The sequence below is a fragment of the Arachis hypogaea genome, chromosome 14, assembly GCF_003086295.3.
Source record: "Arachis hypogaea cultivar Tifrunner chromosome 14, arahy.Tifrunner.gnm2.J5K5, whole genome shotgun sequence".
Classification (NCBI taxonomy): Eukaryota; Viridiplantae; Streptophyta; class Magnoliopsida; order Fabales; family Fabaceae; genus Arachis; species Arachis hypogaea.
The window spans coordinates 82,914,644-82,986,732 of record NC_092049.1 but is presented as its reverse complement, the minus strand read 5'-3'; the positions used below and the strand labels follow the sequence as shown (position 1 = coordinate 82,986,732).

Sequence of the window (72,089 nt, the reverse complement as noted above, 5' to 3'; positions counted from 1 at the left end):
GTCTTAACTTCCTCCCCTTGTGACAATTCTTGCTTCAACTCCTCTTTTTAACCTTGAAGCTCTAAACTCACTCCCTCACTATACTCCTTAATTGCTTCTCCACATTCGTCAATGGGAGTGCCTTGGTTGCTTAGGCTTATTCAGGAGGAGACCATGCTGCTAACGGCTTCTACCATGATAGCCATTTTTGCTCTTAACTCCGCAAACTTCTTTTCATCCTCCTCATGTCGCCTTAGGATATGAGATTCAAGATCTCTCAATTCCTGCGTGGGGGCTTCATCGGGAGGTGATGGTGGAAGAGAAGGTTCATTATTTGGGAGGAAAGTTTCATAATTGGAAGTTGGTTCATCTTGGTAAGGGTATGGGGGTGGTGTATATTGAGGTGGTTCTTGAGAGTAATTGTATTGGAATGGTGGTGGTTCCATGTGTGGTTCATATGGTTCATAGGGTGGTTAGTATGGTGGATAAGAATTAGGGTCATAATGAGGTGTTTGGTGGTATGGGGCTTGTAAGTATGGTGGTTTAAAGTCATGTTGAGGGGGTGGTTCATAGGTATGTGGTGGTGGTTGTTGACAACCACAATAAGGGTCACCACATCCATTAGATTAGTATGCATTAGGATTGGAATTATACCCATAAAACACCGGAGGAGGTTGTTGCCAAGAAGGGTGATCAATCCTTTGAGGCTCCCTCCACTTTTGATTGTTCTATCCTTGATGCATGTTGTCATTATAGTTCCCATTCCCTACAACGTAATTTGATCCAAACTCATAGCCAAAGTGAGGATGAGAATTCATAATAGCAAAAGAAAATAAAACAAATACTAATAAGAACTAAATAAAAACTAACTCCTAAAGCAAGCAAAACTAACAAAGAATCCTATTAACATATATACAATAGCCAATAACAAAACACCATTGCAACTTCCCGGCAACGGCGCCATTAATTTGATAGGAAAAATTATTGTCGGTCTAGATTTTCCTCCTAAAGAAAGGAATTACTTCGTTGTAAGCATAGCTCCAAACCAAAAAACAACTCTCCCATCAAATTAAAATATGGTTTTGTCACGTGTACAAACCCCAATAAAAATTAACCGGAGTATTTAGACTCCGAGTCGTCTCACAACGAATTGCAATAAAGTGGTCAATTATTGGCTATGAGGAACAAAGGGGGTTTGATTGATAAGGGGCAAGAAAGTAAAGGGGCAAGAATTAAATGACAAGAAAAGTAAAGAGAGCAATTAAAGAAAGCAATTAATAAAGAGAGACATTCATGGCAAGGATTGAGATCATAGTAGGCTTTCCATCCTAGTCATTAATCATAACAATACTTAACAAGAATTTATTTTATTTCGTCATCTCCAACATTGGAAGAAGGTATAAGTTATCTTCCATGAGAGAAAGTCAAACAAGACTAGTTAACCTCAATCCAAATGTCCTAATCAACTCACTAATGGAATTAGCAAGAGATTAGAGCCAATGGAAATCATATTAACTAACAACTCTAGATCACCAATCTAAATTGGGTATTAATGACTCAAGATTGCTCAATTACTCTTCCCAAGCTAAGAATTCTCAAAATCTACTCTAAAGACCAACCAAGCATTTTGTCAAATACTTGGAAGGAATAAAAAGAAGCATGGTAAAAGTGTAAAAAATAGTAAATCTACCAACTACCAATTGCAAGAAAAGTAAATCAACAATTCAAATCATCAACAAAAGGATATCAAACATTCAATTTCATTAAAAGTAAACAAAATCCAATATGAGTATTCATAAACATAAAAGAGACATAAAAGTAAAATTGACAAGAGAACTAAGAAGAATAGAGTAGTAAAACAAGAAATTGTAAAGGAAATAAGATGAGAACATGGAATTAAGCCTAGATCTAAGATGGAAATGTCCTAAGAACCCTAATTCTAGAGAGAAGAGGGAGCTTCTCGCTCTAGAAAATAAGCTACATGATGCCAAAAATTCAAAACAATTGGTCCCCCTTACCCAAGCTTGAATTTAGCATGCAATAGCATAAAAAATGAGTTAGATTGGGCCGAAAATGAGTTGCAAATCGCTGGCCACGATTTCACTTTAGTGAACCACGTGATCCATCGGCACGCACGTATACATGGCTCGTGCGCGCCCCTATACGTCAGGAAACTATGGCAAATTTTATATCATTTTGAAGCCCCAGATGTTAGCTTTCCAACGCAACTAGAACCGCCTCATTTGGACCTCTGTAGCTCAAGTTATGGTCGATTGAGTGCGAAGAGGTCAGGCTTGACAGCTTTGCGTTTCCTTCATTTCTTCATGAGTTCTCCCACTTTGCATGCTTTTCTCCTCACTTCTTCCATCCAACACTTACCTTATGAACCTGAGATCACTCAACAAACATATCAAGCCATCGAATGGAATTAAAGTGGATTAAATTTAGCTATTTTAAGGCCTAAAAAGCATGTTTTTATATTTAAGCACAAATCAAGGGAGAATTGTAAAACCATGCTATTTCATTGAATAAATGTGGGAAAAGGTGATAAAATCCCCCAAATTAAGCACAATATAAACCACAAAATTGGGGTTTATCACATTCAAGCCAAAAACATATGGATGCATATGATCATGGAACACAATGCATTAAGATAAATGCACAACATCCATCAAAAAATTTCCTAGTCAAGTAAAAGGGTTCAAATCACATGGTGGCCAAATCATACAATTCAAAAAGTTTAGAACGCTTGAAAGGCAATTCTCATTCTCTTGGTATTCACAAACATTAAGCATTAGGATCTCAAAACCAAGTAGCAAATTGTAACCTCAACAAATAATCCAACAATGAATGACAAAAACAATTATGCTAAAATAGCATCCAGTTAGTAATAAGCAGCAATAAACAACAAACAAGATTAATAATCCAACACTTATTATGAAAACAAAAAACTAGATGAAAATTAAACTAACTAAACAACTGACTATCTAAAAGGAATTGTTATAAATAGTGTTTGGTTGTGTTGGATGATGGGTGAAGAAGGAAATGAAAAGAGAAGAAGAGAGAAGAAGGAAAGAAATGGAAAGAAAAGAAGAAAATAAGTGTGTGAAAGAAGGGCATCCACGCGTACACATGCATGGCAAATCAGAGAGCGATGCGTATGTGTGGATTGACGTGTACGCGTGGGTTGACTTGTGCCTCAGGCGTAATTCTCGGGTTTTTGGCTGGGAGGTGGAAATTTGGTGTCCACGCGTACGCGTGGATGACGTGTGCGCGTGAATGGTCGAAAAAACTTGGGTCACGCGTACGAGTGGGACACGCGTAAGCGTGGGTTGGTGCTCTATTTTTCAAAATTTTTCAAGTTCTTGTACCAAACCAAGCAGTGTAAACCTCCAAACAGCTACCAAAACACCATAAAAACTTATTTAACATAGTAGACTACCAACTAAACTCAACAAACCAATCAAAACATGAAATTAAACTAATTTTACCAATATGTACAAAAGAGAAAATGAAAAGATTTTACCATGGTGTGGTGTCTCCCACCTAGCTCTTTTATTTATTGTCCTTAAGTTGGACATATGGGGAGTTCCTCATCAAGGTGGCTTGTGCTTGAAGCCATCCTTGAACATCCACCAATGCTTGAGTCTCCAATGAGCTCCATTCTTAAAAAATAATAGCTCTAAGTCTTGATGGAGTTCATCACAAACCATGGGCTCCCAAATTTGATCCTCATGTATTCCCGGATCCCATATCTTGTTTCTACACCCGACTTCAAGTTGATCATCATTAGTCCATCCGGGTGGTAAGCAAGATGAATTCCCAATGAAGTGCCAAATCTTCCTTCTAGACCCACCTAATTGAGCGCTAGCCAAACCTTTGTACCTCATCTTTGATGTGTCAACCAAAATGAACCTTGATTTGCAACGCCAACCACGAAACATCCTTCTCTTAATAAAACTAATAGAGATGACTTTTACCCACTCAAGTGTAAAAGTAGATGACAAACTAGGTAAAGAAGCTTCTAAGGATCTTGACAATGCTCATTCAACTCCCGTCCTCCTTTTTCTAAGGACCTCCACCTCCTCACAAGATTTCTCAATTTTAATCCTTTGCTAATCAATTTTATCTAACTCCTTTCCCCTATGATGAGCGGATAATTTATACGCTTTTTGGCATTGTTTTTAGTATGTTTTTAGTAGGATCTAGTTACTTTTAGGGATGTTTTCATTAGTTTTTATGTTAAATTCAAATTTCTGGACTTTACTATGAGTTTGTGAGTTTTTCTGTGATTTCAGGTATTTTCTGGCTGAAATTGAGGGACTTGAGCAAAAATCAGATTTAGAGGTAGAAGAAGGACTGCTGATGCTGTTGGATTCTGACCTCCCTGCACTCAAAGTAGATTTTCTGGAGCTACAGAACTCAAAATGGTGCGCTTCCAATTGCGTTGGAAAGTAGAAATCCACGGCTTTCAAGCAATATATAATATTCTATACTTTGGCCAAGTTTAAATGACGTAAAAGGGCATTGAACGCCAGTTCTATGCTGTTGTCTGGAGTAAAACGCCAGAAACACGTCACAAACCAGAGTTGAACGCCAGAAACACCTTACAACCTGGCGTTCAACTCCAGAAAGAGCCTCTGCACATATAACATTCAAGCTCAGCCCAAGCACACACCAAGTGGGCCCCGGAAGTGGATTTATGCATCAATTACTTACTTCTGTAAACCCTAGTAACTAGAATAAATAGGACTTTTTACTATTGTATTTTCATCTTATGATCTTTTGATCATCTTTGGACGCCTAGTTCTTAGATCATGGGGGCTGGCCATTCGGCCATGCCTGAACCTTTCACTTATGTATTTTCAAACGGTAGAGTTTCTGCACTCCATAGATTAAGGTGTGGAGCTCTGCTGTTCCTCATGAATTAATACAAAGTACTACTATTTTTCTATTCAATTCAACTTATTCCGCTTCTAAGATATTCATTCGCACTTCAACATGAATGTGATGAATGTGACAATCATCATCATTCCCCCACGAACGCGTGCCTGACAACCACTTCCGTTCCACCTTAGATTGGATGATTATCTCTTGGATCTCTTAATTAGAATCTTCGTAGTGTAAGCTAGATTGATGGCGGCATTCATGAGAATCCGGAAAGTCTAAACCTTGTCTGTGGTATTCCAAGTAGGATTCTGGGATTGAATGACTGTGACGAACTTCAAACTCGCGAGTGCTGGGCGTAGTGACAGACGCAAAAGGAGGGTGAATCCTATTCCAGTATAATCGAGAACCTCAGATGATTAGCCGTGCTGTGACAGAGCATTTGGACCATTTTCACAAGAGGATAGGATGCAGCCATTGACCACGGTGATGCCTCCAGATGATTAGCCATGCAGTGACAGCGCATCGGACCATTTTCCAGAGAGGATGAAAAGTAGCCATTGACAATGGTGATGTCCTTACATAAAGCCAGCCATGGAAAGGAGTAAGACTGATTGGATGAAGACAGCAGGAAAGCAGAAGTTCAGAGGAACGAAAGCATCTCTATACCTTTATCTGAAATTCTCACCAATGATATACATAAGTGTTTCTATCTTTATTTTCTATTTATTTATTATTTATTTTCGAAAACTCCATAACTATTTGATATCCGCCTGACTGAGATTTACAAGGTGACCATAGCTTGCTTCATACCAACAATCTCCGTGGGATCGACCCTTACTCACGTAAGGTTTATTACTTGGACGACCCAGTGCACTTGCTGGTTAGTTGTATCGAAGTTGTGAATGAAAAACGATTTGTTAAGACGTGCGTACAGAGTTTTTGGCGCCGTTGCCTGAGATCACAATTTCGTGCACCATGTTTTTGGCGCCGTTGCCGGGGATTGTTTGAGTTTGGACAACTGACGGTTCATCGTGTTGCTCAGATTAGGTAATTTTCTTCTTATTTTGTTTTCAAAAAAAAAATATATTTTCAAAAATTTTTGAAAAATTTTTCCTTTGTTTTCGAAAAAAAAAATTTAAAATAAATGTTTTCAAAAATATATTTTTCTTCAGAATTTTTTAGAATGAATTCCAGTGTTTCATGATGATTTGTTGAATCCTGGCTGGCTGTAAGCCATGTCTAATCTTTTGGACTGGGGTTTCAACTTATCATCACAAGAGCTTGTTGATCCTCACACACTTAGTTGCTCTTTACATGGAAAGTATAAATATCTTCTAAAGCTTGGCTGGCTAGTAAGCCATGTCTAACCCTCAGATTGGAGCTTTAGACTAAGAGTACAAGATTCCTGGAATTCATATTAAAAATTTTGGAATCCTTATTTTCCTTTTTCAAATTAATTTTCGAAAAATCCAAAAAAAAAATCATAAAATCATAAAAATCAAAAAAAATATTTCATGTTTCTTGTTTGAGTCTTGAGTCAATTTTTAAGTTTGGTGTCAATTGCATGTTTTAAAGTTTGCATAAAATTTTCAAAAAATTCATGCATTCATAGTGTTCTTCATGATCTTCAAGTTGTTCTTGGTAAGTCTTCTTGTTTGATCTTGATGTTTTCTTGTTTTGTGTTGTATGGTGTTTTTCATATGCATTCTTGAATTCTTAGTGCCTAAGCATTAAAGATTTCTAAGTTTGGTGTCATGCATGTTTCCTTTGCATATAAAAATTTTCAAAAATATGTTCTTGGTGTTCATCTTGACATTCAAAGTGTTCTTGGTGTTCATCTTGACATTCATAGCATTCTTGCATGCATTCATTGTTTTGATCTAAAAATTTTCATGCATTGCATCATTTTCATGTTTTTCTCTCTCATCATTAAAAATTCAAAAATAAAAAAATATCTTCTCCTTTGTCTTCTCATAAATTCGAAAATTTGAGTTGACTTTTTCAAAACTTTTTAAAATTTAGTTATTTCTTATGAGTCAAATCAAATTTTCAATTTAAAAATCTTATCTTTTTCAAAATCTTTTTCAAAAATCAAATCTTTTTCATTTTTCTTAGTTATTTTCAAAAATTTTAAAAATATTTTTCAAAAATATTTTTCTTATCTTTATCACATAATTTTCGAAAATAACATCATCAATTAATATTTTGATTCAAAAATTTCAAGCTTGTTACTTGCTTGTTAAGAAAGATTCAAACTTTAAGTTCTAGAATCATATCTTATGATTTCTTGTGAATCAAGTCATTAATTGTGATTTTAAAAAAATCAAATCTTTTTCAAAACTAATTTCAATTAGATCTTTTCAAAAATATCTTTTTATCTTATCTTTTTTAAAATCATATCTTTTTCAAAAATTTGATTTTAAAATATCTTTTCTAACTTCCTATCTTCTTATCTTTTCAAAAATTGATTTTCAAAATTTGTTTCAACTAACTAACTAACTTTTTGTTTGTTTCTTATCTTTTTCAAAACTACCTAACTAACTCTCTCTCTCTAATTTTCGAAAATATCTCCCTCTTTTTCAAAAATTCTTTTTAATTAACTAATTGTTTCAAAATTTAATTTTAATTTATTTCTTCTTTTAATTTTCGAAAATCACTAACTCTTTTTCAAAAATTATTTTCGAAAATTTTCCCCTCTCATCCTCTTCTATTTATTTATTTATTTACTAACATCTCTTCCTCACTCACCAAAAATCCGAACCCCCTCTCTCCCTCTGAGTTCAGATTTTCTCTTCTTCTTTTCTTCTACTCTTCCTTTCTTTTTCTACTTACATAAGGGAACCTCTATACCTGGGTAAAAAGGATCCCTATTATTATTATTTTTTTGTTCCCTCTTTTTCATATGAGCAGGAGCAAGGACAAGAATATTCTTGTTGAAGCAGATCCAGAACCTGAAAGGACTCTGAAGAGGAAACTAAGAGAAGCTAAATTACAACAATTCAGTAAGCACCTTTCAGAAATTTTCGAACAGGAAGAGGAGATGGCAGCCGAAAATAATAATAATGCAAGGAGAATGCTTGGTGACTTTACTGCACCTAATTCCAATTTACATGGAAGAAGCATCTCCATCCCTACCATTGGAGCAAACAACTTTGAGCTGAAACCTCAATTAGTTTCTCTGATGCAGTAGAACTGCAAGTTTCATGGACTTCCATCTGAAGATCCTTTTCAGTTCTTAACTGAATTTTTGCAGATCTGTGATACTGTTAAGACTAATGGAGTAGATCCTGAAGTCTACAGGCTCATGCTTTTCCCTTTTGCTGTAAGAGATAGAGCTAGAGTGTGGTTGGACTCTCAACCCAAAGATAGCCTGAACTCTTGGGATAAGCTGGTCACGACTTTCTTAGCCAAGTTCTTTCCTCCTCAAAAGCTGAGCAAGCTTAGAGTGGATGTTCAAACCTTCAGACAGAAAGAAGGTGAATCCCTCTATGAAGCTTGGGAGAGATACAAGCAACTGACCAAAAAGTGTCCTTCTGACATGCTTTCAGAATGGACCATCCTGGATATATTCTATGATGGTCTGTCTGAATTAGCTAAGATGTCATTGGATACTTCTGCAGGTGGATCCATTCACCTAAAGAAAATTCCTGCAGAAGCTCAAGAACTCATTGACATGGTTGCTAATAACCAGTTCATGTACACTTCTGAAAGGAATCCTGTGAGTAATGGGATGCCTCAGAAGAAGGGAGTTCTTGAAATTGATACTCTGAATGCCATATTGGCTCAGAATAAAATATTGACTCAGCAAGTCAATATGATTTCTCAGAGTCTGAATGGAATGCAAGCTGCATCCAACAGTACTCAAGAGGCGCCTTCTGAAGAAGAGGCCTATGATCCTGAGAACCCTGCAATAGCAGAGGTAAATTACTTAGGTGAACCTTATGGAAACAACTATAACTCATCATGGAGAAATCACCCAAATCTCTCATGGAAGGATCAACAAAAGCCTCAACAAGGCTTTAATAATGGTGGAAGAAATAGGTTTAACAATAGTAAACCTTTTCCATCATCCACTCAGCAACAGACAGAAAACTCTGAACAAAATACCTCTAATTTAGCAAACTTAGTCTCTGATCTATCTAAGGCCACTGTAAGTTTCATGAATGAAACAAGGTCCTCCATTAGAAATTTGGAGGCACAAGTGGGCCAGCTGAGTAAAAGAGTCACTGAAATCCCTCCTAGTACTCTCCCAAGCAATACAGAAGAAAATCCAAAAGGAGAGTGCAAGGCCATTGAAATGACCATCATGGCCGAAACCACAAAAGAGGAGGAGGACGTGAATCCCAAGGAGGAAGACCTCCTGGGACGTCCAGTGATCAATAAGGAGTTTCCCTCTGAAGAACCAAAGGAATCTGAGACTCAACTAGAGACCATAGAGATTCCATTAAACCTCCTTATGCCATTCATGAGCTCTGATGAATATTCCTCTTCTGAAGAGAATGAGGATGTTACTAAGGAGCAAGTTACCAAGTACCTTGGTGCAATCCTGAAGCTGAATGCCAAATTATTTGGTAATGAGACTTGGGAAGATGAACCTTCCTTATTCACCAATGAACTAAGTGATCTGGATCAACTGACATTGCCTCAGAAGAAATAGGATCCTGGAAAGTTCTTAATACCTTGTACCATAGGCACCATGATCTTTGAAAAGGCTCTGTGTGACCTTGGTTCAGGGATAAACCTCATGCCCCTCTCTGTAATAGAGAAACTGGGAATCTTTGGGGTACAAGCTGCTAAAATCTCATTAGAGATGGCGGACAATTCAAGAAAACAGGCTTACAGACAAGTAGAGGACGTGTTAGTAAAGGTTGAAGGCCTTTACATCCCTGCTGATTTCATAGTCCTAGATACTGGGAAGGACGAGGATGAATCCATCATCCTTGGAAGACCCTTCCTAGCCATAGCAAGAGCTGTGATTGATGTTGACAGAGGTGAATTAGTCTTTCAATTGAATGAGGACTCCCTTGAGTTCAAAACTCAAGGACATCCTTCTGTAAACATGGAAAAGAGGCACAGTAAGCTTCTCTCAAAACAGAGTCAACCAGAGCCCCCACAATCAAACTCTAAGTTTGGTGTTGGGAGGCCACAACCAAACTCTAAGTTTGGTGTTGAACTCCCATATTCAAACTCTAAGTTTGGTGTTGGGGAGTCTCAACAATACTCTGAACATCTTTGAGGCTCCATGAGAGCCCACTGTCAAGCTATTGACATTAAAGAAGCGCTTGTTGGGAGGCAACCCAATTTTTATTTAATTTTAATTTATTTTCATTGTTTTTTATGTTTTATTAGGTTCATGATTATGTGGAGTCACAAAATAAATATAAAAATTAAAAACGGAATCAAAAACAGCAGAAGAAAAATCACACCTTGGAGGAGGATCTCACTGGCGTTTAAACGCCAGTAAGGAGCATCTGTTTGGCGTTCAACGCCAGAACAGAGCATGTTTCTGGCGTTGAACGCCAGAAACAAGCAGCATCCTGGCGTTCAGACGCTAAAAATGCACAGTGAAGAAGAGCTGGCGCTGAACGCCAAAAATATGCTGCATCTGGGCGTTGAACGCCCAGAACAAGCATCAGTTCGGCGTTTAAACGCCAGAATTGCATGCAAAGGCATTTTACATGCCTAATGGGTGCAGGAATGCAAATTCTTGACACCTCAGGATCTGTGGACCCCACAGGATCCCCACCTACCACCATTCACTCTCTTCCCTCTTCTCAATGTTCATCCTCTCTTCCCAATAAACACTCTTCCCCAAAACTCTTCACCAATCACCTCAATCTCTCTTCCCTATCACTACTTCACCACTCACATCCATCCACTCTTCCCCATAAACCTACCTCATAAACTCCACCTACCTTCAAAATTCAAAATCAATTTCCCACCCAAACCCACCCTTATGGCCGAACCTTACCCCCTCCCTTCCCTATATATAGCCCTCCATTCTTCCTCATTTTCACACCACATAACCCTCTCTTCTCTTCTTGGCCGAATACACTTTTCCCTCCTCTCCTCCATATTTTCTTCTCTTGCTCGAGGGCGAGCAATATTCTAAGTTTGGTGTGGTAAAAGCATAAACTTTTTATTTTTTCATTACCATTGATGGCACCCAAGACCGGAGAAAGCTCTAGAAAAGGGAAAAAGAAGACAAAAGCTTCCACCTCCAAGTCATGGGAGATGGAAAGGTTCATCTCCAAAGCCCATCAAGACCACTTCTATGATGTTGTGGCCAAGAAGAAGGTGGTCCCCGAGGTCCCTTTCAAACTCAAGAGAAATGAGTATCCGGAGATCCGACATGAGATCCATAAGAGAGGTTGGGAAGTTCTAACAAACCCCATCCAACAAATCGGAACTCTAATGGTTCAAGAATTCTATGCTAATGCATGGATCACAAGGAACCATGATCAAAGTAAGAACCCGAACCCAAAGAATTATCTCACCATGGTTCGGGGGAATTACTTAGATTTTAGTCCGGAAAATGTAAGGTTGGCGTTCAACTTGCCAATGATGGAAGAGAACGCACGCCCCTACACAAGGAGAGTCAACTTTGATCAAAGGTTGGACCAAGTCCTCATGGACATATGTGTGGAAGGAGCTCAATGGAAGATTGACTCAAAAGGCAAATCGGTTCAACTGAGAAGACTGGACCTTAAGCCTGTAGCTAGAGGATGGTTGGAGTTCATTCAACGCTCAATCATTCCCACTAGCAACCGGTCTGAAGTTACTATAGACCGGGCTATTATGATCCATAGCATCGTGATTGGAGAAGAGGTGGAGGTTCATGAGATTATACCTCAAGAACTCTACAAGGTGGCTGACAAGTCCTCCACTATGGCAAGGTTAGCTTTTCCTCACCTCATTTGCCATCTATGCAATTCGGCTGGGATTGACATAGAAGGAGACATTCCCATTGAGGAAGAGAAGCCCATCACTAAGAAAAGGATGGAGCAAACAAGAGAGCCCATTCATGGAGCTCAAGAGACGCAGGAAGCTCATCACCATGAGATCCTGGAGATGCCTCAAATGCATTTTCCTCCACAAAACTATTGGGAGCAAATCAACACCTCCCTAGGAGAATTAAGTTCCAACATGGGACAATTAAGGGTGGAACATCAAGAGCACTCCATCATCCTTCATGAAATTAGAGAAGATCAAAAAGCAATGAGGGAGGAGCAACAAAGACAAGGAAGAGACATAGAAGAGCTCAAGGACATCATTGGTTCCTCAAGGAAAAAATGCCACCATCACTAAGGTGGACTCATTCCTTGTTCTTACATTCTCTGTTTTCGTTTTCTTTATGTTAAGTGCTTGTCCATGTTTGTGTCTTATTACATGATCATTAGTAGTTAGTAACTTTATCTTAAAGTTATGAATGTCCTATGAATCCATCACCTCTCTTAAATGAAAAATGTTTTAATTCAAAAGAACAAGAAGTACATTAGTTTCGAATTTATCCTTGAACTTAGTTTAATTATATTGATGTGGTGACAATACTTTTTGTTTTCTGAATGAATGCTTGAACAATGCATATGTCTTTTGAAGTTGTTGTTTTAGAATGTTAAATATGTTGGCTCTTGAAAGAATGATGACAAGGAGACATGTTATTTGATAATCTGAAAAATCATAAAAATGATTCTTGAAGCAAGAAAAAGCAGCAAAGAACAAAGCTTGCAGAAAAAAAAATTAGCGAAAAAAAGAAAAAAAAAGAAAAAAAGAAAAAGCAAGCAGAAAAAGCCAAAAGCTCTTAAAACCAAAAGGCAAGAGCAAAAAGCCAATAACCCTTAAAACCAAAAGGCAAGGGTAAATAAAAGGATCCCAAGGCTTTGAGCATCAGTGGATAGGAGGGCCTAAAGGAATAAAATCCTGGCCTAAGCGGCTAAACCAAGCTGTCCCTAATCATGTGCTTGTGGCGTGAAGGTGTCAAGTGAAAACTTGAGACTGAGCGGTTAAAGTCAAGGTCCAAAGCAAAAGAAGAGTGTGCTTAAGAACCCTGGACACCTCTAATTGGGGACTTTAGCAAAGTTGAGTCACAATCTGAAAAGGTTCACCCAATTATGTGTCTGTGGCATTTATGTATCCAGTGGTAATACTGGAAAATAAAGTGCTTAGGGCCACGGCCAAGACTCATAAAGTAGCTGTGTTCAAGAATCAACATAATGAACTAGGAGAATCAATAACACTATCTGAACTCTGAGTTCCTATAGATGCCAATCATTCTGAACCTCAATGGATAAAGTGAGATGCCAAAACTATTCAAGAGGCAAAAAGCTACAAGTCTCGCTCATCTGATTGGAGCAATGTTTCATTGATAGTTTGGAATTTATAGTATATTCTCTTCTTTTTATCCCATTTGATTTTCAGTTGCTTGGGGAAAAGCAACAATTTAAGTTTGGTGTTGTGATGAGCGGATAATTTATACGCTTTTTGGCATTGTTTTTAGTATGTTTTTAGTAGGATCTAGTTACTTTTAGGGATGTTTTCATTATTTTATGTTAAATTCAAATTTCTGGACTTTACTATGAGTTTGTGAGTTTTTCTGTGATTTCAGGTATTTTCTGGCTGAAATTGAGGGACTTGAGCAAAAATCAGATTCAGAGGTAGAAGAAGGACTGCTGATGCTGTTGGATTCTGACCTCCCTGCACTCAAAGTGGATTTTCTGGAGCTACAGAACTCAAAATGGCGTGCTTTCAATTGCGTTGGAAAGTAGACATCTAGGGCTTTCCAGCAATATATAATAGTCCATACTTTGGCCGAGTTTAAATGACGTAAAAGGGCGTTGAACGCCAGTTCTACGCTGCTGTCTGGAGTTAAACGCCATAAACACGTCACAAACCAGAGTTGAACGCCAGAAACACATTACAACCTGGCGTTCAACTCCAGAAAGAGCCTCTGCATGTGTAACATTCAAGCTCAGCCCAAGCACACACCAAGTGGGTCCCAGAAGTGGATTTATGCATCAATTACTTACTTCTGTAAACTCTAGTAACTAGTTTTGTATAAATAGGACTTTTTACTATTGTATTTTCATCTTATGATCTTTTGATCATCTTTGGACGCCTAGTTCTTAGATCATGGGGGCTGGCCATTCGGCCATGCCTGAACCTTTCACTTATGTATTTTCAAACGGTAGAGTTTCTGCACTCCATAGATTAAGGTGTGGAGCTCTGCTGTTCCTCATGAATTAATACAAAGTACTACTGTTTTTCTATTCAATTCAACTTATGCCGCTTCTAAGATATTCATTTGCACTTCAACATGAATGTGATGAACGTGACAATCATCATCATTCCCCCACGAACGTGTGCCTGACAACCACTTCTGTTCCACCTTAGATTGGATGATTATCTCTTGGATCTCTTAATCAGAATCTTCGTGGTGTAAGCTAGATTGATGGCGGCATTCATGAGAATCCAAAAAGTCTAAACCTTGTCTGTGGTATTCCGAGTAGGATTCTGGGATTGAATGACTGTGACGAACTTCAAACTCGCGAGTGCTGGGCGTAGTGACAGACGCAAAAGGAGGGTGAATCCTATTCCAGTATGATCGAGAACCTCAGATGATTAGCCGTGCTGTGACAGAGCATTTGGACCATTTTCACAAGAGGATAGGATGCAGCCATTGACCACGGTGATGCCTCCAGATGATTAGCCATGCAGTGACAGCGCATCGGACCATTTTCTAGAGAGGATGAAAAGTAGCCATTGACAATGGTGATGTCCTTACATAAAGCCAGCCATGGAAAGGAGTAAGACTGATTGGATGAAGACAGCAGGAAAGCAGAAGTTCAGAGGAACGAAAGCATCTCTATACCTTTATCTGAAATTCTCACCAATGATATACAGAAGTGTTTATATCTTTATTTTTTATTTATTTATTATTTATTTTCGAAAACTCCATAACTATTTGATATCCGCCTGACTGAGATTTACAAGGTGACCATAGCTTGCTTCATACCAACAATCTCCGTGGGATCGACCCTTACTCATGTAAGGTTTATTACTTGGACGACCCAGTGCACTTGCTGGTTAGTTGTATCGAAGTTGTGAATGAAAAATGATTTATTAAGACGTGCGTACAGAGTTTTTGGCGCCATTGCCTGAGATCACAATTTCGTGCACCACCCTACTCAAATCATAAATGGAAGGATGAGAGACATCTACCTCTACATTTGTTTCAATTTCACCGGGAGAAGGTTCTTCAAGTTCAAAGGATTCTTTGCCACTAGGATTTGATGCTTGATCTTCATTGCCATGGGAACTCAATTCTTGCCCTATCCTGTCCAAGTCTTCATATGGAATATGCCTTGGAGTTTGTGCACTTTCCTCCACAACATCAAATTCAATCTTCTTGGAGGGGTTTTCTTCCACTCTAAGTTCCCATGGAGGTTCCGCATCTTCTAAGTCTTCAACTAATTCTTCCTCTTCTTTAGCAATCATAGCTTCCTCTAATTGTTCTAATACAAAGCAACATTTCTCATTTTCCACCGGAATTCCAAATCTCTCCTTCATGCTATGCTCTTCATTTGATTTCCCACATGTAGCCATGGGAGTGCTTTGAGGGTTCAAGCATTGGAAGGCTAATCGGTTTACCACTTCATCCAAGGTGGTCATGAATCCTAATACCTCCCTTTGCATCTCCTCTTGCCCTGGACGTAGCAAGGTGAGATATTCACCCATTGGGGTTTGGGGTGGATAGAAGGGTTCATTATTTTAGAGAAAGGGTTCATGATAGGAAGGTGGTTCTTCTTGATAGGGGGTGGCGGTTCAACACTCTCTAATTTTTCCACTTGTTACACAAGACACTCCATGGTTGCTCCTCTACAATCATCCTTGAATACTTTTTGCTTGTGACATGAATCCCATGAGTATATCTTTAGACAGATGGTTGCTTGAAGCCGGTCCATTATTTTCTTGAGGTGATCTCTTGATTCTTGTTCCAAATTGCAAGCATAAGTAAGATCATATTACTCTTGGATCAATGGACATGAATATTCTTCCATAGAGGGTTGTGGTGGAAAGTAGAATTCATCTTGTGGGTAAAAATTTGCATACATTAGAGGTGGTTCATCTTGGTAATAGTATGGAGGAGGTGGTTCTTGGAGATGTTGAGGTTGGAATGGTGGTGGTTCTATGTGTGGTTCATATGGCTCATATAGTTGTTGGTATGGTGGGTAAGGATTAGGGTCGTATGAAGGTGGTTGGTAAAAAGGGGCTTGTGAGTATGGTTGAGGGTTATGTTGAGGTTGAGGTTTATAAGCATATAGTGGGGCTTGTTGGTAACTACAAGGGGTCCACTATAGCTATCGGATTGATATGCATTAGGGGATGGATTATACCTATTAGAAACCGGAGGAGGTTGTTGCCAAGAAGGTTGAGCATATGCTTGAGGCTCCTCCCATCCTTGATTATTCCACCCTTGATGCACATCGTCATTGAAGCTTCCATTCCCTACAACATAGTTGTGATCACACTCATAGCCAAAGTGATGAGAATTCATGATAGAAAGACAAGAACAAAAAGCACAAAAACAAGGAGAAAAAATCTAACTACTAACTCAAACAAGCAAACCAACAAAAGAGCAACTATTCACAATATTAACATATGTACAATAACCAATAACAAGGCACACAATTACAATTTCCCAGCAAAGGCGCCAATTTGATGAGCAAATTTGTGTCAGTGTAGAATTTCACAAATGAAAACTCGTTGCAAGTTTAGTTTCTAAACCAACAAACAATCATCTCATGCAAAAAATTGGTTGTCACAAGTAACAAACCCCAATAAAAATAACCGAAGTATTCAAACCTCGGGTCATCTCTCAAAGGAATTGTAGGAAAGTGTTCTTGTTATTGGTTATGACAAAGTATATTTGGGATTTTGTGATAAGAGACATGAAAAGTAAGTAGCAAAGGAAATAAGCTAGCAACTAAGAAAGCTCTTGGCAAGGTATGAGAATTAGAAGTCCTATCATTATTATCACCATCAATTGTGATGAGAATTGTCCATTGCTCCCACTTAGTCAACCTCTAACAATGAAAGAAAGTCAAGTGGAGATAATCAATTTGAGTCCACAAGTCCTAGTCAAATCCTAAGGAAAGACTAGAGTTAGTGTCATTCAAATCAATTAGCAATTTTCAATTATCAATCAACAAAAGAGTTTGATAACTCAAGAGTCTCTAAATACTCAACTCAAGCCAAGAAGAGAAAAATCTACTCTAACATCCTTCTAAGCATTTTGTCAAACACTTAGAAGGCATAAAAGGAAAGCAAGATAAAATTGCAAGAAAAGTAAATCTGCAACTACTAATTGCAAGGAAATTAAGAACAACAACTCAAATCAACAATAAAGAAACATGAAACATAAATTGCATTAAAGGAAAATAGGAGAAACAAGAGTGCATCAACAACAAAGTAAACAATTACAAAGATTAAAGTACAAAACTAGAGAAGCAAAGGTAGAGGAACAAGAAATTGTAAAGGAAATGTGAATCAAAGCATGAATTAAACCTAGATCTAAGAAATCCTAATCTACCTCTAACCTAATTCTAGAGAGAAGAGAGAGCTTCTCTCTCTAGAAACTAACTAAAGCATGATGTAAACTAAACTATGTTTTCCCTTCCTTTTTGACTCCTCTTGATTTTTGCAGGTAATAGGCTCAGAAACTGAGTTGGGTTTGGGCTTGGGAAGCCCAAAAATAGCCCCCAGCATTTTCACTTTAATGAAGTCATGTGTGAGCATCGACGCGTACGCGTTGCTTGGTATTTTGCTATCCACGCATATGCGATATGTACGCGTACGCGTCTTGACAATCGAAATTTTCTATCGGTAAAGAATAAAAGTAATCGCGTTGTAAGTATAGCTTCTAAACCAATAGAAAATCCTTTCGTACAAAAGTTTTGTTTGTCACTTAAGCAAACCCAAATAAAATTTATAAACCGAAGTATTCAAACCTCGAGTCGTCTTCTCAAGGAATTGCAGGAAAGTATGAATTATTATTGGTTATGAAAAACAGTGTTTTTGGGTTTCAAAAGGTTTGAACAAGGAAAATAAATTGCAGGAATTAATAAATTAATATCTAATAAAACTCTTGGCAAGGTATGAAAATTTGGAAGTCCTATCCTAGTTATCCTTATCGATGGTGATGAGAATTGAGTTTTAATCCCACTTAGTTAACCTTTATTAAAGCAAAGGAAAGTCAAGTGGACTAATTAGTTTGATCCTCAAGTCCTAGTCAATTCCTAAGAAAGGACTAGAGTTAGTGGAATTCAATTCAATTAGCAAAAATAAAAATTATCAATCACGATGAGTTTGATAACTCAAGAGTCTCCAATTAATCAATTAAAGCCAAGAATATAAAAATCTAAATAAGAATCATAAATATGAAATACCTCAATTTATATTAAATAAAGAAAATCCTAACATGAATGGTTCGTAAGCCAATTTGGCAACATAAGTAATCAACAAATAAAAGCATTAAAGTATCTGAAAATAGAAGAGAAATATAAAATAAAAGGAATATTGAACTTGTGACTGAAGATGAATTGAAATCCTAAATCCTTTAAGAGGAATCCTAATCCTAAAACCTAAGAGAGAGGAGAGAACCTCTCTCTCTAAAAACGACATCTAAATTATGAAAAGTGAATAATGGAAGATCTCTCCGGTGAATGGATGTATTTTCCCACTTTATAACCTCTAATCTGTGTTTTCTGGACTTGGATCTGGGCCAAAAGGGTTTCAAAAATCGCTGGGGGTATTTTCTGCAGTTTCTGCACGTGGCGTCTGTCACGCATCCGCGTGGGTCAAACGGTCGCGTCATCTGCGAGTTTTCCTTGTCACGCGTTCGCTTCGGTCACGCGTACGCGTCATTTGCGTTCTGCTCAAGGCACGCGTCCACGTCAGTCACGCGTTCGCGTCGCTGCCTTTTCGCACTAGGCACGCGGCCGCGTCGTCTATGCGTTCGCGTCGCTGTCCTTTTCTTCAAAACTCCATTTTTGTGCTTTCCTTCTAATTTTGTATGTTTCCTTTCTGTCCTCTAAGCCATTCCTACCTTGGGAGATCTGAAAATACTTAACACACAAATTATGGTATCGGATGGAAATGAAGGGTAATTAAAATATATTTTTTTTAAAGCATAAGAAACATGTTTTTCACACATATCACATAATAAGGAAGGGAAAGTAAAACCATTCAATTTTCATGAATAAGTGAGTGAAGGATTGAATAAATAACTTAAATTGAGCACAAAATACATCATAAAATATGGGTTTATCAACCTCCCCACACTTAAACAATAGCATGTCCTCATGCTAAATCCAAGAGAAAGAGTAAAGTTAGAATGGTGGAATCTCATGCAATGCATTCTATTCTAAATGCAAACTACCTAAATGAGTCATGCAATTCTAGTTATTATTCACTTGTATATAAAGCTTACATGTGGTTAAATTAATTCATATCCTAAAGGAAGGATCATATGATGGCGAATGGTGAAGAAAAGCTTGTGAGTGTGGTGGTTCGAGGTTATGTTGAAAGCATGGTTCATATGCACGGGGTGGGGCTTGTTGGTAGTTACAAGGTTGTCCACCTTGTCTTACAGCTGGGTATGCACGGTAGAATGGTCTTTGTCCAGGATATCTCGGAGGGTGTTGCCGCCTAAAGGGTTGATTAGATCCTCTTGGCTGCATCCATCCTTGATTGGTCTGACCTTGATGCACATTCCTGCTATAACTTCTATTTTCTTTAACAATATTAGAACCAAACTCAAAGCGAGAGGGGTGAGAGTTCATAGTAGCAAATAAAGGGAAAAAGGAAAAACAACAATAAATAAACAAGCAAAAGAAAAATATTTACAATAACCAATAATAAGGCACACGTTAGCAGTTCCCCGGCAATGGCGTCATTTTGAAAGATGCAGAAGATTGGTGGTTTAGAGGTTATAGCAAACTCTCGTTGTAAGTATAGTTACTAAACCAAGCAATCAACCTTTCTTACAAACGTGTTGGGTGTCACAAGTAACAAACCCCTTAAAAAAATTGTTAACCGAGTATTCAAACCTCGGGTCGTCTTCTCAAGGAACTGCGAGGAAGTATATTCTTATTATTGGCTATAAAGGTTGTAATCGGGGTTTAGAAGGTGAGAAGCAAGTAATTTAAATGACGAGTGAATTAATGGCAAGTAAAAATAAATAATAACTGTAAAACAACTTTTGGCAAGATAAGGGAAATTAGAAGTCCAACTTAGTTATCCTTTTCAACAATAATGAAAGTTGTATCTTAATTCCACTTGGTCAACCTTTACCAGAGCAAAGGAAAGTCAAGGGACTAATTAAATTGACCTTTGAATCCTAATTATTTCCTAAGAAAAGGTTGGGATTGTTTAAGTTCAACTTAATTAGCAAGATAACGATTATCAATTATGTTGAGTTTAATAACTGTTGAGTTACTGAATTCTTAACCAAAACCAAAAGGGGAAAAGGTAAATTGCTGAAATAATAAAAGTGTCCTTAGATGGGGAGTAATGGCAACTTAAATTAAAGAGAACAATCATAAACTGAAAATACCTCAAATTATCATTAATTCAATTAGAAATCTGTAACATGGAATAATTCGTAAATTATAATAATCAATTCAAATGTTGGAATAAATAAATAGAAGTAATACTAAAAGAACATTAAACCTGGATCCAGAGTTACTCTTAAAACAAGAAGAAATCTTAAATCCTAAAAGAGAGAGAGAGAAGATCTCCCTCTCAACTAAATCTAAATCATTGAAAGGTGAAAATATGTGAGCTCCTTTTGAATGGAAGCATTCCCACACTTTATAACCTCTGGTCTATGCTGTCTGTACTTGGATCTGGGCCAAAAAAAGAGCTTCAGAATTCGTTGGGGGCATATTCTGTAATTTATGGTGCGTGGCCTCTGTCACGCGTCTGCGTGGGTCACGCGGTCGCGTCATTCGGAGCTTTTCCTTGCCACGCGGTCGCGTCAGTCATGCGACCGCGTCATGTGTATTCTGCTTGAGGCGCGCGGTCGCGTTAGGCATGCGGCCGCGTCGCTGCTGATTTGTGCTTGGCACGCGATCGCGTCATCCATGCGATCGCGTGGATACCAGTTTCCTTAAAGCTCCGCTTTGCTTCATCCTTCCATTCTAGTATGTTTCCTTTTTCATCCTTTAAGTCATTCTGCCTTTAGAAAATCTGAAACTACTCAACACACTAATCACGGCATCGAATGGAAATAAAGGTAATTAAAATAATTAATTTTTAAAGCTTAGAAAACATGTTTTTCATTATATGACATAATAAGGAAGGGAAAGTAAAACTATGCAATTAATGTGAATAAGTAGGTGAAGAGGTGAATAAATCACTCTAATTAAGCACAAAAGAACTCATGAAATATGGGTTTATCAACCTCCCCACACTTAAACACTAGCATGTCCTCATGCTAAATCCAAGGTAAATAGTTAAGGTTAAAGTGATGGAATGTTATGAAATGCAACCTATGCTAAATGCATCTACCTAATGAGTCATGCAATTCTAATTCATCCACTCATATATAAAGCTTACATGTAGCTAAGTTAATTCACATTCTCAAGGAGTTGTGTATATATATATATAGCCAACCCTTAAATAATAAAGTACTTTAGCAAATGAGATGGGAAAGAAAACATTGTACAAACTTGCAAAACAATTAGTAAATTTTGAGCACAGATATATGTTGATGAGTTATTGAACTCTCACTGGATTTTGTGTTTACTCTCTAGTCACTCAGTGTTTATTGGGTTTATTCGCTCTATTTTTCTATCTATTCTTAATTTCTATAGCTTTGTTTTTCATCTAACCAATCAACAATTATAGAATATAGTCATAGCAAAAAGTCATGAGGTCTTAATTAAGGTTGTAATGTGGTCAAGGTAAAGGTAAGGATTTATGTATAGGGTCAAGTGAGCTAATAAGTGAATCCTTAATTAGACTAAGATCTCACCTAACATACATATTCAGCAAGATAAAACTTCTTTACCTATTTTCCCATAATTTCCCACTTATTGTTCCATGCTCATGTTTCACTTTTTATCATTTTTTTATCCCATGTGCATTGTTTTTATTTTGCATTGGAGAATTTCTTTTGTATCCCCTTTTATTTAAATGCTGAAAAAAATTAACTTTTTTTTTAATGCACATGATAATTGAATCATTTAGATTTTCTCATGAGCATGCTTCCCAAATTTTATTTTATTCCTTTTAACTTCTCTACCTTTTGTTTCTATCATCCATGTTCCCAAAATGTTTCCCACATTTAACTCTATTTATAATTTTCTATCTTAAGCTAACCAAGGATTCACTTGGGATTTTATTTTATTTTTCTGCTTAAGGCTAGTAATTTGGCTAAATAGAGTAAAGGGGTTTTGAAAGGCTCAAGGGGGCTAACAAGGGTAATGTAAAAAGGTAGGCTAATTTGGGGTGAGTGAGCTAAAATCAAATGATGGCCTCAATCATTCTCTTGGTATGTATCTATTCTATATTCTATAATTGGACATATAGATTAAAGCAAAGTAAAGAACATCAGAATAAAAAGAAATGTGACACACAGAAATGAAATTATGGTTTGAATGCAACCATACAATTTAAGCTCAAGACTCACAGGCTGTGTGTTCTCTAACTCAAGCATCATATATCATTCATATATTGTATGCATGTTTAGTTAAAAATTCCCATTATTCTCTTGAAAAAATTATTTAGGGTAGCTTTTAAAGTTTTAATGTTTCTCCTTGATGAAATGTTGTCAACTAACATGTAATGCTATATATACAAGGTGTGGGTTGTTTTGATTCTGTTAAAGTTTCTAGTTTACTTCCTTTTTTATATTTTTCTATTTAAACTATACTATCTTATGCTAAAAAGGGTAAACTATACTAATTAATCCACTAATAAATCAGAATTGCAAACTAAACTAAACAACTAAAATAAACTAAATGGCTAAAGTATAAACTAAAGATGCAAAATGCAGCACATAGAGTAAAATACACAAGTAGCAATGTATAAGTACTCAGAAAATAACAATAAAAGAAAAAAAAGAAAAATACAGAAAAATATCAAAAATAAAAGAAAAAGTATGTAGTGGTTCACCAAAATAAACGCCAGAGATGGCGACCTTCCCATACTTAAAATGAAGCATCGTCCTCGATGCCTAATCAAGACTGGTGTGAAGGAGTGTCATCAATGGTAGGGATGGTAGCTGGGGTTTCCGTGGCGGTGGTGGGCTGAGGGTCTGGCTGCTGTGGAGGTGGGACGGACTGGAGCGGGATCTCCGGATCTGCAGCCTCTATCTGGGGCATAACCTCCTGATGCGGTGCAGCCTGCTCTGTGGCTGCCTGCTGATGAGTCTCCGCCTGGGAATGAGGCTCCTCCTCATGCTCATCCTCCTCCTCGTGCTCATCCTCTGATGGCTTTGAAGGGGTGTCGGGCTCAGAGGGGATATCGGCGCCCTGTCTGATCATCAGCTTCAGATAGGAATAGCGTCGCCTGTTGCGGCGCTCTAATCTCTCATACCGGCACCTGTTACGGCGCTCCATCTGATCAAGCTGGAGGAATAGACGGTGCACGAAGCGATAGACCGGCTCAGAGGCAGGTGGAGGTACAGTGGTGGCAGCAGGGGCAGCTGTGGATGAAGAGGGTCCAGCAGACGGAGGGGCTGTCTCATCAGTAGCAGTGACAGGTGGTGGTCTGTAGCCCAAAGCAAGGAAGTTCCTGCTGTGCGGGATGATCTTCCTGCAGTCCGCTGCTGATGGTCTCTCATCGGCATCCTCCCAAGGCACATCAGCCTGACGGCCTAGCCGTGTAACCAGGTAAGGAAAGGGGAGGGTGCCTCGTACGTGGGCCCTGGCTATATAATGCGGATAAAACGAGGTAAGTATATGTCCTTACCCTCCAGCACACACCAAAGGAGGGTGATCATGGTAGCCGGGATCTCCGTCTCGTGAGTACTCGGCATCACAAAATTACTCAAGATCTGATGCCATAGCCGAGCCTCATCATTTAAGTACACTCTCTTGATCCCTCTAGGCATAGTGGTGTTCTGACCCATCTCCCAAGGAACAGCAGGGTCGAGAGCTATCCGTGCCTTTACGGCATCCCAGTCAAACTGCATCTGGCCCATGTCCTCCTCAGCCTGTGCAAAACCATCTGGCTGATCAGACTTGGCTGGGAGCTGAAGAATGGTCTCTATGGCTTCCTCTGTGACCAGAATTTGCTTTCCCCTCAGGTTTACTGCATCAAGGGTAGTAAGGTAGTAGTTGCAATAGAATTTCCTGACCCAAGATGCATTGACCTCTGGCAGTGGTCTCTCCAGAAAGAACCAGCCCCTTTGCTTGATTTGCTCAATAGTGTACTGCTGGAGGGCTTCTGAAATCTTCAAGGTACGTTCCAGGTATAGATTTCTGGAGTTTGCAAAAGTCGGGTACTTCAGTTCACAGTACCGGTTTGCAAATTTTATAGGATCATTTGCAGGAAGCAGCTGGTTAGCTTTCTCCTGCGGTGTGAAGTTCTTCTCCCGCCATGATGAATCGTGCATTAGAGCAATGATGGACTGGGAGGAATCTCCTCTCTTGCGCTTGCCAGTGGCCTTGCCTTTACCTTTCCTCTGTGAGGTAGACATCCTGAAAAATAGAAAATCAGGAATGGATAAAAAAATAAGGAAAGCAGATAGGCAATTAAACAAAGGAAACTCAAAGTGGTAAGGGAGAAATAGAATAAGGAAAATGAGTAATTGAATTGTGATTGAATGAATGTTAAATGGAAAGAAAATAAGCAATATGCCATGGTTAGAAAGTTAGAGGAAAGTGAAAATAATCAGAAAAGAGACCAAAAGGGTTAGTATGGTTAGGATTTGAAAAAGAAAATAGTAAATTAAAATCAGTGAGTTAGGAAGGTAAGTGGCATAGAAAAATTCCATGTAACAAGGATTCACAGTTAAGAATAGAAGTACTCATAATTGAACAAGCAGTTTATGAACCAGGAAATCAAAAAGGGTGAGAAGGTCTGCCATAGCATTCATGTAGTGGTTTGGGTAAAGCAGAGTAAAACAGATTTCAGAAATGCCAAACCAAAACATGAATGAAAACAAATTTAAAAAAAATTGGGCAGTATTTCGGCTAAAATTGGATTGTCCCGGAAAATAAACAGCAATTTAATCAGTTCATATGAATTAAAAAAAATCAAGCTGCATGTACATAGATATAAAATAAACATAAAAACTCAATGTAAACAGCAGCAACATACAAGAAAGCAGCATATGAATCATGATTATAGCAGCAACAGATTTGCACATAGGATAAAAACAGAAGTAAGAACAGTGCAAGTAAACAGACCTAGATCCACTAACCACAGCCTAAGCTACCTAACAACCTAAAAATCCACTACAACATGCAAGTCTAACTATCCTAATTATGAACATAAACGGAATAAAAGATACAGAAAAGTTACGAACAGATAAAAAAATTGGTTGCGTGTTGCGGAACCTGGTAAGCGGAAGGGGTGGAACAGGGAAGAAGGTGGCTGCGGCGGCGTCTGGCGGGGTGGTGGTGCACGGCGACGCGGTGGTGGCGGCGGAGGGGGTTGGTGGCGGAGAAAGGGTTTAGGTTAAGTGTTGGAGGAAGAGGATAGGGGTGGGAGGTGGGGGTTGGTGTTGCTGGCTGAAGGGGGCGCGGTGGATGGCCGGCGGTGGTGGGCGTTGGTGGCGGCGAGCAGCGGTGGAAAGGGGAGGAGAGAGGAAGAAGGAAGGAGAGAGAAGGGGAGGGGGTGATACGGCGGCGGTGGCGGGTCGGCGGCGGCGTCTGGGTGATGGTGCGATGGCGGCTGGAAGGTGGTGGGTGGTGGTTGGAGGGAGAGGAGGCAGAGAAGGGGAAGAGGGTTGGGGGTGAGGGCTGCGCGACTGATAGGGTTCGCGGGCTGGGGGGTTATATTTTCGAATCCACGCGGTCGCGTGGTTGGGACGAGAATGGGAGTGACGCGATCGCGTGGGGTGCGCGATCGCATGAGAAGGGGGAAAGAAGGGTGACGCGATCGCATGGGTCGCGTGATCGCGTCACTGGAAGTCGTGCTAAACGCACGACTCCAGCGCCGTTTTAGCGCAACTCTCTGTCTCCTTTTGGGGCGATGTGCAATCCATGCGACGCGATCGCGTCGCTCACGCGGTTGCGTGGGATTGGTATTGGGTAAGTGACGCAAACAGAGTCTCAATTTTGGAGAGTCTTTCTTCTGATGATGGTGAGTTGAGAGTGGATGGGTGAGTTGGGTCATTTTGGTTTTGGTATGGATGTGGAGAGGTGTTGTTAGGGTGGTACTGATATGATCTCAATTTTAGGTCTCTTTTTAATTAGTTCTTAGATTTGAATAAAAAAATTCTTATATTTTTAGTGAAGTTTTTATGATAAATCATATGTTTGGAGTTGTTTTAGAATGATTGCGTTTTGGTAGGCAAAATTGTGATCATCAATAATGGCGCCAAAGGCTTGGAGCTCTCAAACGTGAATCACACTTTGTCACAATTCCGCACAACTAACCAGTAAGTGCACTGGGTCGTCCAAGTAATAAACCTTACGTGAGTAAGTGTCGATCCCACGGAGATTGTCGGCTTGAAGCAAGCTATGGTCATCTTGTAAATCTCAGTCAGGAAGATTCAAATGGTTATGGAGTTTAAGGTGATGAAAATAAACATAAAATAAAGATAGAGATACTTATGTAATTCATTGGTGGATTTCAGATAAGCGTATGAAGATGCTTTGTTCCCCTTGAACCTCTGCTTTCCTATTGCCTTCTTCCAATCATTCATACTCCTTTCCATGGCAAGCTTTATGTTGGGCATCACCGTTGTCAATGGCTACATCCCGTCCTCTAAGTGAAAATGGTCTTGATGCTCTGTCACAACATCGGCTAATCAGCTGTCGGTTCTCGATCATGTCGGAATAGGATCCATTGATCCTTTTGAGTCTGTCACACGCCCCACAATTGCGAGTTTGAAGCTCGTCACAGTCATCCCTTCCCAGATCCTACTCGGAATGCCACAGACAAGGTTTAGACTTTCCGGATCTCAGGAATGGCCGCCAATAATTCTAGCGTATACCACGAAGGTTCCAATCTTAGATTAGAAACCCAAGAGATATGCATTCAAGCCATTGCTAGTAGAACAGAGGTGGTTGTCAGGCACATGTTCATAGGTGAGAATGATGATGAGTGTCCTGGATCATCACATTCATCAAGTTGAAGAACAAATGAATATCTTAGAGAAGAAGTAGGCGTGAATTGAATAGAAAAACAGTAGTACTTTGTATTAATTCATGAAGAACAGCAGAGCTCCACACCTTAATCTATGGTGTGTAGAAACTCCACCATTGAAAATACATAAGAACAAGGTCTAGGCATGGCCGTATGGCCAGCCTCCAAACGTGTCTTGGGACTAAACGTTCGAAGATAGATAGATGAAAATACAATAGCAAAAGGTCTTATTTATAGAGAACTACTAGCCTAGAGTTTACAAAAATCAGTAATTAATGCAGAAATCTTCTTCTGGGCCCACTTGGTGTGTGCTTGAGCTGAGCATTGAAGCTTCCATGTGTAGAGACTTTTCTTGGAGTTAAACGCCAACTTTTGTGCCAGTTTGGGCGTTTAACTCCAGCTTTTGTGCCAGTTTTGGAGTTAAACGCCAGAATTCTTGAGCTGACTTAGAACGCCGGTTTGGGCCATCAAATCTTGGGCAAAGTATGGACTATTATATATTGCTGGAAAGCCCAGGATGTCTACTTTCCAAAGCAATTAAGAGCTCGCCAATTGGGTTTCTGTAGCTCCAGAAAATCCACTTTGAGTTCAGAGAGGTCAGAATCCAACAGCATCTGCATTTCTTTTTCAGCCTCTGAATCAGATTTTTGCTCAGGTCCCTCAATTTCAGCCAGAAAATACTTGAAATCACAGAAAAACACACAAACTCATAGTAAAGTCCAGAAGAGTGATTTTTATTTAAAAACTAATAAAAATATAATAAAAACTAATTAAAATATACTAAAAACATACTAAAAACAATGCCGAAAAGCGTATAAATTATCCGCTCATCACAACACCAAACTTAAATTGTTGCTTGTCCCCAAGCAACTGAAAATCAAATAGGATAAAAAGAAGAGAATGTACAATGAATTCCAAAAACATCTATGAAGATCAGTATTAATTAGATGAGCGGGGCTTTTGGCTTTTTGCTTCTGAACAGTTTTGGCATGTCACTTTATCCCTTGAAGTTCAGAATGATTGGCATATATAGGAACTCAGAATCCAGATAGTGTTATTGATTCTCCTAGTTAAGTATGTTGATTCTTGAACACAGCTACTTTATGAATCTTGGCCGTGGCCCTAAGCACTTTGTTTTCCAGTATTACCACCGGATACATAAATGCCACAGACACATAACTGGGTGAACCTTTTCAGATTGTGACTCAGCTTTGCTAGAGTCCCCAATTAGAGGTGTCCAGGGTTCTTAAGCACACTCTTCTTTTTTCTTTGGACCTCGACTTTAACCGCTCAGTCTCAAGTTTTCACTTGACACCTTCACGCCACAAGCACATGGTTAGGGACAGCTTGGTTTAGCTGCTTAGGCCAGGATTTTATTCCTGTGGGCCCTCCTATCCACTGATGCTCAAAGCCTTGGATCTTTTTTATCACCCTTGCCTTTTGGTTTAAAGGGGTATTGGCTTTTTCTGCTTGCTTTTCTTTTTTTTCTTTTCTCTCTTTTTTTTTGTTGTTGCAAGCTTTTCACTGCTTTTTCTTGCTTCAAGAATCAATTTTATGATTTTTCAGATTATCAGATAACATTTCTCTTTTTCCTTTCATTCTTTCAAGAGCCAATAATTTTAACATTCATAAACAATCAAATTCAAAAATATGCACTGTTCAAGCATTCATTCAGAAAAACAATAGTATTGTCACCACATCAAAATAATTAAACTGTTTTAAAATTTGAAATTCATGCACTTCTTTTTCTTTTTCAATTAAAAAACATTTTTCATTTAAGAGAGGTGATGGATTCATTTTCATAGCTTTAAGGCATAGATACTTAGACACTAATGATCATGTAATAAAGACACAAACATAAATAAACATAAAGCACAATTTTCAAAAAAATAGAAAATAAAGAACAAGGAAATTAAAGAACGGGTCCACCTTAGTGATGGTGGCTTGTTCTTCCTCTTGAAGATCTTATGGAGTGCTTGAGCTCCTCAATATCTCTTCCTTGCCTTTGTTGTTCCTCTCTCATGGTTCTTTGGTCTTCTCTAATTTCATGGAGGAGGATGGAATGCTCTTGGTGCTCCACCCTTAGTTGTCCCATGTTGGAACTTAATTCTCCTAGGGAGGTGTTGATTTGCTCCCAATAGTTTTGTGGAGGAAAATGCATCCCTTGAGGTATCTCAGGGATTTCATGAGGAGTTTTCTCATGCTCTTGTCCATGAGTGGGATCTCTTGTTTGCTCCATCCTTTTCTTAGTGATGGGCTTGTCCTCATCAATGAGGATGTCTTCCTCTATGTCAATTCTAGCTGAATTGCAAAGGTGACAAATGAGATGAGGGAAGGCTAACCTTGCCACAGTGGAGGACTTGTCTGCCACCTTGTAGAGTTCTTGGGATATAACCTCATGAACTTCTACTCCCTCTCTAATCATGATGCTATGAATCATGATAGCTCGGTCTATAGTAACTTCAGACCGGTTGCTAGTGGGAATGATTGAGCGTTGGATGAACTCCAACCATCCCCTAGCCACGGGCTTGAGGTCATGCCTTCTTAGTTGAACCGGCTTTCCTCTTGAATCACTCTTCCATTGAGCGCCCTCTTCACAGATGTCCATGAGGACTTGGTCCAACCTTTGATCAAAGTTGACCCTTCTAGTGTATGGGTGTGCATCTCCTTGCATCATGGACAAGTTGAATGCCAACCTTACATTTTCCGGACTAAAGTCTAAGTATTTCCCTCGGACCATTGTAAGCCAATTCTTAGGGTCCGGGTTCACACTTTGATCATGGTTCTTGGTGATCCATGCATTGGCATAGAACTCTTGAACCATTAAGATTCCGACTTGTTGAATAGGGTTGGTGAGAACTTCCCAACCTCTTCTTCGGATCTCATGTCGGATCTCCGGATACTCATTCTTTTTGAGTTTGAAAGGGACCTCGGGGATCACTTTTTTCTTGGCCACAACTTCATAGAAGTGGTCTTGATGCACCCTTTAGAGGAATCTCTCTATCTCTCATGACTCGGAGGTGGAAGCTTTTGCCTTCACTTTCCTCTTTCTAGAGGTTTCTCCGGCCTTTGGTGCCATAAATGGTTATGGAAAAATAAAAAGCTTTAGCTTTTACCACACTAAACTTAGAAGGTTGCTCGTCCTCGAGCAAAAGAAGAAAGAAGAGAGTAGAAGAAGAAGAAATAGAGGAGATGGAGGGGGCTTTATGTGTCGGCCAAGGGGGATAGGTAGTGTGTATGTTAGGTGAAAATGAAGGAGTGAAGATGGGTTTATATAGGAGTGGAGAGGGGGGTAAGGTTCGGCCATAGAGGGTGGGTTTGGGAGGGAAAGTGGTTTGAATTTGAATGGTGAGGTAGGTGGGATTTTATGAAGGATGGATGTGAGTGGTGAAGAGAATGGTGGGATTTGATAGGTGAGGGGTTTTTGGGGAAGAGGTATTGAGGTGATTGGTGAATGGGTGAAGAAGAGAGAGAGTGGTGGGGTAGGTGGGGATCCTGTGGGATCCACAGATCTTGAGGTGTCAAGGATATCTCATCCCTGCACCAAGTGGCCTGCAAAACGCCCCTTGCTGCCAATCCTGGTGTTAAACGCCAGGCTGCTGCCCATTCCTGGCATTAAACGCCAGTCTGGTGCCCATTTCTGGCGTTAAACGCCCAGAATGGTGCCAGACTGGGCGTTTAACGCCCATTCTGCTACCCTTACTGGCGTTTAAACGTCAGTAAGTTTCTCCTCCAGGGTGTTCTATTTTTCATTCTGTTTTTTCTTCCTTTTTTTTCTTTTTCAATTATTTTTGTGACTTCACATGATCATCAACCTACAGAAAATATAAAATAACAAAAGAAAATAGAAATTTAACATAGATAAATAAAAATTGGGTTGCCTCCCAACAAGCGCTTCTTTAATATCAATAGCTTGACAGTGGCTCTCGTGGAGCCTTACAGATGTTCAGAGCAATGTTGGAACCTCCCAACACCAAACTTAGAGTTTGAATGTGGGGGTTCAACACCAAACTTAAAGTTTGGTTGTGGCCTCCCAACACTAAACTTAGAGTTTGACTGTGGGGGCTCTGTTTGACTCTGTATTGAGAGAAGCTCTTCATGCTTCCTCTCCATGGTGACAGAGGGATATCCTTGAGCTTTAAACACAAGGGAGTCTTCATTTACTTGAATGATCAATTCTCCTCTATCAACATCAATTACAGCTTTTGCTGTGGCTAGGAAGGGTCTGCCAAGGATGATGGATTCATCCATACACTTCCCAGTCTCTAGGATGATGAAGTCAGCAGGGATGTAGTGGCCTTTAACTTTTACCAAGATATCCTCTACAAGTCCATAAGCCTGTTTCTTTGAATTGTCTGCCATCTCCAGTGAGATTCTTGCAGCTTGTACCTCAATGATCCCTAGCTTCTCCATTACAGAGAGAGACATAAGGTTTATACTTGACCCTAGGTCACACAGAGCCTTCTCAAAGGTCATGGTGCCTATGGTACAAAGGATTGAGAATTTTCTAGGATCTTGTCTCTTCAGAGGTAATTTCTGCCTAGTCAAGTCATCCAGTTCTTTGATGAGCAATGGAGGTTCATCCTCCCAAGTCTCATTACCAAATAACTTGGCATTTAGCTTCATGATTGCTCCAAGGTACTTAGCAACTTGCTCTTCAGTGATATCTTCATCCTCTTCAGAGGAAGAATACTCATCAGAACTTATGAAAGGCAGAAGTAAATTCAATGGAATCTCTATGGTCTCAGAATGAGCCTCAGATTCCCATGGTTCCTCATTAGGGAACTCCATGGAGGTCAGTGGGCATCCATTGAGGTCTTCTTCAGTGGGAATCACTGCCTCTTCCTCCTCTCCATGTTCGGCCATGTGATATGTGGTTATGGCCTTGCACTCTCTTTTTAGATTCTCTTCTGTATTGCTTGGGAGAGTGCTAGGAGGGAATTCAGTAATTTTCTTACTCAGCTGACCCAATTGTGCCTCCAAATTTCTAATGGAGGACCTTGTTTCAGTCATGAAACTTTGAGTGGTTTTGATTATATCAGAGACAATGGTTGTTAAGTTAGAGGGGTTTTGCTTAGAATTCTCTGTCTGTTGCTGAGAAGATGATGGAAAAGGCTTGCCATTGCTAAACCTGTTTCTTCCACCATTGTTGTTGTTGAAACCTTGTTGAGGTCTCTGTTGATCCTTCCATGAGAGATTTGGGTGATTTCTCCACGAAGGATTATAGGTGTTTCCATAGGGTTCTCCCATGTAATTCACCTTTTCCATTGCTGGGTTCTCAAGATCATAAGCTTCTTCTTCAGAGGAAGCTTCCTTAGTACTGCCTGTTGCTGCTTGCATTTCAGACAGACTCTGAGAAATCATATTGACTTGTTGGGTCAATATTTTATTCTGAGCTAATATGGCATTCAGAGTATCAATCTCAAGAACTCCTTTCTTCTGAGCTATCCCATTATTCACAGGATTCCTCTCAGAGGTGTACATGAATTGGTTATTTGCAACCATTTCAATGAGTTCTTGAGCTTCTGCAGGCGTCTTCTTTAGATGAAGATATCCTCCAGCAGAGCTATCTAATGACATCTTGGATAGTTCAGACAGACCATAATAGAAAATTCCTATGATGCTCCATTCAGAAAGCATGTCAGAAGGACATCTTCTGATTAATTTCTTGTATCTTTCCCAAGCTTCATAGAGGGATTCACCTTCCTTCTGTCTGAAGGTTTGGACTTCCACTCTAAGCTTGCTCAATTTTTGAGGTGGAAAGAACTTTGACAAGAAGGCATTGACTAGATTTTCCCAAGAGTCCAGGCTGTCTTTAGGTTGTGAATCCAACCATGTCCTAGCTCTGTCTCTTACAGCAAAAGGAAAGAGCATAAGTCTGTAGACTTCAGGGTCAACCCCATTGGTCTTAACAGTGTCACAGATTTGCAAGAATTCAGCCAAGAGCTAATGAGGATCTTCCAATGGAAGTCCATGAAACTTGCAATTCTGTTGCATTAGAGAAACTAATTGAGGCTTAAGCTCAAAGTTGTTTGCTCTAATGGCAGGGATTGAGATGCTTCTCCCACAAAAATCAAGAGTAGGTGCAGTAAAGTCACCAAGCACCTTCCTTACATTGTTGGTGTTTTCGACTGCCATGGCTTCTTCTTGTTTAAAAAGCTCTGTTAGGTCCTCTACAGAGAGTTATACTTTAGCTTCTCTCAGCTTTCTCTTCAAGGTCCTTTCAGGTTCAGGATCAGCTTGAACAAGTATGCCTTTATCTTTGCTTCTGCTAATATGAAAGAGAAGAGAACAAGAAAGTAGGGAATCCTCTATGTCACAGTATAGAGATTCCTTGAGGTGTCAGAGGAAAAGAAGAATAGAAGGAGGGGTAGATGGAAAAGAATTCGAACATATAAAGAAGGAGGGAGTTCGAATTGTAACTTGAGGAGGAGTGTTAGTCCTTTAAATAGAAGGATGTGAGAAGAGGGGAAGAATTTTCGAAAATAAAGTAAAAGATTTTGAAATAATTAAAAGAAATTTTGAAAAATTGATTGATGATTTTCGAAAACTAAAATTGGGAAAGAAATTAAGTGATTTTTGAAAAAGATTTTGAAATTAGAAATAAAAAAGATATGATTGAGAGTTAATTTTGAAAAAGATGTGATTGAAAAGATATGATTGAGAAGATATGATTGAAAATCAATTTAGAAAAAGAAAGTTTTAAAAATTAAAGTTGATTACTTGACTAACAAGAAATTAAAAGATATGATTCTTAAATTTAAAATTTGATCATTTCTTAATAGGCAAGTAACAACTTGAAAATTTTTGAAGTAAATCTTGAATTGAAGCAAGGATTTTTGAAAATAGTAAAAATAAATATAAAATGGAAAGAAATTGATTTTGAAAGAGATATGATTGAAAAGATATGATTTGAAAAAGATTTGATTTTGAAAAATTATGAAAACTTGAAAAAAATGTGAATTAAAAACAAAATCTTCCCTCTAGTGTCATCCTGGCGTTAAATGCCCAGAATGGTGCCCATTCTGGCGTTTAACGCCCAAATCTCTACCTTTTTGGGCGTTAAACGCCCAGCCAGGTACCTTGGCTGGCGTTTAAACGCCAGTTTTCCTTCTTCACTGGGCGTTTTGAACGCCCAGCTTTTTCTGTTTGATTCCTCTGCTGAATGTTCTGAATCTTCAATTCTCTGTATTATTGACTTGAAAAGACATAGTTTTAAAAAATATTTTTGAATTTTTGATGATGGGAATCAATAAAAAATGCAACTAAGATCAAATAAACAATGCATGTAAGACACCAAACTTAAAAGTTTGTATACTAAGGACTATAACAATGTAAAAATGCATGTAAGAAACAACAAAACATACAAAACAAGAGAATTTGAAGATCAAAGCAATGAAATCATCAAGAACAACTTGAAGATCAATGAAGAACAATATGTATAAATTTTCGAAAATTAGAAGGATAAAGACATGCAATTGACACCAAACTTAAAATTAGACAATAGACTCAAACAAGAAACATAAAATATTTTTGGTTTTATGGTTTTATAAATTTTTTTTTTGTATTTTTTTTCGAAAATTATATAGAAAAGAAAATAAAGAGAATCAAAACTTTTAATAAGAATTCCAGGAATCATGCAATGTTAGTCTAAAGCTTCAGTCTAAAAAGATTAGACATGTTTGGCCAAGCTTCAGCAGGACATTACATTCAATAGCTAAATTGATGAGAATCAATCAGCTTTTGTGATGGTGGGAACATCACCTTGAAACTCTAGAATTTATTCTTAAAAATTCTGAAAAGTACTTAATCTAAGCAACAAGATGAACCGTTAGTTGTCCAAACTCGAACAATCCCCAGCAACGGCGCCAAAAACTTGGTAGGCAAAATTGTGATCATCAACAATGGCGCCAAAGGCTTGGAGCTCTCAAACGTGAATCACACTTTGTCACAATTCCGCACAACTAACCAGCAAGTGCACTGGGTCGTCAAAGTAATAAACCTTACGTGAGTAAGGGTCGATCCCACGGAGATTGTCGGCTTGAAGCAAGCTATGGTCATCTTGTAAATCTCAGTCAGGCAGATTCAAATGGTTATGGAGTTTAAGGTGATGAAAATAAACATAAAATAAAGATAGAGATACTTATGTAATTCATTGGTGGATTTCACATAAGCGTATGAAGATGCATTGTTCCCCTTGAACCTCTGCTTTCCTATTGCCTTCTTCCAATCATTCATAATCCTTTCCATGGCAAGCTTTATGTTGGGCATCACCGTTGTCAATGGCTATATCCCGTCCTCTCAGTAAAAATGGTCCTGATGCTCTGTCACAACATCGGCTAATCAGCAGTCGGTTCTCGATCATGTCGGAATAGGATCCATTGATCCTTTTACGTCTGTCACACGCCCCACAATCGCGAGTTTGAAGCTCGTCATAGTCATCCCTTCCCAGATCCTACTCGGAATACCACACACAAGGTTTAGACTTTTCAGATATCAGGAATGGCCGCCAATAATTCCAGCCTATACCACGAAGGTTCCAATCTTAGATTAGAAACCCAAGAGATACGCATTCAAGCCATTGCTAGTAGAACAAAGGTGGTTGTCAGGCACATGTTCATAGGTGAGAATGATGATAAGTGTCACGGATCATCACATTCATCAAGTTGAAGAACGAATGAATATCTTAGAGAAGAAGTAGGTGTGAATTGAATAGAAAAATAGTAGTACTTTGTATTAATTCATGAAGAACAGCAGAGCTCCACACCTTAATCTATGGTGTGTAGAAACTCCACCGTTGAAAATACATAAGAACAAGGTCTAGGCATGGCCGTATGGCCAGCCTCCAAACGTGTCTAGGGACTAAACGTCCGAAGATACATAGATGAAAATACAATAGCAAAAGGTCCTATTTATAGAGAACTAGTAGCCTAGGGTTTACAGAAATCAGTAATTAATGCAGAAATCTTCTTCCGGGCCCACTTGGTGTGTGCTTGGGCTGAGCATTGAAGCTTTCATGTGTAGAGACTTTTCTTGGAGTTAAACGCCAAATTTTGTGCCAGTTTGGGCGTTTAACTCCAGCTTTTGTGCCAGTTTTGGAGTTAAACGCCAGAATTCTTGAGCTGAATTGGAACGCCAATTTGGGCTATCAAATCTTGGGCAAAGTATGGACTATTATATATTGCTGGAAAGCCCAAGATGTCTACTTTCCAACGCAATTGAGAGCGCGTCAATTGGGCTTATGTAGCTCCAGAAAATCCACTTTGAGTGCAGGGAGGTCAGAATCCAACAGCATCTGCAGTCCTTTTTCAGCCTCTGAATTAGATTTTTGCTCAGGTCCCTCAATTTCAGCCAGAAAATACCTGAAATCATAGAAAAACACACAAACTCATAGTAAAGTCCAGAAGAGTAATTTTTATTTAAAAACTAATAAAAATATAATAAAAACTAATTAAAATATACTAAAAACATACTAAAAACAATGGCGAAAAGCGTATAAATTATCCGCTCATCATGTTTTCAAGCCATATTTAAAGCAAATCAAGATGAAATTTATAAGAAAACACAAGTGCAGTTCAAGTGAAGCAACACAAGGCTGGCGCAAGGCGCCAGGAACAGGCACCCAATGCCTAATGCATGAACATCTTTCCTTTATTTTCTGTTTATTTTAAGTTAGAATTTAATGAGTTTTAATCTTATTTTAGTGTTTGAAACTCCTTTGGATGCTACTTTGAGTTGCTTTGGTGTTTTAATTATTTTAGGTGAAGTTCAGATCAGTTTGGCAGAGTTTGTGTGCAAGAAAAGAGAAGAATTGAAAGCTGTCAAGCTGGCGCTAAACGCGGACCTGGGCGTTTAGCGCCAGGAGCTCAGAAACGCGTGGAAGCCCTCTGCCCACAAGGGTGCTAAATGCTAGATTTGGTGTTTAGCACTAATGAGCCGGAGCCCACTTCATCAAAGGAGCATCTTTAGTTGGATTTAGCTTTTAATTACTCTATTTTATTTTATTTTAGCAATTTTTAATTACAAATGATACGTGAGCATCTTATACCCTTTTTACTAGCATTTTCTAGTTGTTTTTAGTTAGATTTTATTTACTTTTACATGATTTTAGTGCAAAAATCCTCTTTGGACGCTACTTTGAGTTGTCTTGGTATTTTTATGATTTCAGGTACAATTCGGAACAATTTTGCGAAGTTTGGAGCAAAAAGAAGAAATACTGGTAGCATCCCCCCTGGGCGCTAAACGCCCAACTGGCGTTTAGCACCAGCAGATGACCTCAGCATGCACGAGTTTTACTCCCCGTAGGGCGTTTCACGCCAGCAGCCAGTCCAAAACACTTTCTCTTGGCCCTCCAAGTGGACTTAGCACTCTCTAGTTTAATTTTTTTGTAAATTTATTTACAGATAATATCTTTTAGGTCTAGTATTTATTATTAGGTTAGTATTTAAGGAATAAGATGCACCCTTTCTAGGGCATCAAGCATCATTAGACGGCAATTGTGTTTTCTCTGTATGTTTGAGCAACTAAACCTCTCTTGGTTAAGGTTAGAAGCTCTATTTATTTCTATGGATTATAACTATTATTTTTCTATTTTAATTTATGTTCGACTCAATTCTAAGGATTGTTTTCGCTCTTAATCTTATGAACTGGGTGGAATGAGAGTATGACCCTTTTTTACATGAGTTCTTGTGATTCTCGAGAGAGTTATCTCGCTTGAACTATAGCTTGAAAACAAATTCCTCTTAAATCACTAATTGCATGAACTAATTTGGATATGTGACATATAATCCTGTTAGTCTTGGATAATTAGGATTTTTGTGGCGCTAAACTAGTTTTTTGAACTTCACCCTCTAATCGGAATTAAGTGACCATGAGAGTGGAAGTTAATGAAGGTTAGAGGAGGCTAAATCACTAAGAGATTAAGGTTTAGACATTTAAAGTTTTCCATACAATGAATCATTCATTGTTAAAATAGTTGGTAAGACATTTTAATCTAGAAAGATAAACATCTCCGAGACCTTAACTATTTTCTCATACTGTTTTGACACCTGACTTTTATTTGCTTTTCTTTACTCTCTTGTTTATGGTTTATGCGAATTGCAACTCACTAAACCCCTTTTTGATTCTCCTGACTAAGTCCAACCAGACAACCATTACTAGCTCAATCCGACAATCCTCGTGGGATCGACCCTCACTCACCTGAGGTATTACTTGGATGACCCGGTGCACTTGCCGGTTAAGCTGTGGGAAATTCGATTTCCTGCACCAAAATTGAATTGATGGTAAGAAGACTAGAAATTAAATTGCAAGAAAGGAAAGCAAACAACTAAATATAACAATTACTAAAGAGGCATTCATGGCAAGGATTGAGAATTAAGGTGTTCTATCCTAGTCATTAATCATAACACAATAATTATCAAGAGATAATCCTATTTCGTTATCTCCAACATCGGGAGAAAATCAAATAAGACTAGTTAATCTCAATCAATAAGTCCTAATCTACTTATGAATTGAATTAGCAAAAGATTAGCGTCAATGAAAACAATATTAACTAACAACTCTAGATCTCTAACATAAGTTGGGTATTAATGACTCAAGAGCACCTAATTTCTCTTTCTAAGCCAAGAATGCACAAAATCAACTCTAAAACTAACCCAAGCATTTTATCAAACACTTGGTGTGCATAAAAATAAAAACATAATAAATTGCATGAATAATAAAATCTACTACTACCAAATGCAAGAAAATAACAATAATAACTCAAACAAACAACAAGAAACATAAAAAGACATCAATTGCGTTAAAGGATATGAAAATGAACAAGAGTGTTTATAAGACTAAAGTAGTATAAAAGAGAAATTAACAAAAGAAACTAAGAGAATTAAACTACTAAAGCATGAAAATGTAAAGAGAACTACACTAAAACAAGAATTAAAAAGTGAAATTAAAGAGAAACTTAAACTAAGAACCCTAATTTTAGAGAGAAGAGGGAGCTTCTCTCTAGAAAACTACCCTAAAACATGATTCCTAAGCTGCCTAATTGCTCTTCCCTTCACCCTTATTGAATTTGGCCTCTAATAGCTTCAGAAATGAGTTGGATTGGGCCTAAAGTAGCTCAGAAATCACCGCCCAACGTGTTTCTTTAATGAGGTCACGTGCTGCTTGTCACGCGTACGCGTCGCTTGGCCAATTTCTGGTCACGCGTACGCATGGGTCACGTGTACGCGGAATTGGCCAGATTTCCAAATCCTCATTTCTTCGTGAATTCTCCACTTTTACATGCTTTTCTTCATTCCTTCAATCCAATCTTTGCCTTCTAAACCTAAAATCACTTCATCAAACACACCAAGGTGTCAAATAGAATTAAAGTGAATTAAATTTAGCCATTTTATGGCTGATGCCAAGGCATTTTGCAAGTTTTACTGACATTTTCTTTACTGTTTTAGGGTAGTTTCATGCATTTTCTTAGGAAATAAGCAAGTTTCGGGTAAAATTTCACTTACATATTGATTTAAGCATACATTGTGCACTTTACATGATTTCATGAGAATTTTGCATGAATTATATGACAAATTGAATGATGCATGTCTCATGACTTGGATTAGAACTTTGATGCACTTTATTGCTTGATTTCAGGACAAAGGAAGCAAGGAAGAACCACGTTAGCAGCCACGTTAGTTTAACTAACGTGACCACTAACGTGGAATGGGAGCTAGTTTGCAACGTTAATGAGAAAAGTAATCGCCAATAACGCCCTCGAAGCCGTCATAGCCCACGTTAAGAGTCACGTTAACTAAGTTAATGTGAACTCTAACGTGGAAGAAAGAAAATGGAGCCAACATTAGTGACACTTAGCTTTGTCACTAATGTTGGACCAAGCTCATAAGTGGCCACGTTAAGAGCCACGTTAACTCAGTTAACGTGGACTCTAACGTTGGGAAGCAAAAGAGAAGCCAACGTTAGTGACACTCACCTTTGTCACTAACGTTGGCCAAGCCACAATGAGCCACGTTAACTTAGTTAACATGGAAGCTAACGTGGAGAAAGCATGTGATCGCCAACGTTAGTGACACTTACCTTTGTCACTAACGTTGGGGTGAACCCACACAAGCCACTATGAGCAACGTTAACTTAGTTAATGTGGAAGCTAACGTAGATAAGAGAAATGATGAGCCAACGTTAGTGACACTCACCTTTGTCACTAACGTTGGAGATGGCTAGCATTACTATGTTAGAAGCCACGTTAACCTAGTTAACGTGGACTCTAACGAGGGAAGTAGGGGCACATTGGAACGTTAGTGACAAAGGTAAATGTTACTAACGTTCTCGAAGGATTGGCAAGATTACGTTAAGAGCCACGTTAACTAAGTTAACGTGGACTCTAACGTAGGGGGAAGGGAAGTCTCTCAACGTTATTGGAAAAGGTGAGTCCCAATAACGTGTGCGAAGGATCAAGAGGCAACGTTAGTGGTCACGTTGGTGTCACTAACGTTGAAGTTAACGTGGATTATCCTTGGGTGAGGAACGTTAGTGAAAAAGGTGATTGCCACTAACGTTCTCGAACCCACACTCTCACTTAACGTTAATGCCACTAACGTCCTGAGCTAAACACCCTGCCGACTCCACACTTTCTCTCTGCAAGTTAAGCTAAGCCCACTGCGGAAGATAACTGCTTCAAACTCAAGATCCAAAGGCCCATATCCAAGACTTGAAGAACCAACTAGAAGATCAGAAGAGTAGTATATATAGGAGTAGTTTTGAATTAGAAAGAAGCTTTTGGGGGGATGGGTAATTGAGAACTACTCTCTATATAATTTACTTTCTCTGCACTTCTAGTTCTAGTTTTTATAATGTATTTTCCATCTTTGTTTTCCATTTCCAGAGCTATGAACAACTAAACCTCTTTCATTGGGTTAGGGAGCTCTGTTGTAATTTGATGGATCAATACTAATTTTCATTACTCTTCTTCTATCTTTTCTCTTGATTTTACTAGAAAGCTTTCAATCTTCATCCAATTGGGTAGTTATCTTAGAAAAGAAGCTATTCATCCTTGGATCTCTTCTGAACCTTGAAAGAGGAATGAAGAGATCATGCTAGAAATGCTTTCTCATGTTGGACTAAATTGGGTTTGGTTGGGTATGGTGACTATAATCCTACCAACACTTGATTTGGGAATGCATGTGGTATAATCAGTGACCATACTTCATCTCTTCTCATGAGCAATTGACCAAGGAATTGGCTATTGATCAAGATTTGAGAGTTTGAATTACCAAGGAATTGGAATTCGATCACTTAAGATTGCCAAGGAGATCAATGAATGCATTGATTGAGGAAGAGATGAAAATGAACTTGATCCGGAGAATGTAACATCTCCTAAGCCCAATGAATCCCCATTTCTGATCTTACCCATTCTCTTTAATTTCTGCAATTTACTTTTATGAGCATCTTCCCCATTCCCATTTACAATTCTGCAATTTACTTTCCGTCATTTACTTTCAGCTCTTTACTTTCAGCATTTACATTTTCTGCTATTTACTTTCCCGCAATTTAATTTCCTGCAACTCTCAAACCAAATTCTGCTTCGCTCAACTAGAACATTCCTCTAATTAAAGTTGCTTGACCAATCAATCCCTGTGGGATTCGACCTCACTCTATTGTGAGTTTTTACTTGATGACAAATTGGTATACTTGCCGAAGGAAAATTGTTGAGAGACAAGTTTCTGTGCTATTAAGTTTATGGCGCCGTTGCCGGGGATTGATTTTGTATCAACAATGATTAAATTAGAGGATAACTAGATTGGGCATTTTTCTTTTGTTTGATTTAAATTTCTGTTTGAGTTAATTACTTTCAGTTTTAGTTATTTTCCTCCCTTCCCCCTACTCTTTTTTCTTAGTTATTTACCATTCAGTACACTAACCCACTAACTGTTTGATATATTGCATCACTCACACTAACAGCAATTTTAACAAGAGTGCTTTCTGTATCTATTTCCTTGCTTGTGCCTTGTTGGTTGTATGACAAGGAGAAGAAGCGGGGCTTCAACTTCCTTTGATTCTGAACCTGAGAGGACCTTCCTTAGATTAAGGAGGGAAGCAAGAGGAAATAGAGTAGTTGGTGCTGAAGAAGAGGAGGAGTACTTTGAACCAGACATGGATGAGAACATGGAGAACCATCATGAAGAAGAGGCTCACAACCATGGCAGAGAGGGTCTAGCAAATCATGCTGGCCAAGAGAGAAGAGTTCTAGGCTCTTACATCAACCCAAACCCAAGAAACTGTGGAAGCAGCATCCAAAGGCCAACCATACATGCCAACAACTTTGAACTAAAGCCACAGCTCATCACCCTTGTTCAGAACAATTGTTCATTCGGAGGAGGTGTCCAAGAAGACCCCAATCAACATCTAACCACCTTCCTGAGGATATGTGATACTGTGAAGTCTAATGGTGTTCATCCTGACACCTATAGACTACTTCTGTTCCCTTTCTCACTTAAGGACAAGGCATCTAAATGGCTGGAATCCTTCCCAAAGAAGAGTTTAGCACCCTGAGAAGATGTGGTGAACAAATTCTTGGCAAGATTCTATCCTCCTCAACGGATCAACAGGCTGAGAGCTGAGGTGCAAACATTCAGGCAACAAGATGGTGAGACTCTATACGAAGCATGTGAGAGGTTCAAGGACCTGACAAGAAGGTGCCCACCAGATATGTTCAATGAATGGGTACAGCTACACATTTTCTATGAAGGCCTTTCTTATGAATCAAAGAAGGCAGTAGACCATTCATCCGGGGGATCTCTGAACAAGAAGAAGACCATTGAAGAAGCCATATATGTCATTGAGACTGTAGCAGAGAATGACTATTTCTATGCTTCTGAAAGAGGCAACACTAGAGGAGTGATAGAACTAAATAATGTGGATGCACTGCTGGCCCAAAACAAGCTTATTACCAAGCAGCTGGCTGACCTCACCAAGAAGATGGAGAGGAACTAAGTGGCAGCAATCACCACCTCATCATCAACCCAAGAGGGAGTGAATACTGAGGCAGAGGAGGAGCAAGAACAAGCCAACTACATTGGAAACTCACCCAGGCAGACCCATGATCCATACTCCAAAACCTACAACCCTGGTTGGAGGAATCACCCTAACTTTGGGTGGGAAAATCAACAAGATCAAAGACAAGATCAGAGACGTCACAACCACAACAACAATGTAGCTCACTTTGAGCCTAGATATCAACATCACTCTCTAGTTAGCCACTTTGAGCCTCTTATATCCTTTTTATTGAAAAATATCACATTGTAAACCTAAGACAAAAAACCAATAAAGCACCTCGAGCTTAACTTTCTAGGTAACTTAGGGTGTTATGTGTACTTAAGCATGAGATAAGAGTTTTACACGAGGATATTGATGCGCATAAACTTGTTATGCTACGATTTAGGAAATTGCACGATCGGCAAAATTCCTTCCGGCAAGTGCACCGGTTATCGTCAAGTAAAAACTCACAATAGAGTGAGGTCGAATCCCACAAGGATTGGTTGAGTGAGCAATTCGGATTAGAAGTATATTCTAGTTGAGCGGAATCAAAATTTAGATGAGAATTGCAGAATGTAAAATTGCATGAATTAAAGAGCGAGAAGCTAAATTGCTGAAATTAAAAGGGATGGGGTGATTGCATGAATTTAATTGCAGAATGTAAAGAGAAAGTGGTAGATCAGAAATGGGGAATTCATTGGGTGTTAGGAGATATTGAGATCTCCGAATCAAAACATTTCTATCCCTTCCTCAACCAATGCATTCATTGAATTTTGCTTGGCAATCTTATATGATTGGATCCCAATCCCTTGGCTCACCAATTCTCTCTAAAAACGAACAAATTCCCAATCCCTTGGTTTAAATGTTCATAAGAAGAGATGATGCTCGATCACTGATTATACCACACAGTTTCATGAACCACAATTTGGTAGGATTACATGTCACAATATCCATCCAAACCCCAATCCAATTCACTGTGAGAAAGCTTCTCTAGCATGAATCCTCCATTCCTTTCCCAAGGTTCCGAAGGATTCCAATTATGGGTAGTTTCTTTCCCAAGACAACTACCCAATGGAATTAGATCGAGAAGCTTTCTAACAAAATTCAAGAGAAAAGATTGAAGAAGAAGATAAAACTATTATTGATTCATTGAATTACAATAGAGCTCCCTAACCCAATGAAAGGGGTTTAGTGAGTCATAGCTCTGAATTCAATTACAAAACTCAAAGAAAATGATTTCCAGTTCTCTCCCCCTCAGGGGCTGGATTCCCCTTCAATCCCCCCTTTTTGAAATGCAGAAACTAAGGCCTTTAAATAGGCTCCCTAAATTACAAAATGAAAATGAAATTCAAAGCAAATTACAATCAAATGAAAATAAACTATTCTAGATGATTCTTGTGGCCTTGATTTGGTGTTGTTGATGGGCCTTGCTTGCTTGAAGGGTTGAGTGACATAATTGATCCAAAAAGGATAATGATCCATTAAACTACACTCAAACGTTGCACCCCCCTTTCTTGAGTCGTCACTTTGTTCTCTTGTCAACCTTGCCAATTTGATGCCAAATATAGACTATTATACCTCGTTGGAAAGCTATGGATGTCAGCTTTCTAACGCAACTGGAAGCACCTCAATTGGATCTCTACAACTCGAGTTATACTCCATGGAAGGTGAAGAGGTCAGCTGGCCTGATTGCATGTTGGTACTATGCTCTTCTATGCACATTACGGGGCTGTTTTCTCCCTCAATTTTTAGTATCCACCATGCATGCCATATATGCTTGGAAAGCTCTAGATGTCTTCTTTCCAATGCATTTTGAATCACCTCATTTGGAGTTTTGTAGCTCAAGTTATTTATGTTTGAAGAAGGCATGGTCAAGCTGTTCCATATAACACGTTTAAGCTTCAGTTTAAGGTTAAACTGAAGCTTAAACGTGGAAATGGAAAAGGTAGCCCTGGAGGTCGAACACGTTTAAGCTCCAGTTTAAGGTCAAACTGGAGCTTAAACGTGGAAATGGAGAAAGCAACCCTGGAGGAGAAAACTTGGTCGAACACGTTTAAGCTCCAGTTTAAGGTCAAACTGGAGCTTAAACGTGGAAATGGCTCCCTGGTGCACTTCCCAATTCTGGCGTTTAACCTCCAGTTTAAGGTTAAACTGGAGGTTAAACGTGGAATTGCTTCCTGATTGGCATTCTCATTCTGGCGTTTAACCTCCAGTTTAAGGTTAAACTGGAGGTTAAACGTGGAATGCTTCTTTGGTGAGACTTTCATTCTGGCGTTTAACCTCCAGTTTAAGGTTAAACTGGAGGTTAAACTTCAATTCCAGCATTTTTTAGCCTTCATGATTCTGGCGTTTAAGCTCCAGTTTAGGCTTAAACTGGAACTTAAACTCCACATGTGATATTCAAGCTTCCTTTATTGATTTTGTTGCTTCCTTGCCTAGCCTCTTCTTCCCTGAAATCATCCAAACAATTGCATCAAAATCTTGCAAAAATTCATGAGAATTCTTCCATTCATAGCTTTCAAGGAATATAACTAAAAACTCATGGAATTTGCATCAAAATCTTCATGTTGAATGATTTAAGACAAGCATGACTATTTGGCCCAAAATGATTACTTAAGGCTCAAGAAAATGCATAAAACAACTAAAAATAAAAGAAAAAGGCTAGTGAAACTAGCCTAAGATGCCTTGGCATCACAACACCAAACTTAATCCTTGCTTGTCCCCAAGCAAGTTCTGAATTATTGAGAAGAAAGAATGAAACAGAAAGTAAATTCATTAGCCATATCAGTAAGTAATTGACATTGATTAATGGGGTGTTCATGCAGAAAGTTGTTGCAGCATCACTTTATTGTTTCTTAGGTAAGAATGTCACTTTTTATGTTTCCACTAAAACACTGCTTATGGCCTCTTGTTATTCACATATCCTTGGCAAGTTTCTTTTCTTTGTTTTTCTTTTTCTTTGAGCTTATTTGCTCCTTGTTGCTCAGTGTCATGTGTTGCTCAAGCCTTTGGCATTTTCTTTTTCTTATTAGTGCACTACACATATCCACTACAGGCATTTTAGTTCACATTTCTTCTTGAGACATTGGTGCCCAGCACCTCTTTGTGTGACTAAATGTTTTGTATTTAGGTTGCTCTTGATAATGGACTTTTGGTTGATAATCCCGGGTTAGTTAACCCAAGTTACCAAGTGTTGAAACACTCCTCAGAACCTATTCATCCAAGCATATCCTTAATACATAAACACCACAGGCATTTGTTTCAGAAGTTCAAACCATTGGTGCCTAGCTTATTTTCTCATTTTTTTTGCTTTTTGGTTGCCCTTTTTCAGTGGCTTTTTCTTCTTCTTTTTCTTTCTTTTTCATGGCCAAAGACATTTATTTATCAAGATCCATAGACAGCATCCTAATTTCCACTAAAAGTGACAATTCTAACTTTATTTCTTAGTGAGCTGACTATTCAATCAAACATGCATACCACCACTTAATCTTATTTGATTTCTTACCAAATGGAATTGAATTACTTTTGTTCAAACATTTCTTTTATTTTATGGAAACAGAACAAGCATGGCAAGCATTTGTTTAAGAAGATGAAGTTATCCAGACACTTAGACTATCACTTATTTGAAAATTAAACAAACAGACAAACAAAAACTGCAATGACTCAAACTTAAAGCAGGGGTGCATGCAAACTTCAAATATCAGCAATTCAAAGTACAAGCAATTAAGTGACAATACAATCTTTTAGCATCTTCTTTGTTGTTCATCATCCTTCCTAGCCTTGGTGTTCTCTTTGATGATGATGTATATTCCTTCCATGAGATTGATTGTCTTCCTGCAAAGCTATTAGAAGTTGCTTGTTCCCCAAGCACATTGAGAATTGGTTAGCATGCATGGATGTTTGTAGGCCTCTGAACTTAGATTGGTGTGTGAACACGAAACTTAGTTCCTTGCCATATGCAGCAATTGGGATCATATGCAGAAAACCTCATGTGCCTTTATTAAGAAAATAACTATGAACTAAAAAAAAGAAACTATGAACTAGAAATTAAACTATTGTTTAAGTAGTTTCCCTGATTGGTTGGAGCTAGTGACTAGTCATGCTGAGGTAGAAATGTGCTTTTAATGAAGTTTTTGGTGGAACACCAAACTTAGAATCTCACATTCACCCTTGAATTGTTTTGGTGTGCAACACCAAACTTAGCTCCTTGCAATACAGATAAATCTACTTAACTCTTTTATTGAAATAACTAGAAAAGAAAAACTACCTTTGGTTGGGTTGCCTCCCAACAAGCGCTTCTTTAACGTCATTAGCTTGACATGCTGTTCCTGACTTTCTTCCTCTTCCTCCAGTTTGTTAAGAGGAATGACTTCAAGTGGATAAAGGAGCTAGTTAGTGCCCCTTGTTGTGAATGCTTCTTTCCAGCAAGCTTTCCCTTGTGATTGGCTTGAGTGAACTTGCTTGTTGGCTCAGGAGTTGGATTGTTCTTCGACCTTCTCTTCTTCATGGATATGGTCCTTTGTTTCTCGGTCACAATCCTCATTTTGGTGCTTGTTTCTACTGCCTTCACATCCTTGATCTCAGAACTTGGTTGTTGTTGGACAGTTGGAGTATCCTGTTCATCAAAAGCTTCCTGAATTTGTGGTTCAATGAACCCTTCCTCTTTGCAACTCTCTGTGTCATTGGAGTGTGATCTCCCTTGATTGACTTTCTCCCTTTCTTGTTCTTCTGATTCCTCCCTTGGGTTTGCCATGGTATCACTAGAAGAATTGTGGGTAGGGATTTGCTTTGATAGATATCCAATTTGTGCTTCTAGCTTTTGAATGGCAGCACCATGATTTTGTAAGTTGGATATCACTTCTTCCTTAAAGCTTTTCAAATCGGCCACATCTCTGCCCATAGTTGCAATCATTCCTTCTATCCTGTTTAATTGATCTTGAAATTGTTGGTTCGGATTGGGTTGATGAGGTTGATTATCTTGGCTATGATATGGTGGCTGGGAGTATGGGTTTTGTGTGGTATGATAGAGTCTTTGGTTGGAGTGTTGGTAGTGGTATGACTCTTGTGTGTAGTGGAATGAGTCTTGTGGATAGTGAAATGAATTGTATGAATTTGAGAAGGAATTTTGTGCTGAGAAATGCTCAAGTGATGAAGAATTTGGATATGTAAAACTAGGAGGTGAGGTTGGATAATTCAGAGGTGATGGCTCTTGATGAATGGGGTGTGAATAAGTGAAATCTCTTTGGTTTTGATCTTCCCAGCCACAACTTGAGTAGTGATCAAATTCACCAAAACATGGACCATTTTGTGGCTCTGGGAAGTACCCCGTTTCCTGTTCCTGATACTCCCACCCACCATGAGCATAATAACATGAATCATTCTGTGGTGGTGGAGAGTTTCTCATGAATTTTGATTGACCAAAAGATGATGGATACTCCTTTCTTTTTTGCAATGTGCTCAGTCTCAAACAATACTCATCCAAAGATAGTGGAAATTCCATAGTGAGGCAATATCACAAACAGCTAGTGGTTAGTATGCTAACAAGTGAATAAGCAAAGAAAACAAATTAAAATTTGCAGAAATTAGCAGTAATAAACTGAAACAAAAACTATTAACAAAAGAAAAGAAAAATTGCTCAATCTAGTTAACTTCCAATTGGAGAATTGTCAATCGAAAACCAATCCCCGGCAACGGCGCCATAAACTTGATGCGCATAAACTTGTTATGCTACGATTTAGGAAATTGCACGATCGGCAAAATTCCTTCCGGCAAGTGCACCGGTTATCGTCAAGTAAAAACTCACAATAGAGTGAGGTCGAATCCCACAAGGATTGGTTGAGTGAGCAATTCGGATTAGAAGTATATTCTAGTTGAGCGGAATCAAAATTTAGATGAGAATTGCAGAATGTAAAATTGCATGAATTAAAGAGCGAGAAGCTAAATTGCTGAAATTAAAAGGGATGGGGTGATTGCATGAATTTAATTGCATAATGTAAAGAGAAAGTGGTAGATCAGAAATGGGGAATTCATTGGGTGTTAGGAGATATTGAGATCTCCGAATCAAAACATTTCTATCCCTTCCTCAACCAATGCATTCATTGAATTTTGCTTGGCAATCTTATATGATTGGATCCCAATCCCTTGGCTCACCAATTCTCTCTAAAAACGAACAAATTCCCAATCCCTTGGTTTAAATGTTCATAAGAAGAGATGATGCTCGATCACTGATTATACCACACAGTTTCATGAACCACAATTTGGTAGGATTACATGTCACAATATCCATCCAAACCCCAATCCAATTCACTGTGAGAAAGCTTCTCTAGCATGAATCCTCCATTCCTTTCCCAAGGTTCCGAAGGATTCCAATTATGGGTAGTTTCTTTCCCAAGACAACTACCCAATGGAATTAGATCGAGAAGCTTTCTAACAAAATTCAAGAGAAAAGATTGAAGAAGAAGATAAAACTATTATTGATTCATTGAATTACAATAGAGCTCCCTAACCCAATGAAAGGGGTTTAGTGAGTCATAGCTCTGAATTCAATTACAAAACTCAAAGAAAATGATTTCCAGTTCTCTCCCCCTCAGGGGCTGGATTCCCCTTCAATCCCCCCTTTTTGAAATGCAGAAACTAAGGCCTTTAAATAGGCTCCCTAAATTACAAAATGAAAATGAAATTCAAAGCAAATTACAATCAAATGAAAATAAACTATTCTAGATGATTCTTGTGGCCTTGATTTGGTGTTGTTGATGGGCCTTGCTTGCTTGAAGGGTAGAGTGACATAATTGATCCAAAAAGGATAATGATCCATTAAACTACACTCAAACGTTGCACCCCCCTTTCTTGAGTCGTCACTTTGTTCTCTTGTCAACCTTGCCAATTTGATGCCAAATATAGACTATTATACCTCGTTGGAAAGCTATGGATGTCAGCTTTCTAACGCAACTGGAAGCTCCTCAATTGGATCTCTACAACTCGAGTTATACTCCATGGAAGGTGAAGAGGTTAGCTGGCCTGATTGCATGTTGGTACTATGCTCTTCTATGCACATTACGGGGCTGTTTTCTCCCTTAATTTTTAGTATCCACCATGCATGCCATATATGCTTGGAAAGCTCTAGATGTCTTCTTTCCAATGCATTTTGAATCACCTCATTTGAAGTTTTGTAGCTCAAGTTATTTATGTTTGAAGAAGGCATGGTCAAGCTGTTCCATATAACACGTTTAAGCTTCAGTTTAAGGTTAAACTGAAGCTTAAACGTGGAAATGGAAAAGGTAGCCCTGGAGGTCGAACACGTTTAAGCTCCAGTTTAAGGTCAAACTGGAGCTTAAACGTGGAAATGGAGAAAGCAACCCTGGAGGAGAAAACTTGGTCGAACACGTTTAAGCTCCAGTTTAAGGTCAAACTGGAGCTTAAACGTGGAAATGGCTCCCTGGTGCACTTCCCAATTCTGGCGTTTAACCTCCAGTTTAAGGTTAAACTGGAGGTTAAACGTGGAATTGCTTCCTGATTGGCATTCTCATTCTGGCGTTTAACCTCCAGTTTAAGGTTAAACTGGAGGTTAAACGTGGAATGCTTCTTTGGTGAGACTTTCATTCTGGCGTTTAACCTCCAGTTTAAGGTTAAACTGGAGGTTAAACTTCAATTCCAGCATTTCTTAGCCTTCATGATTCTGGCGTTTAAGCTCCAGTTTAGGCTTAAACTGGAACTTAAACTCCACATGTGATATTCAAGCTTCCTTTATTGATTTTGTTGCTTCCTTGCCTAGCCTCTTCTTCCCTGAAATCATCCAAACAATTGCATCAAAGTCTTGCAAAAATTCATGAGAATTCTTCCATTCATAGCTTTCAAGGAATATAACTAAAAACTCATGGAATTTGCATCAAAATCTTCATGTTGAATGATTTAAGACAAGCATGACTATTTGGCCCAAAATGATTACTTAAGGCTCAAGAAAATGCATAAAACAACTAAAAATAAAAGAAAAAGCCTAGTGAAACTAGCCTAAGATGCCTTGGCATCAGATATGCAATAGTCAAAATGTGAGAAAGAATTATATACTAGAAAAGAAAAAAATGATGAAAAATTGGTGTTTTGAAAAGAAAAAAGGAAGAAAAAGAAAAAAAAGAAAAGAGAATATGTATAAATTCATATAAGGTATAAATTAAATAATTTGAAAAAAAAAAGAAAAATTTGTATCATGCCTAAGTATGTGCATGTTTCAAATCTTAATTTGAACACTTTTAGCTCACTTTTTTCAAATCTTACCACACTTTTATTTTAGTCATGTTTCAACTTTATTAAAAGTCTTCTTAATGGTATGTGCATGTAAATGATTTTGAATGGTAAATATTAGAAGAATGATACGTTAAGAAAAGAAATTTTAATAGATGAGTAGGATGAGATATTAACTTATATACTTGAGAAAATGAGCAATATGCTATTTTTTAGTGAGACTCCATGTTGATCAATGCTTAAATGAGTAAATAGCAACTCAATTGATTTAAATTATTTAAAAACATTACATATTTTTTAATTGTATATATTTAAGTTTTAAGTATTGCCAAAATTTTAAAACTAAATTATTAGATCACATAAAATTTAGGATATTTTGTCGAGATATTTAAGTACTAACCTTTTTGAAATTTTCTTATCTTTTAGAGAATATTATTGCACGTGTTGCTCTAATGCTACCCAATAATTCAATAAAAAAAATTTGGTAACAAAAAATTTTCAGCCATAATTAACGAAAATTTTTTATAATTTACTTCATTTATATAACTTAATAACAGTTTTATTTTTTATCTCATTCTCCTATCAATCCACTTATCATATTCTTATCAGTCTCATTTATTAATGACATTAATTATAATATCATATTCCTTATAGGCATTCTTGTAATCAATACTTAATATTTTTTTTTATGATTTAATTTTTATATTTAAGAATATAATAAAGACTAATAATAATTATAAAGAACAGTATCGATAATTTGTATTAAATGAGTTAATTGTAATTGATTTTTTATTTTTGTTAAGTTATTTATCATCATTTAATGGAGATGCAAAACCTGAAAGCTATCCTAATATGGGTTTGTTTTCGTTAATTTAATTATTTTCATTCAAAATTCACAACTTTAATACCATTGCAAGCACAATTAGAAATTTAGAATAAGACAAGAAATTTTACAAGAAGTCATCTTTATCATTGCAAATAGTATGACAATTGAATTCGACCTTAATACGGTACCTATGATAGAAAGTACTAATGAAGAATTTGAACAACAGACAGACTCACCCAACGAGATTGTTGTCAGTCAACCAATTTTTGAGAATATGAAAAAACACATTAGTTTTGATGAAGTATGGTAATAAACTGATTTATTTAATTTTTGCGTTTTTATGTGTATTTATAATTATATTGTACTACTATGTTCATACACATAACATTCATACGTTCATATACATAACATCCATAATTACATACAACTAACGTCTAAAAATTAAATTCATGTTTATTAGATATTATATCCGTACACGTATCATTTTTTAGTTATTGCATAAGTAATTATAAAGTTAACACAAATGTTTTTAAATTTTATCATAATTGAATTTAAAAAATGTCAAATTCTTAAATTAATTTATTCAATTGATAAATTTACTCATAACATCTATAAATTCTCATACACATAATATCCATAATTTTATATTAATAACATCCATAATTTGTATTCATAATATTCATAATTTTATACTTATGATGATGTCTATAATTAAAAATTTTTATAATTAATATTATCAAATTTTTAACTATACGTCTTATTTATTCTTTAAATTATCTCATATGTGTACTAGTAGGTTATGATTTTAATTATTTTAATATTTTTATTTAATATTCATATGTATGCTTATTTATTGATTTTAATATAACGAGTTAATAATTATTTTTAAAAAATTATTTTAAAATTTTTGTTTATATTTTTTATTTTATTTTTTATTTTTTAATAGTCTATATGTAAAATATAAGTTGTATAATAGAAGTTGTTAAAAATTTTTAATTTAACTTTCATAATTTTTGCAGAGAATTATTGTATTTAATGGATAATAATGTGATTGAGAAATGGTAGGAATTTAATTTGAGAGAAACTTAAATTAATTTTGAAAAGAATGTTAATGACTCCAAACATGCAGCAAAATAATAGATAATAAAAAGGTGTATGTCATTTGCTTATCAAAAAAATGAAAATTTTTACATAGCATCACTCTAATCCAATATATTAGTGTTTATCCCTTTTGGATTCTCTACGAGTTTTGTTTTGTTTCATTTGAAGATATGTTTATCTTGTATATATTGTTACCCAATTTTATGTGCATTAGTACTTAATCATTAAATTAAATTAAAGTATAATTACTTTTTGGTAAAAAACAATGAAACAATTAATATAAAAATAATTATTTATATATGTATTTAAACTAAATCGAAATATAGGTTTCTTTATCCATCCATGTCTAATATAACATTCACAAGGGGATTTGATTATGACAAAATAGTAACTAAGTATGTGAGAATAAACACGACCAAGACAAATTTCAACTATACTTTATTCTACATGGAATGGCATGAACCATTACATATTATTATACTACCAAATATGCCACTGACCATAACAAAGTTGCAAGCAAATGTCACAATCCCCTAGTCAAAAATATATGATCAATCTTTTTCAGTATTGCGATCACCATTATTACTTGTTGGAGTTTCAAGAGTGATTTGTTTATACTTCTTGCTTGAAGTTGAAACATCTTGATAACTTTTTACTGGGTATTTTATGGCATTGAGTTCAACCTTTCTCAAAGCAGCTTTTCCAAGATCAATACCACAGGTATCAGAGAGCCTGACAAGGTAAAGTAACACATCTGAAAGCTCCTCACTAAGATGTGTTTTTTCTTCTTCTTTCCAATTGGGAAGTCCCCTCTTGACTTCACCTTTCCACTGAAATATCTCAGCCAATTCACCAACTTCACCCACCTACAAAGAATAATATACAAACAAACAAATCAGTTAATTAAGAATTGGAAATGATCTAGAGACCACATCTTTTAGTCTTGTTTGTCTTTTTGGTTAACTCTGATTAGTTGTTATCTCTTCTTGATCTGTCTGTTATAAGTCATACATAATTCACGTATAAATCGATTAGAAATACAAAATAATAACGTTATAATCCGGTTACATGTAACAATTATCCTTTTTTATAAATGATTATTATGCGTTAGTAATTGATTATTTATAGACAACGGTAACTATGTTATCAAAAACTTATAGGAACCAATTTTAGAGAAGAAGGGGAGGTATATGGAAAACTCCACTTAAGTGAGAAAATCGCTAAACCGACTTGAGCAACTGATTAGGGTTTCTTGTAAGTACCCATGTTCTGTATTCTACATTGTCTTACATATATCTCATCCATCTAGATTATATCAAATTCAACTCAGGGTGGACCAGCTATATTGCAGGAGATAGAAGACTTATCAAGGAAGAACATCTACCATTAATAACATAACATGAAACTATTTGTCATTGCCCAACAAATTTCTTGTGGTATGATTAAATGCAAACCAATCATGTGTTTGGTATTTAAAAGATGGTGAATGCTATGGTGTCTATTACTGGAAATGGATCCTCTCCAGTTTTTTTGTCACCGGAGAGAATACAGTGTAATTTTCCACCTTCAATTCTTCAAGTGGGACCAGAAATAAATGAGAGAGAGAATGCATTGAAGGGTGAGATTTTCCACTGGATATCATCCAATTTTTTTTCCACTAGAGAGGATCCACTCCCTCTATTACTTTGTACGTACATTACTAAAAAAGATAAATAAATAGTATTTAATAAATTTTACATAATTTATTTTTTATTTTAAATATTTTATTTATTATTTTAAAAGAAAAGTTAAACAATTTAAAAACCATAATAAAGGAACCATAAACATCACCTTAAAAGATTCAGAAGTAATCTGATTTATAAAATCAATACTAGGTTGCATTTTCTTATTGTATTTTTGATAAGATTTGACAATATTCAAACTAATTGTATTGAGGAAGAAAGAGGAAAGAGGGTAAAAATGTGAAATAATGACAATAACCAAATTAATTTCATACATATGAATGATTCCAAATTTGATTTGTAATAATAATTTAATTCAAATTAAATCTTTTTCTATGGTAATCTGTTCCAGACAAGTAATATCAACATCATAATTTAAGTAAAGACAAAAAAAAAAAAATAGAAAATCATATGTTTTAATTTGTATGGTGTAAACAAATGAAATATGTTTTCCATTAAAGTCAATTTGACTCTCATTTGAGAAAAGTCGCAAAAAGAACAAAAAACATAACTGAGTGATAGATCATCGTCTAAATGAAAAAGTTTCGGATTTAAAATATTTTAAAGCTCTAAATACAGTAATATTGGGATAGAAATAATTGATAAGAAAACAATATATAAGTGAATAAATTAAGATTATGTAATTATGTTCTTTATTATTTTGAATATTTTGGCTAAACAAAGCATGATATATTGGAAAAAAAATCGCAGTCTATGTATAAAAGTAAATAGTAAAATTTAAACATAATTAAAAAGTAAAATAAATCTTAAATTCTAAATAAAAATTCAATATAAATAATTATAAATTATTTTAAATAAAATATCATATGATTTTATTCTTAACAAAATAATAAAACATATATGCACTCGAAATCTCAATTAATAATTAAGTGTCATAAACCATTTGAGCATGGAATATAAATAGAAAAGTACAGGTAGACAATGAAAATATTAAACAATAAAAATATTAAATAATGTGAACAATGGATGTGAACAATGTATATATTGGATGTTCAATTTTCAATTTATTAGGTGTGCGATTGATTATTCTAATATTAGGATTTAGGTAAGTATTTTGGAATGTAGTGTGTTTTACTTGAATTTGGTCAATTTTAAGGTCCGTTGTTTAAGAAAGTCGTTAGTTACCTAGCATAACCCAATATAAAAAGATCTTTTAACATGGATATAAATATGAGTGACATATTATCTGAATTGTATAAACTTCACGTGTATACAAAATTACAAATTATATATATACACACGAACTGCGGTTGCGCGCGTATATCAGTGTTCATGTGTGCATCAATATAGTTTGGATTTTATATTATTGTAACACAGAAAAATTAAAGAAGTTATATACCAAAGCCAAAAGAAGGTTCCTCGGACTATGATACTGGTTCCAGTCCCTCTTTTCGGCAAATTGAGCCATTAACTTTTTCAGCATATCAAGGCTGACAGAGTCTCCATCAGGAACTTCGCTCATTTTGAATATAATACACACAGAAAGAGAACAGCAATAACTGAAGAAACTATGAATATGAGAGAAGAAAGAAAGACTACAAGAGAATCACGGAATTATGGGTAAAGCATGCATTGTTCGCTTCTCAAGAAGGGATATAATAACTATCTCTATATATATAGAAGATAAAAAATCATGGAATTGTGAAAGAGGTCAATAGATTTAAAAGAGAGAAAAATAGCATTGAACACCTTACTTTTTATTGTTTTAAAAGAAATAATATCTGCAAATCATACACAATAATTACGTCAACTTTTAAATTAATGCAATTAACTCTCAATGAAAAAAATATATAATTAATTGTAAACGTAACTTAATAAAAAAATGTTTCAAAAAATTACATATATTAATAATAGATTTGACTTATGAAATTATGAATAAAATCAAGAATTTAATTTTCATTAATTAGAGGTTTGAATTATATTTGACTATGATAAATATCTTTTTTCGTTGAGAAATATCACTTCCATTTCTATCTTTTATACATACTCCACATTATTCCCCTCCCTTAAGATATTATAATAATTTAATCTTTAACTCATTTTACAAAAATGTCCTTCAATTTTTGTGAAAAATATATATATATATTTTAACTTTAGTAAATAAAGTAAATATTTTACACAGTTTTCATTTCTTAAGTAAATATTTTACATAATCTTCATTTCTTTTCAAGATTTTTGATGTACTAAGAAACATTTTTCTTTTGTAAATTAAATAAAGTAAAATTAAGTAAAATTAAGCTGGAAAAGGGCCGTATAACATTTGCAAGATGACCTCAACAGTAATTCTATACTTTGGTCACCTCAAAAATAATTTGTCTTAAATTGCCATACTTTAAAAATGGTTCATGGTCACGTTCCCTCTCCTGATGAATTATTAGGTCTAAAAAGCTTACTTCAGAAATGCAATGCAAACACATACAAAAATAGTGTGTTTTGGCTCCAATATATTAAGGAACATGCTCAACAAGCCAACTATTTGAAAAGTTTTTCTCTCCCTCTATTGTGCTTTGTACATAGCATATTATATATATGTATATATGGAAAAAATAGTCCCAACTCAAAAATCAAGTGTCCTTTATGAAATGGCTAAAAGATATATGAGAATGTGCGGGTTGAATCATGGTTTCATTCTTTTTTGAAGTAGAAAAACTTTAGAAGCCATATCAACTCTTTGGACTCCTAAGCAATGGAATATGTTAACTTGAGATAAAAAAACACTTTTATAAGGACTTTTTTATTTAAATAAAATAAAGGGATGAATATTATCAGATTCTCCTAAATCATATTTCAAAATGTAAATCTCCTAAATCTATTAATATATAAATCATCACAGAGCTGTGTGTTTTTAATAATATGTAAAACACCACACTCTATGACGATTTATGCATGGAACACCTTCACGAAATGCACGTAAATTATTCCAGGGTACTGAGCTTTCCAAGTTGAATGTAACTCGTCCTATGGTAGGATGGATTACATGTTTTTTATCTAAACCACTAGAGGGTAGCATGATTTATGTGTTTGACACAACACACAACAGTCCAGCACGATTTACGTGCAAAAATCTAAGACACAATAGGCTATAACGATTTACATTTGAATACATAAAGCTCAAGACCCGATTTATGAAGACAAAGAAGCTATAAAAAAATGAGTATGATATATAATGTTCCATAGATGAATTGAGAGTTTTGAAAAAGATGGCTGAGAGTGTGTTTTTGCTAGTTCATCACTGAGAAAAAATTGATAAAAACACAAGTGAGAGTGTTACGTTTTCTAGTAAAAGATTGGAGTATTGTAAATCCTTCAACGAGTTTATTGGATTTACAAAATAGTATATTACAGAAGTTAGAAAAGTGCAGCAAAAAAGTGTAAAACAAGTGTTTTTTGGATTCCTATCTTACTCAGGCAAGGTTATGTTAAGTTTGGAAAGTATGAGATGCTAGGAGATGACGACATGCGAGTTATATTTCACAGTCAACCTAGATTTCCAGATTTGGGAGCTATGGAGTTGTTTGCGAGAATGGTTAATATAAAGGGTAGCTCTGGTGGATCTGCTCTGAATCTGCCAACCAGCATGATAGAAGGAGATTCTAGCGCCATTCCAACTAGTTACGAGGTTACTACTCATATTTTGTCTCCATCATTTGTAGTAGATTTGCCTGTGCAGGCAGATAATGCAGATGACTTAGGAGATGTGCGTACCTTTAGAGAGCTTGTAGCTGCAATGAGAGCAGCACTTGTATTGGATGGTGCACCGGTATTCTTGGAGGTCAGAAATACGGATCCACTTGCTGAGGCTATCAGATATGATGGGTTAGATTCGGAACCACTCGTTATTGGTGATGATATCGACAATAAAAAAGACACAACACGAGTTGGGAGATCGCAATATTAGTCATGCTCTCAGACACAACAGTACCCTCCACACTTCTCTAATTTAGATGTTGAGGCAATGAATCAATCAGCATTTTCAGATCAACATCAACCTACTATTCATGGAGACGGGCTTGGTATGCTTGGCACAGACAAGTTTCAAATCGGCTAGAGGTTCTAAAGCAAAGGGGAAGTTGTGTTGATAATGAAGAGTTATAATATTCGTTGGGGTGTTGAGATAAACTGTTTGAATCCAATCCATTGAAGTATCATGGAAAGTGTGTGCAGTTTGGAAATGGATGTAATTGGTTGATACCGTGACTGTGCATAGAGATGAGGCTACTGGAAAGTCCAAAAATACAATGGGCCGCACACATGTCTTGCAACAGAGATATCCACCGATCATAGGAAGCTCGATTATCATGTCATCTATGCGTCAATTCTATCACTGCTCATGACGGATGCATCAATCTCCATGAAGGTATTGCAAAATGCGGTGTCATCAAAATTTGGTTTCAAGCCTAGTTACAGAAAGGTGTGGATGGCTAAGTAGAAGGCGATTGTACAGATATATATGCTTGGCACTATAGCAGTGTTCCGTACTTCACCTGTCAGGGCTGGTAATACGGTCGATGGAACGAGGGTGTTTTTTCATCAATTGTTTTGGACGTTTCCTCCGTGTGTTGAGGCCTTGAAATTTTGCAAGCCACTAATATCTATCGATGGTACTCATTTGTATGGCAAGTATGGGGGTACTTTACTAATGACGATTGCAAAAGATGGAAACTCAAACATTCTCCCAATTGCGTTGGGTTAGTGGAGGGCGAGAACACGGATTTGTAGAAGCTTTTCCCGAGTCATCTTCGTCAACACGTGACACCATAGCCTGTCATTCTAGTTATCTCTGACTGCCACAATGCAATCAAGGCTGTGTTGGTTGCCAAAGATAGTGGGTGGCTCCTATCAACCACATATCGTGCATTCTGTGCAAGACACATAGCTGCTAATTTTACGCTAAACTTTAGATCTAAGGATGTATGAAAGATTATTGTGAATACAACATACGCGAAGACTGAACAAGAGCATTAATATTACATGGATATCTTGAAGCAGAAAGACCCGGCAATGGTTGATTGGTACAACAGGATCAGAATAGAGTTGTGGACCCAACATCGGGATGGCCGCTGATATGGTCATATGACAACCAATATTTATGAGTGTATTAATGTCGTCCTAAATGGTACACCCATGGGTTCACTTGTTAAGTTAACACATGGGCGTTTGGCTGAGCTCTTTGTTAGAAAAGGAAAGGAAGCAGAGTTGTAGCTCGAGACTAGACAAGAATTTTGTCAAACACTCATGAAAGCGATTGAGAATAATCTACATGCCTCCAAAAATATGCGGGTTGAACTGTATGACAGAGGAAACTCAAAGTTTGTTGTGGATGAGATTGCACCGACAGGGGAAAGAATTGCTTTAAGTACGTGTAGGGTTTCGCTATCGTTGTGCACATATGACTGTGGATATTTTCAAAACCTCCATTATCCATGTCGTCATATGTTTGTAGCTTATTCGTATTGCAGACTAGATTGGAGGACTTATGTTGATAATGTGTATTGCCTCAGCACCATGTTCAATGTTTATAAGATGGGTTTCTCTCCACCAATTCATGATGACTTGAAGCCCTTGTACGAGGGTCCTCAGGTTATCCCTGATCCCATCATGATGCGAGTGATAGTTGGTCGTTTTCAGACTACAAGGATAAGAAATAGTATGGATGACACTGATTATGATTGCCCAAAGAGATGTGATATGTGTAGGCTTCTAGGATATACTAGGAGGCAATGTCCCTGATGCACCATTATTTCGTAGTATATTTTGTGCTTAATTTAGGTGGATTTTAACCACTTTACTCACATTTATTCAATGAAATAGCATGGTTTCATGATTTTCTCCTAAATTGTGCTTAAGTGTGAAAACATGCTTTTTAGGCCCTTAATTTGCTAGTTTTGATTCACCTTTGATTCCACTAGATACCTTGATGTGTTTGTTAGTGAATTCAGGTTGAAAAGGCTAGGAATAGATCAAAGGAGTGAAGAGAAAAGCATGCAAGTGGAGAAATCATGGAAAATCAAGGATTTGGAGTGCTTACACCGACGCGCACGCGTAGAAGACGTGCACGCGTAAATTTAAAGTCGCATGGCGACGCGTACGCGTGACCCACGCGTACGCGTCGATGCTCGAACGTGACTTCATTAAAGTAAAAACATTGGGGGCAATTTCTGGGCTTCCCAGGCCCAAATCCAACTCATTTCTGAAGCCTATTACATGCAGAATTGAGAAGAGTCAGGGGGAACACATAGTTGAATTTTCATCATGTTTTAGTTAGTTTCTAGAGAGAGAAGCTCTCTCTTCTCTCTAGAAGTAGGTTAGATCTAGATTAGGATTTCTTAGATATAGGTTTAATTCATGCTTTGATTTACTTTTTCTTTTCAATTTCTTATTCCTCTACCTTTGCTTTCTTAGTTTTGTATTTCATTACTTGTAATTGTTTACTTGTTATTGATGCACTCTTGTTTTCTCTATTTTTCTTTAATGCAATTTGAGTTTGATTTCTTTTATTGTTGATTTGAGTTGTTGTTGTTAATTTCCTTGCAATTGATAGTGTAGATCTACTTTTCTTGCAATTTCTATTCATCAAAATGGCGCCATTGTTGGGGAATTGCAAATGTGCGCTTGTTATTGGTTATTTTACATATGTTAATATTGTGAATAGTTTGCTCTTTTGTTAGTTTGCTTGTTTGATTTAGTAGTTAGATTTTATCTCCTTGTTTTTGTACTTTTTTTTGTATTTGCTATCATAAATTCTCATCCCTTTGGCTATGAGTTTGGTTACAACTATGTTGTAGGAAATGGAGATTATAATGAGAACATGTATCAAGGATGGAACAATCAAAGGTGGGAGGAACCTCAAGCGTATGCTCAATCTTCATGGCAACAACCCCCACCAATGTATTATGAGCAACAACCATTCCATGATGCATATCAACCCAATAGATATGGCGGACCCCCTTGTAGTTACCAACAAGCCCCACCATATGGTTATGAACCTCACCCTCAACATAACCCTCAAATATACTCACAAGCCCTTTTTTACCAAATACCTCCCTATGACCCTCATCCATCATATACCCAATCACCCCTACCTCATCCGTGTGACCATTATGTAAGAAAATTCTTAGAGCCATGATGAGCGGATATTTTATACGCTTTTTGGGGTTAATTTCATATAGATTTTAGTATGTTTTAGTTGGTTTTTAGTTTATTTTCATTAGTTTCTAGGCAAAATTCATATTTCTGGACTTTACTATGAGTTTGTGTGTTTTTCTATAATTTTGGGTATTTTCTGGCTGAAATTGAGGGAGCTGAGCAAAAATCTGATTCAGGCTGAAAAAGGATTGCTGATGCTGTTGGATTCTGACCTCCCTGCACTCAATATAGATTTTCTGGAGCTACAGAACCCCAAATGGCGTGCTTCCAATTGCGTTGGAAAGTAGACATCCAGGGATTTCCATAAATATATAATAGTCCATACTTTGCTCAAGGATAGATGACGTAAACTGGCGTTCAACGCCAGCCCTCTGCCCAATTCTGGCGTCCAGCGCCAGAAACAAGTTGCAAGTTGGAGTTCAACGCCAGAAAAGGATCCAAAGCTGGCGTTGAACGCCCAAAACAGCCCCAGGCACGTGAAAGCTTTAGTCTCAGCCCCAGCACACACCAAGTGGGCCCCAGAAGTGGATTTCTGCACTATCTGTTATAGTTTACTCATTTTCTGTAAACCTAGGTTACTAGTTTAGTATTTAAACAACTTTTAGGGACTTACTTTGTATCTCATGACATTTTAGATCTGAACTTTGTACCTTTTGATGGCATGAGTCTCTAAACTCCATTGTTGGGGGTGAGGAGCTCTGCTGTGTCCCGATGAATTAATGCAAGTATTTCTGTTTTCCATTCAACCATGCGTGTTCCTATCTAAGATCTCCATTCGCACTTCAATATGAATGTGATGAACGTGACAATCATCATCATTCCACCACGAACGTGTGCCTGACAACCACTTACGTTCCACCGTAGAATGAATGAATATCTCTTAGATCTCTAAATCAGAATCTTCGTGGTAAAGCTAGATTGATGGCAGCATTCAAGAGAATCCGGAAAGTCTAAACCTTGTCTGTGGTATTTCGAGTAGGATTCAAGGATTGAATGACTGTGACGAGCTTCAAACTCGCGAGTGCTGAGCATAGTGACAGACGTAAAAGGATAGTAAATCCTATTCCGGTACGATTGAGAACCTGCAGATGATTAGCCGTGCGGTGACAGCGCATTTGGACCCTTTTCACTGGAAGGATGGATGGTAGCCATTGACAACGGTGATCCACCTACACACAGCTTGCCATAGGAGGACGTGCGTGCGTGAATCAGAAAACAGAGGAAAGCAGAATTTCAGAAGACAAAGCATCTCCAAAACTCCAACATATTCTCCATCATTGCATACAAGTATAATTTGTATTCTGCCCTTTTTCTCCTTGCAATCATATTTGATAAGTGAATTATTTTATTGTCTTCCTGACTAAGAGTTACAAGATAACCATAGATTTCTTCAAGCCAACAATCTCCGTGGGATCGACCCTTACTCACGTAAGGTATTACTTGGACGACCCAGTGCACTTGCTGGTTAGTTGTGCGAAATTATATTGTGAAGTAATTTTCGTGCACCAAGTTTTTGGCGCCGTTGCCGGGGATTGTTCGTGTTTGAACAACTGACGGTTTATTTTGTTGCTTAGATTAGGAAACTTTTTCTTTTTGATTTAGAGTCTCTTATTATTGTTCTTGGTTAAAATTTTATACTTCTTCAAAACAAGTGTTACATTTACTGCCCAATTGGCTAGAGCGTTGGTCTAAGTCCGTGGCAGTTTGGTATACTCTTTTTAAAGAAAAAATCGTTTTCAAAAATAATAATTTCTCTATTAAATTTTGTGCTAAACTTTAAGTTTGGTATTTTTTTGTTGATTTCTCTTTTGGTTTTCGAAAATTTTAGTTTAGTTTTCTAAAAATTTTAAGTTTGGTGTTCCTTGGTGTTTTCCCTCCAAAATTTTCAAAAACAAGGAGCATCTGATCTAAAAATCCTAAATCTTGTGCCATCTTATTATTTTTCTCTCTCCTCTTTAAATTCAAAAATATCTTTTCTCTCTATTTTAAAGCAAATTTTCGAAATTTACCTTTAAAAATTCAGATTTTTTTTAAATTTAAAACCTTTTTCAAAAATCATCATATCCTTTTTAAAACTTCCTAACCACTTTCTCTCTCCTCAATTTTTCGAAAATTTTCAACCATTTTTGTTTATTTTATTTTAATTTATTTCATTTTCGAATTAAATAAATAAATAAATAAATAAAAAATAAATTTTTTATTTGACATCATCTCCCTTTCTCCATTATGGATCTAAGTGGAAATGAACAATCCAGGAGGACTCTGGGGTCATATGCTAACCCCTCTACTATTTCATATGGGAGTAGTATCTGCATACCCTCCATTGGAGTCAGTAGCTTTGAGTTGAATCCTCAGCTCATTATCATGGTGCAGCAAAGTTGCCAGTATTTCGGTCTTCCACAGGAAGAACCTACAGAGTTTCTGGCACAATTTTTACAAATTGCTGACACAGTACATGATAAGGAAATAGATCAGGATGTCTACAGACTATTACTGTTTCCATTTGCTGTAAAAGATCAAGCTAAGAGGTGGTTAAATAACAAACCTAAGGCTAGCATAAGGACATGGAAACAGCTGACAGAAAAATTCCTGAATCAATACTTTCCCCCAAAACGGATGACACAGCTAAGGCTAGACATCCAAGGCTTTAAACAAGGAGATAAGGAATCTCTTTATGATGCCTGGGAGAGATACAGAGAGATGCTACGAAAATGCCCCTCTGAAATATTTTCAGAGTGGGTTCAGTTAGACATCTTCTATTATGGGCTTACAGAAGGAGCTCAGATGTCTCTAGATTACTCAGCTGGTGGATCTATTCACATGAGAAAGACAATTGAAGAGGCTCAAGAGCTCATTGATACAATTGCCAGGAATCAGCATCTGTACCTAAGCAGTGACCCTTCCATGAAAGAAGAGGTTAAAACAGTAACTGCTGAACTCAGCCCTGTAAAACAAGCTGCTGAATTCAATCAGCAATTGGACTTTCTAACAAAGCAGTTAGCCGAATTCAAGGATAAACTACAAGAGACAAGGATGGCTAATATAAATATGGAAGAACAATTGAAGCAAACAAAGCAGCAGCTGTCAAGACAAATAACAGAAGAATGCCAAGCAGTTCAATTGAGAAGTGGGAAAACATTAAATACCCCACCTCAAGGCAGCAAAGAGCCAAGGAATGAGCAAACCACCCAAAATTTACCTGAGGACAGTAAGAGCCCAGGGAAAAGTAATTCTGGCACTAAAAAGCCAGAAATCTGGTGGAAGGCTGGCGCTGAACGCCCAGACCATGCCCAAGACTGGCGTTCAACGCCAGTAATAAGCAAAGACTGGCGTTCAACGCCAGAAACAAGCAAGGATCTGGCGTTGAACGCCCAAAATGGGCAGGATCTGGCGTTGAACGCCCAAAAGGGGCACAGTTCTGGCGTTCATATGCCAGGAACAGACAAGGAATTGGAGTCTAACGTCACTCCAACTTCTAACTCTGGCACTCAATTACCAGAGAGGGATCAGATACACACAAGTGCTGATGACAACCCCTCTAAAAAGGCTTCTTCAACCACTTCTATAGGCAATAAACCTACAGCAACTAAGGTTGAGGAATATAAAGCCAAGATACCTTATCCTCAAAAACTCCGGAAAGAGGAGCAGGATAAGCAATTTGCTCGCTTTGCAGATTATCTCAGGACTCTTGAAATAAAGATCCCATTTGCAGAGGCACTGGAGCAAATACCTTCTTATGCCAAGTTCATGAAAGAGATCTTGAGTCATAAAAAGGATTGGAGAGAAATAGAAAGAGTTCTCCTCACTGAAGAATGCAGTGCAGTCATTCTGAAAAGCTTCCCTGAAAAGCTTAAAGACCCTGGGAGTTTTCTGATACCATGCACATTAGAAGGTAATTGCACCAAGACAGATTTATATGATCTTGGGGCAAGCATCAACCTGATACCTGCATCCACTATCAGAAAGCTTGGTTTAACTGAGGAAGTTAAACCAACCCGGATATGTCTCCAACTTGCTGATGGCTCCATTAAATACCCATCAGGCGTGATTGAAGACATGATTGTCAGAGTTGGGCCATTCGCCTTTCCCACTGACTTTGTAGTGCTGAAAATGGAGGAGCACAAGAGTGCTACTCTCATTCTAGGAAGACCCTTCCTAGCAACTGGACGAACTCTCATTGACGTCCAACAGGGGGAAATAACCCTGAGAGTCAATGAGGATGAGTTTAAGTTGAATGCTGTCAAAGCCATGCAGCACCCAGACACATCAAAAGGCCTCATGAAAGTTGATCTTATTGACTCTTTGGTAGAAGAGATCAACATGGCTGAGAGTCTCGAATCAGAGTTGGAAGACATCTTTAAAGATGTTCAGCCTGATTTGGAGGATTCAGAGGAGATGAAAGAGCCTCTGAAATTTCCTCTGGAAGAGGAAAAACCTCCTAAACCCGAGCTCAAACCACTACCACCATCCCTGAAATATGTATTTCTGGGAGAAGGTGACACTTTTCCAGTGATCATAAGCTCTGCTTTAAATCCACAGGAAGAAGAAGCACTTATTCAAGTGCTAAGGACACACAAAACAGCTCTTGGGTGGTCCATAGGTGACCTTAAGGGCATAAGCCCAGCTAGATGCATGCACAAAATCTTATTGGAAGATAATGCTAAACCAGTGGTTCAACCACAGAGGCAGCTAAATCCAGCCATGAAGGAAGTGGTGCAGAAAGAGGTCACCAAATTACTAGAGGCTGGGATTATTTATCCTATTTCTGATAGCCCCTAGGTGAGCCTTGTCCAAGTCGTCCCAAAAAAGGGAGGCATGACAGTGATTCATAATGAAAAAAATGAACTGGTTCCTACAAGAACAGTTACAGGGTGGCGCATGCGTATTGACTATAGAAGGCTCAATACAGCCACCAGAAAGGATCATTTTCCTTTACCATTCATAGACCAGATGCTAGAGAGACTAGCAGGTTATGATTATTACTGCTTTTTGGATGGCTACTCAGGCTATAACCAGATTGCAGTAGATCCCCAGGATCAAGAGAAAATAGCATTCACATGTCCATCTGGAGTGTTTGCTTACAGAAGGATGCCATTTGGGCTGTGTAATGCGCCGGCAACCTTCCAGAGATGCATGCTCTCTATTTTCTCTAATATGGTGGAAAATTTTCTGGAAGTCTTCATGGATGACTTCTCAGTATATGGAGACTCATTCAGCTCCTGTCTTGATCACCTGAAACTTGTCCTGAAGAGATGCCAAGAGACCAACCTAGTCTTAAACTGGGAAAAATGTCACTTCATGGTGACTGAAGGGATTGTCCTTGGGCATAAAATCTCAAACAAGGGAATAGAGGTGGATCAAGCAAAAATAGAGGTAATTGAAAAATTACCACCACCTGCCAATGTTAAGGCAATCAGAAGCTTTCTGGGGCATGCAGGATTTTATAGGAGGTTTATAAAGGATTTTTCAAAAATCGCAAAACCTCTAAGCAATTTGCTAGCTGCTGACACGCCATTTGTGTTTGACACAGTGTCTGCAGGCGTTTGAAACGCTGAAAGCTAAGCTGGTCACAGCACCAGTTATTTCTGCACCAGACTGGACATTACCATTTGAGCTAATGTGTGATGCCAGTGATCACGCCATTGGTGCAGTATTGGGACAGAGGCATGACAAGCTTCTGCATGTCATTTATTATGCTAGTCGCATTTTAAATGATGCCCAGAAAAATTACACAACCACAGAAAAAGAATTACTTGCAGTGGTTTATGCCATTGACAAGTTCAGATCATACTTAGTAGGATCAAAAGTGATTGTGTATACTGACCATGCTGCTCTTAAATATCTACTCACAAAGCAGGATTCAAAACCCAGGCTCATCAGATGGGTGTTGCTTCTGCAAGAGTTTGATATAGAAATAAGAGACAGAAAAGGGACAGAGAACCAAGTGGCTGATCATCTGTCCCGGATAGAGCCAGTAGAAGGGACGTCCCTCCCCTCTCTTGAGATCTTTGAGACTTTTCCGGATGAGCATTTGTTTGCCATCCAGAAAACACCATGGTTTGCCGATATTGCAAACTATAAAGCTGCAAGGTTCATACCCAAGGAGTACAACAGGCAACAAAAGAAAAAATTAATCACTGATGCAAAGTACTACTTGTGGGATGAACCCTATCTCTTTAAGAGATGTACAGACGGAATAATTCGGAGATGTGTGCCTAGAGAAGAAGCACAGAGGATCCTATGGCATTGCCATGGATCACAATATGGAGGCCATTTCGGAGGTGAGCGAACAACCACCAAGGTCCTCCAATGTGGCTTTTATTGGCCCACACTCTATAAAGATTCCCGAGAGTTTGTACGCAACTATGACAGTTGCCAAAGAGCTGGTAATTTGCCTCATGGTTACGCCATGCCTCAACAAGGAATCTTGGAGATTGAGTTGTTTGACGTATGGGGAATTGACTTCATGGGACCTTTCCCACCATCATACTCAAACACTTACATTCTGGTGGCAGTTGACTACATATCAAAATGGGTAGAGGCCGTTGCCACACCCACCAATGATACTAAAACAGTGCTGAAGTTCCTCCAGAAACATATTTTTAGCAGGTTTGGTGTCCCTAGAGTACTAATCAGTGATGGAGGTACTCACTTCTGCAACAAACAGCTTTACTCTGCCATGGTTCGGTATGGGATTCGCCACAAGGTGGCAACTCCATATCATCCACAAACTAATAGGCAAGCTGAAGTCTCTAACAGAGAACTGAAGAGAATCCTGGAACAGACTGTAAATACCTGTAGAAAGGATTGGGCAAGAATCTTGGATGATGCTCTGTGGGCTTACAGAACAGCATTCAAGACTCCTATAGGGACCTCTCCATACCAACTTGTGTATGGTAAGACATGTCACCTGCCCTGGAACTGGAACATAAAGCCTACTGGGCAACCAGATTCCTAAACTTTGATGCCAAATTAGCTGGAGAAAAAAGATTGCTCCAGCTAAATGAGCTAGAGGAATTCAGATTCACTGCTTTCGAAAATGCAGTTCTGTTAAAGAAAAATAAAAAAAATAGCATGACAGGAAGCTGTCATCTAGAATCTTTAAACCAGGACAAAAGATTCTGTTGTTTAACTCTAGGCTCAGGCTATTCCCCGGGAAACTGAAGTCCCGGTGGAGGGGACTATATGTGATTACAAGTGTATCACCATATGGTTATGTGGAGCTTCAAGATATTGATTCTGATAAGAAGTTCATTGTTAATGGACAGAGAATCAAGCACTATCTTGAAGGCAATGTTGAGCAAGAGTGCTCAAGGCTGAAGCTAGATTAAAAGCTCAGCAAGGTCCAGCTAAAGACAATAAAGAAGCGCTTGCTGGAAGGCAACCCAGCCATGGGGCATCAATCCTCTAAGCATTCTGCCCTATTTTTATTTTTATTTGTTTATATAAAGTTCATTGACCCTAAGGTAAAGAGTCAATTGTATAAGTTCACAGGGTTACAGAAGGATTCTGCACGCAAAACAGAAAAAAGGAGCTCACTGGCAAGAAAACGCCAGTAAAAGTCTGTTTTGGGCGTTCAACGCCCAATAGAAGCATCCACTGGGCGTTGAACGCCAGTAAGGATAGCCATCTGGGCGTTGAACGCCAGAAAGAAGCTCTTTCTGGGCGTTTAACGCCAGATTTACAGCGTTCTGGGCGTTCAGAAAAACGCCCAGTAAAAAAGGACTTTCTGGCGTTCAACGCCAGAAATAAGCAGCAAATGGGCGTTGAACGCCCAGGAGAAGCAGCATTTGGGCGTTGAACGCCCAAAACATGCAGCATTTGGGCGTTCAAACGCCAGGATGGTGGGAAGGAGGTACATTCGTTTGTTCTTCATATTTTTCATTTTAATCTTAATTTTCATGTTTCAATTCATGATTTCTTGCATAAACATGTTAAGAACCCTGATTTCTAAAATCCCTAATTTCTAAAAATCCTACCTTAAAAATATCAAATGTATCTTAATCCATAAGCACAAACCCTCTTTTTCAATTCAATTCAACTCTTTTTCAAATTTTCAAAACAAAACTATCTTTTCAACTAATATCTTTTTCAAATCTCCACATTATCTTTTTCAAAATCTAGATTTATCTTTTTCAAAATTCTTTCATATCTTTTCAATTTTAAACTACATCCTCTCTTATCATATCTTCTATCTTATCTTTTCCAAATCAATCTTTTTTTATCATATCTTTTCTAAATTTTCGAACCCACCCCCTCCCTCCCCTTCCATCAACAATTGCACCTAGCTCTCCTTTTATCCCTCTCCTTTCTTTTCTTTTGCTTGAGGATAAGAAAACCTCTAAGTTTGGTGTGTTTCTCCGTGATCACTAAGACCATGGCTCCTAAGGGAAAACAACCCACTTCAAGAGGCAAGAAAGAGAGCGTTCCAAAACCACTTTGGAATCAAGGGAAGTTCTTATCTAAAGAACATTCAGACCATTATTACAAAATAATGGATCTAAGATCAGTGATCCCGAAAGTTAGATTCGATCTGAAAGAAGACGAATATCCAGAGATCCAGGAGCAAATTCGAATCAGGAACTGGGAGGTCCTAGCTAATCCTGAAACGAAAGTGGGAAGGAATATGGTCCAGGAGTTCTATGCTAATATGTGGCAGACAGACAAGCAAAAACTATCTGGAACTGCTTTCTATGAATATTGGACCGTGGTCAGAGGAAAGATTGTTCATACCAACCCTGACAAGATCAGGGAGATCTTAAAGCTACCTCAGCTGAAAGATGATCCAGACTCTTTCAACAGGAGAATGATGAGAACAGACAAGGGCCTGGATAAGATTCTAGAGGATATATGTATCCCTGGAGCCAGGTGGACTACCAGCACAAAGGGTGTCCCAAATCAACTCAAAAGAGAAGATCTCAAACCAGTCGCCAGAGGATGGCTGGACTTCATTGGGCATTCTCTGCTGCCCACCAGCAACTGTTCTGAAGTCACTGTTAAAAGAGCAGTGATGATCCATTGCATCATGATGGGAAAAGAAGTGGAAGTTCATCAACTGATTTCAACTGAATTCTACAAAATTGCTAATAAAAATTCTAGAGACCAGGTTGGCTTACCCAAGCTTGATTTCTCTACTCTGCAAGGACGCTGGAGTAAGGATGGGAATAACTGAGTATATCTCAATTGAGAAACTAATCACCAAAGCATCAATGGAAAAATAACAAGCACAGGATGACCCCATCAAGAAGAAAACACAGGAATTTCTCCGAGAAATCCCTCAATCTGAATATTGGGAGTATCTTGAAACATCAGTTACCAAGATGCAAGAAGCTATGGAACAAATAATAAAGGAACAGAAGGAACAAAGTCAAATTCTTTGCTATTTGATTAAAGAACAGGAAGAGCAAGGGCGTGACTTGAGGGAATTGAAGCGCCAGAAGTTATCTCTTAAAGGACCAACCACCCCACAGATCCGAGGAACATCCACTTCCCAGAACAAAGGTTGTTAAATTCCAATTTCTGCTTTAACTCTGTGATAGTTGTCGTTATAAGAGTTTACCTTAGGAGTCATATAGTAGTAATTAGTGTCTATTTTGATTTTACCTCCAATTAAGTTATAGTCTATCTTTCTCATCATCAGCAAACATGAATAAAATAGTAGATCTTTTGAATAAGAGGCAATAAAATTCGAGTTTTTAATAAGAAAAATTCTAATTAGTAACATGTGGTGGCAGTGCTTTCTGTCTTCTGAATGAATGCTTGAACAGTGCATATGTCTTTTGAATTTGTTGTTTAAGACTGTTAAATATGTT

The 72,089-nt window shown here is 37.7% G+C and overlaps 1 protein-coding gene and 2 non-coding genes across 3 annotated transcripts; 1 reads left to right on the top strand and 2 right to left on the bottom strand.

Annotated features, from left to right (window-relative positions):
* Positions 1–8,305: 8,305 nt before the first annotated feature.
* Positions 8,306–8,413, bottom strand: LOC112745350 (small nucleolar RNA R71). Its single transcript, XR_003173284.1, has one exon. It is a non-coding gene; the product is annotated as a small nucleolar RNA R71 (small nucleolar RNA).
* A 24,413-nt stretch (positions 8,414–32,826) lies between these two features.
* LOC112746742 (small nucleolar RNA R71) lies at positions 32,827–32,934 on the top strand. The gene has a single exon (XR_003174609.1). It is a non-coding gene; the product is annotated as a small nucleolar RNA R71 (small nucleolar RNA).
* A 20,766-nt stretch (positions 32,935–53,700) lies between these two features.
* LOC112740426 (uncharacterized) lies at positions 53,701–56,696 on the bottom strand. The gene is made up of 2 exons (XM_025789139.3): positions 56,471–56,696; positions 53,701–54,255 (listed from the first exon to the last, which is right to left on the bottom strand). The coding sequence occupies exons 1-2, from the start codon at positions 56,591–56,593 to the stop codon at positions 53,941–53,943; spliced, it is 438 nt and encodes a 145-aa protein (XP_025644924.1). The 5' UTR covers positions 56,594–56,696; the 3' UTR covers positions 53,701–53,940.
* Between the last annotated feature and the right edge of the window lie 15,393 nt (positions 56,697–72,089).

Excerpts from the sequence above, each read along its gene's own strand:
- LOC112740426 (XM_025789139.3), bottom strand. The coding sequence starts at position 56,593 with ATGAGCGAAGTTCCTGATGGAGACTCTGTCAGCCTTGATATGCTGAAA. Across the intron at positions 54,256-56,470 it reads GGAACCTTCTTTTGGCTTTG|GTGGGTGAAGTTGGTGAATT; the intron begins GTATATAACTTC and ends TATTCTTTGTAG.